The sequence below is a fragment of the Condylura cristata genome, unplaced genomic scaffold (assembly GCF_000260355.1).
Source record: "Condylura cristata isolate star-nosed mole 26May11 unplaced genomic scaffold, ConCri1.0 scaffold00040, whole genome shotgun sequence".
NCBI lineage: Eukaryota > Metazoa > Chordata > Mammalia > Eulipotyphla > Talpidae > Condylura > Condylura cristata.
In genome coordinates this window covers 7,808,218-7,874,167 of record NW_004567141.1, presented here as the reverse complement: position 1 = coordinate 7,874,167, position 65,950 = coordinate 7,808,218, and the positions used below count along the sequence as shown (strand labels likewise).

Sequence of the window (65,950 nt, the reverse complement as noted above, 5' to 3'; positions counted from 1 at the left end):
AGCGGAGAAGGGGCGACTGGGCGAGACTGAATCGATCTTGAGGTTGCAGGTGCAGCCTGGCAGCGGCGTGGAGGCCTTGAGGGAAACGGAGTGCTTGGGTCAGTTTGGGGGTGAAGCCAGGGCGAGGAAACTCTGGCCATCCGCGCTCTGGATCCCCCCCTCCTTCCCCCCAGGATACCTCCGAGATCTCCAAGGGAAGCTCGGCAAGATCCTTGAACTCCCTTGCTCTCTGCCAACGGGTTTGTAGAACGTGTTTGTAGCACGGGTTTGTAGCAGAGCCGTCAGAGGTCAGGGGTGGGGGTGGTATTGCAGGCGAGTATCCCCCGAGGCTCTGGGACAGGGGAAAGAGGATGAGTTAGTGGGCTTGGGCACCGGTCGGGCCTCTCCTCTGTTCTAAAGTAGAAGGGCTGGGTTGTAAGTGGAAGGAATGGAATGCACTGCTGAGGCTCCCCTAGGGCCAGAGTCCTTTGACAACTGACCGTTTTTGTCATCTCCTTCAGGCCTCAGGCCCTTTGGTAGGTTTTAGCAGGCCTGGGGTGTGTGAAATGATGGGAGAGACCAGAGTATTGTTGCTGGATATGTGGCTAACCAAAATTAGAAGTAGGCAAGAAAGCTGCAGACATTGGGGAGCCTGGGATTGGAGTTGTGGGGGTAAGGAGGGTTGTGGAGGAGCAGCCAGCACAGGATTCCAGGCCCACTGGATTATGGGATGGGTTCTAAACTGTGCAGAAATAGCAGGGCTCTGCAGATGGGGAGATCATGGAACTAGGGGGCATGGAGGGTAGTGGCAGAATTTGGGGTAACCCCAAGTCAGACAGGACACCAGAGGAGACACCAGGATCTCAGAGGAGGGTTGGGATAAGGAAAGAATCCAGCCCTGGTGTCCTCCTTACCCACCCTCTCCCACCTTGGCCACCAGAAGTTTTCTAAAATTAAGTGGGTACCTCCTCTGTTGGAAATTCTAGCTCCTGGTGTGACCTTGGGGTGGGGGTGGGCGGAGTCGCACTCATCTTCACCTCAGCCTCACTACCACATGCCTCTGTCATCCACACTCATCTTCACCTCAGCCTCACTACCACATGCCTCTGTCATTGTCAACGATTATGGGAAACTAGTAATCAGTCAGAGCTGCCAGCCAAAGAATACCTGACTGAGATTAGGAAAGGTGCCCATTCCCAAATATACTCCAGCCCTAAGTGGGTAGCACTCACCCCATGCAAAGTGAGTATCAAACATCACTGTATACACACCTATATATATTTAACACTGAGTTTTCTAGAAGGATTCTGTTTATTCGAGAGATTCTACTTCTTTCTGATTTATGCTATTCAATCAATATTTGTAGACCCAGAGGAAGGGTGACAGGGGACTGGTTCTTGCCTGGAGAAGTACTCAGAATTTTTATCAGAACTGACAAGTGAGAAAATCTTGCTTCGAATATACTGGGAAATGAACAGGACTGGCGGCTGATCTGGCCTGCTAGCTAAGGAGGAGGAGGCAGCCTTTTGACAGGAGGAAGGCTCCGTTGAGATTGGGAGGCCGGCAGCAATGTGCTGGGATGGTAGTGAAGATGGGAAGGACAGTCAGAAGTGAGGACCTGAATTCTATGTCCCGGGAACTGCAGGTCACCTAGTCTTTCTGGGGATGGGGTTGGGGGAATGGAGTGACAAGGACCTCGAGGTGGGCTGACATTGCTTCCTGGAGGACCATGGACTGGCTTTTTTGGCCTACTGGTGTGCCTTGGTCCAGAGAAATTTGGGTTTGTTTTTACATTGACTTTTTAAATGTTGCCAACATTTAAAACTCGGGAACTTTCACTTGAGAAATCATGTTTTTTCTTGAATACTTAGAAACTCTTATCACATAATGTCTATTATTGGCAGAGGCCAACACAGTGGTCAGGTGGAATTGAGTAGCAGGTGGCTAGGACCTGAGTTCACCACATTCCCTCACACCTGTGATTTCACTAATCCCTTCCTTGTTGGCCCATGGGCCATCTCCAGGTGGGGGTAAAGAGTAACTGTTGTGAAGCATATGAAAAAATGTTCAACATCACTCATAATAAGGGAGATGCAAATTAAAACCACAGTGAGATACCACCTCACCCCAGTGAGAATGGCACATCTTCAAACAACTAGCAACAAGAAATGTTGGTGAGGATGTGGAGAAAAAGAAACTCTCCTGCACTGCTGGTGGGAATGCAAACTAGTACAACCACTATGGAAAACTGGAGGTTCCTCAAACTGCTTAACATGGAGCTACCCTAAGACCCAGCAATCCCACTCCTAGGTGTCTACCCAAAAGACACAAAAACCCTGATTGAAAAAGATACCTGCACCCCCATGTTTATTGTTGCTTTATTTACAATTGGAAAAACATGGAAGCAGCCCAAATGCCCAAAAGTAGATGACTGGATTAAAAAGATGTGGTATATATATACAATGGAATAATACTCAGCAACCAAAAAAAGAAACATGTCTTTGCAGCAACTTGGATGGAGCTGGAAAAGATCATGCTTAGTGAGATAAGCCAGAAAGAGAAAGAAAAATACCAGATGGTTTCACTCATAGCAGGAGTATAATGGACCAGGCGAGAAAACCACAAGAATAATGAACCACCATATACCAGAGACATTTTGCGGGGGTGGAGTAGGGAATGGGATCAAAAAACGCAGGGGTGGGGAGGGAAGTGCACGGGATTATGGTGATGGCACACGGGTGACTTGGTGATGGGAAACCCACGGGGATTATAATTGAGATGAAAAAAAAAGTACAAAATGATGTAAAAATAAACTGTTATAAAAAAAAAAGTAGATGTGGGTGTTAAGAAAGGAATGAGCGATGTGGAAGGAATGAGCGATGTGATTAGGTGTTTATGTTAGAGTGATCTCTAGGCACATGCCCTTTCAGGAATGAGGGCCTTAGAGCACAAGTCTGGATAATGGGTCATTGCAAGGGGTCTCCAAAGAAGCTGAGACCTGGAGCCACAACATGAGTTTTAATAGGAAAAGGAACTGATTTTAGAACTTTTTAAAAAAAGTTTTATTTATGTATACAGAACTGGAGTACAGGCCAGAGATGCAGGGGCAGTGAGAGGATTCACCTGAGACAGAGTGGGGAGCAGAACAGGCGGATGGATGAAGTACACTGCTGAGGGGAGCAGCAGGTCGGTCAGGAGAGGTCTGCTGTGCCATGTGGGTCACCTCTGGAGCTGGGGATCAGCTTGCACTGAGGCAGCTGCAGCTAGCTAGCTCCTAACCTGTTGCGCCACCAGGGAGAGCCAGATTTTAGAACTTTTAAGGTTTTAGGGGACTGTATATTAATGCCAACAAACTACCACTCCACACCTTCTAGGATGACTATCATAAAGGCAGACAGTAACTACTAGTAGTGATAATGTGGAGCAGTTGGGACTCAGACACTGCTGGTGGGAAAGCTAAATGGAAAACTGTGGCAGTTTCTGACAATCCTAATTCTAGCTGGCAGTCCCATTCCTTGGTATGTGTCCAAAAGAAATGAAAACACGTCCACACAAAGAGCTGAACATGTGTGTGTATAGCAGCTTTATTCAAAATAGTCAAAAATTGGAAACAACCCATGTGTCCATAACCCAGCGAGTGGATAAACACTGTGACACATCCATACAGTGGAATCTTACCTGGCAACAGGATTGACCCAACGACAAAAGCACCACATAGGTAGGTACCAAAAGCATAATGTTGAGTGAAAGACATGAAAGCTAAGACTAGCAACTCTATATTTCCATGCATATAAAATTTTGGAAAAAGCAAAATCAGATCAGTGGTTGCCAACCAAAAGTCAGATGGGGAAAGGAGAATAATTACCACAGGGGCTATTTTGGATGATGACTATACTCTAAATTTTTATTTTTGGTGGCTGTTCTATGACTATATATGTATGTCAGAAGTCAGATCTGTGCATCTAAAATGAGTGACTTAATATATGTAAATCATGCTAAAGTAAAATTGATGGAAGGAAAAACCTGTTCAAGAGGTGGAATTGTTAGTTCAAAGTGGGAGGTGAGGTAGTGGGAATGGGGAGAGGGGGTCAGGAAGGGAGCCATGGTTGGTGGCCTGCTGTTTGGAGTGGGCATCTCTGCCCTTGGCCTGCTCACCCTCACACCCAAAGGAAGGCCCTTTCAGTCCTGTACCTGTGCCACCTACCTGCTCTCCCTCGCTCATTATCTTCAGCTCTACAGCTCTGACTATACCTGGTTCCTCTGAGACACTGGCCCAACTTCCCCTGCCCTTTGGTTCTGACCATTCCTTTTCCTTCCTCTGTCCAAGAGGGCAGTAGTGCCCTCTTGCGTAGCCAGTGTGTACTTGCCTTCCATTTTCAGGAGTAGGCATATTACCTGTAGATAGTGTTATAAAGAGGATCGAGGAAATCAGTAGTACAAAAGACAAGCTGGTTATTGCCCCTCTAGTGTAAGATAAAATATATTTGCCTGGTTCTTGTCCAGATAAAAATGTTCTAGCTTATTTGTAGTCCCCTAAGCTCAGAAGTTTTATTGGCAATGATTTGGTCAGGAAGAGAGAAACCAGTTCCAGCAGTACTTACACCCTGGTCAATTTGGGAGAAGGGCTGGAGGATGGAGTTCAGATGCTAATTGGGTTCCTGTAAGTTCTCCAAAACTGGAATTTTTTGGAAGAGCCACAGACATCTAAGTGGTGGCTGAGTCTTCCAAACCTCCCATGAATGCTTCTGGTGAAATTTAACCTGGAAATAGAGTTCCCAGGTTTCCAACCCCTGTGATAGGGAATAATATAGAAGAGGGTGCAAAAGTTGTTGAGTGGCCATGGGTAACCCTGAACAAGGGTTTGATGAGATACTAGAGCACATATACCGATTAGCTGCAATGAAGACACCATGCAAGCCTCTGGGAATTGTATTCTCATAGGGAGTCTAAATTGTAATTTACAAGCCCTTACAGCTCTCTTTGGCTTTCTATCTTCCTGCCTGGTTGTATCAGAAAAGTCATTGTCTATAACAGGCTCACTGGGGTGGGAGTGAAACATGCATTCATCCCTGTGTATTGTGTTCAGGCTCGAGGAAACCATCTCAAACAGCATCAAATGGTTTGATTCCTTCTAACATCTGTTCCATGGACTCTCATCGGAGAAGTCCCAAATCACCTTTATTCTATCCTGTAAAAGAGCCCTCATGTTCATACTACAAGCACAAGCATGAAGGTCATCGGTGTGTGCGTGTATGTGTGTGTATAGGGTATTGCAAGGGAACAGTGTCAGTGCTGCTAATGAGTGGGGCTGTTCCCACCAGACATTGCTGAATCCTTGTTTGCAAATACATAAAGAATGAGAGTAACAAAAAGCCAGTACACAAGACAAAAAATTGTTCTGTCTTTATTGTCTTAAAATTGCATTGTACTTTGATTGTGCACGCTTAAGTAGAAAGGAAAGTAGCTCATCACTTGAAACTACTCTATTTTGTGGGATATTTCAAGCTGTTTTACTATGGGCAGGAGCAGAGACCAAAATGCTGCTTGGTTTTAAAAAAGAGCCATAGTTATTTTAACAGAAGCTGAAGATTTGGAAGGAGTCAGATGAGAATGAAATTGAGATTTTGACAGGACTTAAAGGAGGCATAGGAAGATGACACAAGGGGCTTTTTTTGATGTCAAGGGTCAGGACTCAGGAGGCACCCAGAGGGGAATGGAAGGGAGAACAGAGGCCAGAGCGGCAATGCCTTGTGCTTAAATCTGAGATGAACGCCCCCTGCCAGGAGACTTGGGTCCACTGGGTAGCTGGGATGCACTGTCTGTGCATTACCTTGGCCACAGAAAGCCACACATTAGAAAAATAACTTAAAAGCTATACAATTGTTATTATAAATATTTTGTCTTTTAAAACTAGCTAATGTTGGTTAAAAAAGGTTCACAGTTGCTCTAAGAGAGCTGTTTCTCTATTGCACGGAAGTGAAAAAAGTCCGCTCTGATCCCCATATGTAAACAATGATTCCCTTCTCCTCTGGCAACCTCAGGAAACAGAGAACAGTATCTGCTGTAGGCAAAGCACTTGGGTACAAGGCACATGGAAGCTGGCAAGCCCTATTGGATCTACTCGGAACACACAGAATGCTTGCATTTCTTTTCATTTGATGTCATTGCGTCTTGAACCAGACTAAAGATGGCATTGGTTTCCTCATGCGCCTGTTCTCATTCCACGGTGACAGACTTGGCCAGATTTCTGGGGAAGTCAACCTAAAACAAAAATAAGTATCTGCTCAGGACCGCACAAAGCTCAATAATATGCTGTAGCTTGAAACTTTTATCAGCGTTCTTGAAGACCAGAAGATGGGTGCACCCTTAGACTCTAAATATTGGGAGTGGTTCCATACTCCAGAAGCTTCACTGAAGTTTAGCTCATTTAATACACATTTACAGTGCACCATACGTGTTGTGTTAACACTATGAAAAGGACATGATTCATGCCATTAAAAATAGCTAGCTCAATTTTTACTGTTAAATAGTCACTTTCTTGGAAGGATTCACACTAAATCTGAAATTTGTTAGGACTGGGGTTGGGAAGGAAATGTGGGAATGGTTGATAAACTGGGATTAAACTTTATCTGTCATCTGTTTAGTTTTTTTTCTTTATGATATATTTATGCATACAAGAGCTGGGATGTAGGCGAGAGATGCCAGGGGTGAGAATAGTTACCTGAGACAGAGTGGGGAACAGAGCGGGTGGACTGACTGAAATGTACTGCTGGGGGGAGCAGCAGGCAGGACAGGAGAGGTCTGCCACACCATGTGGGTCACCTCCCTGGCTGGGGTTTGAATTTGTGCTGCAGTGGCTACTGTCAGCTTTATAGTGCTGCACTTTAACCTGTTGCACCACCAGGGAGGGCCCTTCTTTTTTTTAAAAAAAAGATTTATTTATTTATATGTAGAGGAACTGGGGTATAGGCCAGAAGATAGGGCAGAGATGGGAGTGAGGGGGGCACAGAACAGATATATATCTACTGAAAAACACTGCTGAGCGGAGCAGCAGGTGAGACAGAAGAGGTTTGCTGTACCACGTGGGTCAGCTCCTGGCCAGGGATTGAACTCAGGCCATTAAGGTTGAGATTTAACCCCTATACCACCAAGGAGGCCTCTGCCAACTGCTTCTTTTATAGGTTAGAAGGAGATGAAATGTGATAAAATGTTAGCAAAGGTCAATTCTGATGACGTTTACATAATCAGATAACTGATGTGTACTTTTTTTTGGTATTGCTATATATTTTTTAAAAGCTCAAAATTGTAATAAATTTGTTTCTTGTACAATGAATTATATGGTTTTACACATTCATTAGTGAACTCACGAGCTTTTCTTAATGGATTATAAATTGACAATGTATATTAAAATCCTCAAACTCATTTGAGGACAAATCCTAAATGGAGATACATGTATGAAGATGTTCACTGCAGTTGTTATATGCAAATGTTCAAAAATTTAGAAACAGTTTACATACCAGAGGAGAAGACAGGCTAAGTAATAATTACATTCCATGTTATAAGATTGTGGAATACTATCTAATCGTTACCTGTTGCTCATGTAACAAATTCATTCTGAGAGAAATTACTTGTAAAAAAAAGGAAGGTGTAAAATTTTATCTTTGATATAACCTTGAAAAATACTAAATTCACATGCATAAGGAGAGACTGAAGTAAAATATTAAATTTGCCATTTAACATTACTTCTTGGTGATCAGGTTACCATTTAATGATAGGGTCTTTGTATATCTTACAATTAACGAGGGTTTTCAGGGGATATAAATAATTCCCAAAAGAGTTATTTTAAATGAAGTTATTTTTCCAGGTAAGTATTTAAGAACAAAAGGCAACCCTGGATTACATTTCTCCTCTTTGCTGGACTAGGGACGATTTTTAGACCTACGTCGTATCCTCGGAGAACAGCCAGGTGGAAGGAGAGAAGCTGCAGTGGGATCACGCTCAGGACGCCCTGGAGACAATCCACAGTGTGCGGCAGCTCTATTGTTTTATATGCAAACTTGGAACTTTCAGTGTCATCCCTGGAGCAGAGTATAATCGGACGACCCTAAAGCAGATCAATGTAGTCACAAAATGCAGATCTTTTCTGAAAGAAGCAACCTATTGCACAGCAGAACTTCTGAGAATGATAAGAGCAGTTTGTTTCTTGTTGCTGGAGTCAGGGGTGAGCATATATAGGACAGTGTTTGATGCTTTTGGTCTTCCCTCCCCTTCCCTGGTAGGGTGATTACCATCCTGCTGTAATCATTCGGCTTCCATTTGTTAAGTGCTTTCAATGTGCTCTGCAAAGGGCAGAGCAGATCAACTCTTTCTTCTAGTGGGGGTCATAGCTGAGTGGAGGAAAACTAAATTATACACAAGCAAACTAATAAATAATGAATTTCAGATTAAGTGCCTCCAGCGCATTGAAAGAGGGTAAACTTATTGAGAGACGTGGGTGAGGTGAGGTCTGTGAAGGCTTCTCAAAAGGAGACGTGGATTGAGGCCTGATGAAAGATCACCTTTGTGAAGATGTAGGTAGCAGGTTCAAGCCCATGGGTTTTTCTGCCCTGTGACATCATGGGCCCTCCTAACATGGATCTGGGTGCCCCAAGCTCCCATCTCAGGGCAACAGCAGTGTGATACAGGTCTTTCTTAACTCATGAAAGGGTTACAACCTGATAAATCCATTGAAAACATTGAAAATACCATAAATTGAAGATGCACATAATATACCCAACCTGCCAAACATCATAGCCCAGCCTTAAATGTGCTCAAAACACTTACATTAGCTAAGTTGGGCAAGATATCTGGCACAAAGCCTATTTTAAACTGTTGACTCTCTAATTTATTGAATTCTGTACTGGAAGTGAAAAACTGGGCAGATTAGTGGTGGATGATAGATTGGCTGAGTGGGAGTTGAGGTTGCTGCCTATTTCCTTCATAAGAAGATATCATACAGTGTGTCATCAGTTGGTAAAGATCAAAATTCAAAATCTAAAGTAGGTTACTACCTAATGCTTATTGCTTTAGTGCCACTGTAAAGTTGAAAAGTAAAAGAATTTGGCTGCTCTCTGTCCCAGGCTCCTGGGAGTGGCCTCTAGAGCATAAAGTTTTTCTCTGTGATAGAAATGTCTGCTTTTTCCTGGTCGCCCACACCTGAGTTTATGCTGAGGTGACTGCTGGTGATTTGGGATGGGGCTGACCATGCTGGAAAGACTCACCATGTAACTGGGGGGTTGGGGTTTTGAGCCCATGAGACCAGCCTTACCTCCTGCCCTCTGGTGCTGGAAGCTGAGCCCAATCACATGATGGGCATTCATAATGAGACCTCAGTGTAAACTCTGATGCTGAAACGAGCTCAGGGAAGTTCCCTGATATGCAGGGAGGGTGAAGCATCCTGAAGACTGGGAAGCTTTGAGTTTTGAGTCCCTGGACCCACTAGTATCATTTTTTGGAGGGTCCTTATTTGACACAAGCTATGCAACTTCTGTCACCAGACCCAGTCCAGATGGAGGGAAAATGCTCTGAAAAATCAGAATTTCCACGCTAGCTTATGTTGCGACCTCCCATTTTGTATGATCATCAAAATATTCTAAGCAACCATCAGTTTTCAACTGGACTGCCTTAGCCTCATAAGGTACTGCGTGGCTCAGGCGAGCAAGCACTGCCCCAGGATGGGAAAGTCCTCTTGAAATAAAAAATAATATTACAACTGGCTGATTAATAAAAGCAATTATAATAAAATCAATATTGTAAGACAAGGCAGTACTAGAACATGTTAAAAAATAATCAGTTCTTTTACTGCCCGGACGAGAATCCAAAACTTATCACTCTACTCTCTTAAGCTTTTTATTGCTTAGTCTTTAAATAAGGAATCTTACTATCTCCTTTAGTGATTTATCTACAAGAAAACTTCTCTAACCTAGCCCTCAAATTGACTTTACCCTCTTTCACAACTTCACCTTGGCCTGTGACCTTACTTTATCCTCTTTCACATCTCCAGCCCAACCTCCACCCTAGTCCTCCACTTTAATTTACCCTCTAAGATGTCTTAATGAGAATGAAGATCATTAAGTAGCATTTAAGGTTTAAAGGGACTTTATTTTAGCCAATCATCATTGTGGTAAATATAACAATGTTAGCTTTAAATTTTATGAATTTATGTACCTGTCTTAACTTTAATAGATTGATTTTAAGAGTAATAAATGTTATAATTTCAATTTCAATACGACCCCAAACTGTTCTTAGGAAAAAAGATTATAATCTCTCAGTCCAGTTCATGTGCTAATGTCATCCCACTGCTTGCTCCTAATGTATAAAATAAACTTCTGCTAAGAGCAAAACAGGAAGACTTGCACCCAACTCCGATTCCCATGTCTTCCTCGTACCTGTTCCCCTCCCCCCCCCCACCTTTTAGGAATCTCTGCTCTCTGACGCTGCTCCCACCTTAAGACCCTGCCTGTTCTGCCCCCCCCCCCAACAACCTGTGATCAGGGCCGGTCCCCAACACTGATATGTATCTTAATAACCCATAAAAGTAACACAGTCATGTACCACATAATGGCATGCTGGTCCCAACAGGCTATATCACACAGCCTAGGGGTATACTGGGCTATGTCATCTAGGTTTGTGTTATTACACTCTGATGTTCATACAGCAAAATCACCTAATGCATTTCTCAGAATGTATCCCTATAGTGCTTTCCTGTGCTTCAAGAGTTATTCTAGGAAACTATTGAACCCGAGGAAGTAGGGACAAGTTCTGAATTTGTATCCTGTTGGTGAGAAATATGGGTGATCTGCTAACTCCCAAGCTTGCAGGTGGTACCTGCAGTGAGCACCACCTGTGGAGGACTGTGAAGTTCATCTGTGAAACTGCCCTAACTCTGGGTGGCTAATGTCAGAAATGTCCCCAGGGCTACCTGCCAGAAGTACAGCCTTCCATCTCCAAGCTTGGGATTCAGAAGAGTTCTGGGCAAACCGGGTCACCGGGTCTCAGTGAGGGCTGGCTGTTGGCATAACTGCAGACGGGTCAGTTCTTTTCCACATGTGTGAATTACTCTGACGGGGACCAGGAAAGAGTGTGCGGTCACAGATGCTCACTAGCAGGGCTATGCATAGCAGATGTTGGCAGATAATGCATACGTGGTGGGTGTGTGTAGAAGACAGCAAGAAAGAGATAGCTGGTCAGCTAGGAGCTCTTACCTGGCGGGCTGTGACCTGCTGCAGGGCATTCTGGCATTTGGCAAAGCAGGGATCCTTCATGATGACCATGATGACAGGCATCTGCTTGTCAATCAGCGCCAGAGGCCCATGCTTCAGCTCCCCGGCCAGGATGCCTTCTGAGTGCATGTAGGTTATCTCTTTAATTTTCTAGGGAAACAAGAGATGGGACTACAGTCACACTAGGAAAATAGTAACTGGAGCACATCAGCTAGGGAAGGGATCCAGGGGAAAGATGCTGCTGAAAGGCAGGAACCTGAAAGCCCCAGGCAGATGGATGCATGGAGCAGTCAACAGCACTGAGGGCAGCTGGCAAGGCCAGGGCCAGAAGTGAGGGCTGGCCACCCTTCAGGGCATGCAAAAAGCTCAGCATGCATCCGGTGCCCCCACACTGGCCCCTGGGAGCAACCACCCCTTTGGAAGGACAAGGCTGTCAATTTCCCTTTCATTCTCCCCGCTCTGTAGCCAGTCAATGGCCGCCCCACAGTTATAAATTGTAAAGATGATTGTGTACTGTCTAGATATGCCTTCATTCAATTATCTGATTGACCCAATTTTATTTCTAATATTAATTCTAGACCATTAATAACTTCCAAGGGGTTGTTCCCATTTACTTATTAAGCAGAAATCATACACAGCTGTCATTTGATTGTTTCCTAAGTTCAGAGAGATTCATGTCTATTTATTTAGTGCTCATTAAAGCCACATCACTGAATTGGTGAGACTGTTGAAAAAAACATTTCTCATATCCCCTAGAACTATTTATTTGAGTCAGGGAAATACTGTCAGGGGTCACCCTGGGTGCCCAGACAGCTGGAGTGCCAGCCCCCAACTGACCACAGAGAGGCCATTGACTTATGCCAGCAGCTGTGTAAAAGCTTCTTTCTTTCCCCAAGGACCAACTTCGAAATGTAGCTGAATATGCATCTTTCATGGGCACTCGGGCACCGCAGCTTAGCCCCCCACTCCAGCAGCAAAGCCAAACGGGCACTGAAAGCGCACCAGTCCAGGTCTTACGTTTTAAGCACACCCTGGGAGGCAGCATAGCCAGTCCCTCACTTCCTGTGCCAAGGGTCAGAATCTCCATTGGAAAGATGTGAAAGTTGGATTTCATTATAGTCAGGCAGCTCACAGCTTGCACCCTACACTCCCCACCCACATCCTGTCTCTCACCCAGGCTATTAGTCTCTGAATGTTTCATATAAAATGATTGCAACTCATAATGTCTTTCAAGTGGGGGTGGGCCCCACTACTACTACTACTGAGGTCTGCCAAGTTGTGCTGCAGCCCACGGAGGCTGCTCGTGGTAGTGGGAAGTTGTAAGGCCATAGGCTGACTACTCCCTCTGCAAACTTGAGCAAGATGAAACTTCTGGAACCAGTCTGTGGCATGGTAGCTTGTCTGGGAACCAAATGTTACCTCTTCTGTGACATGCTCTCCAGTTTACCTGGGTTGAGCGTTCTGAGCCATAAGTATCGGGTGGACAGCCAATCGAAGGCAGTGCTACACCCAGGATCCTGACTGCATTACCCATCCTCTTTATAGCCCCTGGGTCTTGGCACTTTGCTCCCGCACCATCAGTTTTCTCTTAATGTGGTAGCCTTTTTTTGCCACAGAAGGCAAAACAGTGATGGATTTTAAAACTGGAAAGCCTTCAAAGCATATATCCATAGATTCACAGCACCTTTTGGGAGTTTGGGGGCTAGCAGGAAAACTCTCCAGCATTCCCACACTACTACTGAGGTCTGCCAAGTTGTGCTGCAGCCCACGGAGGCTGCTCGTAGTAGTGGGAAGTTGTAAGGCCATAGGCTGACTACTCCCTCTGCAAACTTGAGCAAGATGAAACTTCTGGATGCTCAATATCCTCCTGGGTAGTAAAATGTGGCCAGCCTCTCAGAGGATATTCATGAGGTGTGAGTGGACTATTCTAGATGGAGCCTAGTGGGGGTGGATACCTCAGGGGTTCCCTAAAGGCACCCACCCCTTTCTCTAGGAGATTAGAAGATCCATGTTCATGTCCCACACCTGCTTGTGAACTGGTGTTTAGTGCAAAGTGTCCTAAGGGTCTGTGAGACCTCCTACCTCCCTAGCCCAATGCCCTGTCCTGCCTGGCCCTGCCCTCCTCCTCAAGAGCCATAGGCTGTTTCCTGTGCCTGCCTTCATGCCTTCCAGGGGCAGCACCAGGGGCCACAGAAAGGGGATTTAGGGGGAAGGCGGGTAGAGGGGGCTCACCAGGGCTCCTTCCAGGCACGTGGCATAGTTATAACCCCGCCCCATAACCAGGAGTGACCTCTGTTTGTAGAGCTCCAGGGCCAGGTCGTGGATCTTCTCATCCAGCGACAACACTTCCTTGATCAGTTCTAAGTCGTGGGCATAGCAGAAGGGGAGAGCCAGTCACACGAATTTTAAAACAAGATTCACAAAGAAAAGTCATGGTGTATAAGACAAGGTTTTGGAACTCGCTTGGTGTCCTTGCATTAGTTTAGAAGGTTTTTAACCCTTGGATTCTGACTGCAGAATGGATGTTACCAGAGGGGCTGGGGGAAAGTGAGAGACCCTGCCTTGAAGTGTGCAAAGGCAACCGTGGTAGCTGCCTCTGCTTTGCAGATGTCCACCCAGTGACAAGGGTACCCAAGCCTTTTTTATTATAAACAATGTATTACTATGAAAACAGTTTTGACTGAAAGTATCTTTTAGACTACCTCTAGAGAACTGCCGGCTTAGACATCAGAATAGAGTCCTGTGTTTGCAGGATTTTTCTTACCTTACTTTAAGGTCAAGACTTTCTCTTCAGTACATTTTCAACATGTCAACTTGGTCAGATTCAGATCCCTAGTCTTGCACCGGTACTTGTTAGCCTCTTAAGTGTAAGTTTTGCTCACTACCTTCTCTGGGGTTTGTCCCTGACTCTCGGGGGGCGGGGGGTGGTGGGGGGAGACTCAGTAGCTGCTCATCGCCAGGAGGGCACACCCACAGCTTGGGGACCATCCTGCCCCCAGAACTCCTGCCTGTCAGCCACTAGTGAGGCCTTTTATGTTCCATTTCTCAGGGCTGCACAGATTAAACCCAAATGCCCTCTCTCCTAACTAAATAACTAAATAACAAATAACTAAAGATACTTATCTTGACAGTCTCAGGACGGCACATAGGCCACTGGTCCTAAAATACATGTGTGGTGAATGCACAAAAAATAAGTTTAGTGAATGAGTGACTTTGAGACTTTGGTCTCTTTAAAGAGCTCAGTGCAACAGACACTGTTATCTCACCGACTACAGCAGATGGGACCTCGCAACAGAGGCAAGTGGAGGGAGACTGTGAAGGGGCAGTCTGGGTCAGGAAGAGGTCTGGGAACTTATGCTTCCTCCTTCTTGGGTGTCCTTAGCACTTACTGTGCGCCCCCTGAGCTGACACTTCAGTTGGGGAGACAAGCCAGTACACAGATGAGCAAGTAATTCTGTGCACAGCATGTGCTACAAACATGCTGATATTTCATAGGTAGTTGGCTAGGGAACTGTCATCTCTCTTAGGGTGGTCAGGGAAGGCCCCAGGAAGAGACATTTGACTTGAGACTTGGGTGAGGAGAAGCCTATTGGCTGAATGAAGAGGGTTTCCGTAGGGGAAAAAGCCAATGCAGAAGCTCTGTAGTGGAGAGAGATTGGCATCGCTGTGATCGGAAGGTTGGTGAAGCAGCCCCAGTGGATGGAAAAAGAGCAGCAGGGGCCCAGCTTGCACGCTCCAAGGCTTGCAGTGTGGAGTTTGACTCCTGCCCCATTGGAAGTGTTGCAGTGATTTCGTGGTGAGTAGAAGTTTCGAGAAGAAAGTGATTAACAGTACTGATTGCAGGTGGAAGCCAAGGACGAGCTCAGTCAAATATCTACGGGATTTGAAAATGAGGAAAGTTTAGTTCTGAACATACCAGGTAAAGATTTTAGGCCATGGATGATTTCTTGTCTTCTATTTTGTAGTGAAATTCGGTCTTCAGACATCATCAAACCGAACATCACCAAAGATATGAACTGACTGGTATAAGCCTGTGAACAAAGAGGAGGGGCTGGCAGTGTATGGGCGGACATCTGCCTGGTGACCACTCGGCAGGGGCAGATCTCGGGCTCCCTGGTAGCCTCCTGCCTCCCTTCCACTACTCAGTCCTGAGGGGCAGTGTGACGCCTACCTTGGTGCTGGCCACGCCGACCTCTGGTCCTGCATTGATGTGGACGCCACAATCAGTCTCCCGGGAGATAGAGCTGCCCACAGTGTTGGTGACACCCACGGTCAGAGCCCGACGGTCCTTACAGTAGCGCAACGCCAGGAGGGTGTCAGCAGTCTCACCTGCCACACAGGGCCCATCCTTTCAAGTGTGTTCACAGGTGCATGGCTCTGCCAGCCCGACCCCGCACTCCTGACTCTGCTCTAGTGCTGAAACAGGTGCCCAGATACAGCCAGCATGCGCTCAGAAAAGAAAACGCGTGCTCAACAATTCTTTCAGTTGATTCAAAGATTCAAGACTTTGCCTCTATTTGTGGAATCACTTCCTTACCTACTATTTCACTGAACTCTCACGACCAGCAAGAGTTAGTCCATGAGGGCTGTTGTCCCCAGTGTCCCCTTGAGGGTGAGTTGCTCAGGGGCAGAGAAAATCAGACCACAAAGCCTCATGTGACAGAGCTGGAGCCCACCCAGGTGGGCCTGGTTCTCAGTGCCCTTTCTATGTCTCTAATCTGCTTTATTTCATATCGATAATATTTAACATTAAAAACCAAGAATGCCCTGAAGGGCAATTCTTAAATAGATGTTGTTTTAAAGGAAAACACTTCTTAGAGCCTCCCAGTGTATAATCAAATTACTTATATTATAAAACTAGTTAGTTTCACGTATAAGTCAGCACAGGCCTCCCCATGTTCCTAAGTCCTAAAAACTCTAACTTAGCTGTGACCCAGACCATAAAATCAGACCCACTGATGTCCTCAAGGTCTCAGGTCTTGTCCGTCCCAACTGTTTTGCAGGCCAGCTGTTGTATAGCCCGATTCTTTTACCAGCTTCAGACTGCCAAGTGCACTGCAGGCTCACACTGCCCTTCCTCAGCAGCCGTGAGGGCGAGAGGTGAGGAACAGGGTGGCTCCATTGATCTCTGACCCTACCCCTCTTCAGTTTTTGCTAGTCCTGTGAATATAAAGGACTGAACAAAACAAAAATGTAAACTTCTAGGCAGGCACTCAGGAGCTGCCACTGCACTATTATTTTCACATTAAATCCACCTCTGTTGTTTGGCTAGTGTCTGCCACCGATTCAAGAAGCATTTTTAGACTCTTGTGGAACTAGAAACCCAGAAGCAACACTGGCAGCTGAAGTCGGATGGCAGCTCCTGAGGTTGGCAAGCCTGGTGTTAGGAGGGCACGCGGCACCCGACGCAAGCAGTGGCTCTTCATGCCGCCCCTCTTGGGGTGTGGGTACTGCACAGCATCGACAGTGTGAAGTGATAATCGTGGAGAACTTTTTCACCACGAAATTAAGCCCAGCATGTATTGATAAGCACTTGGAGGGGTCCCTGCGTCCTGGACTTGGAATGGCAGGAGGGAGAAGCTGTGGCATGGGGCAGCTCTGGCTGCACAGCCCAGCTGCAGAGCAACTAGCCATGGCCAAGGGGTAAATAACCAGACAGAAGGGATGGGTATAGGCTCATGGCTGTCATGGAGAGGACAGGGTCCTGAGAACTAATAGAAACCTGTACCCCTTACCTGACTGGCTGATGAAAAAGCAAACATCATCCCTGAAGACAGGGGTGTTCCTGTCCAGAAAGTCACTAGCGAGTTCAACCATCACAGGGAGCTCCGTTAGCTCCTCCAAAACTTGTCGTGTCTGAAGTCAACAAGAATGGAAACTAAGGTCAGTCAGGGGCACTCCCGGGACACAGGCAGCTAGAGGCATCTGGGGACACTTTGTGAAATGGGCCTTGTCTTGGTGGTAAGGGAACCTCAGTACCTCACACACCACATTGCAGGGGTAAGGGCTTCATGCTGGTTCTCATGCTAGCTCATGGGCACCGAATTTGGAAGGTCACATGCATGACAAAACTTAAGACACGCCTCTTTGTAGGTCCTTGCTACATCTCCTATGACATGAAAGGATCAGCATGTGGCACTTACGGCCACGGCAGCGTGGTAGCTGGTCCCACAGCCGATCACAATGAGCCGTCGGCACCGTCGGATCTCCTTCAAGTGGTCCTTCAAGCCCCCCAGAAGCACTGCAGGGCACAAGCAGGTGTTAGTGCTGACCCCAAACAAGGACGGGTACTGTCCCAGAGCACACACCAGGGATTACCTGTGTTGGTTTCAAAATTCACCCGACCTCTCATAGTATTGAAAACTGATTCCGGCTGTTCAAAGATCTCCTTCTGCATAAATGCACTGAAGTTACCTGGTAAAATAACATCAACAGGACATGTCAGTTTCAATTTAGTTACATTTCTACTGCTTGGCTTTGAATCAAGATGACAAGTCATTATACAGTAAATCACAGTGACACATGTAAGGGAACCCGCGAGTGACAACGGATGTGCCCGGGCCACTGTCCCACCTGATGCTCACAGTGACCAGTGAGAAGGAAGCAGGTTAAGTATTACTATCTCCAATTTATTCAGCAGAACCTGTGGTTTAACCAAGGGAGTAACAAATATGTAATTGGTTCCTTGGCTGTGTTCACCTTATAAGAAAGAAAATTGCTTTACTGCCCAAAACTCATCTATATAGCAAAGTACAAATTAACTAAGCCCAAAGAAAGAGGCAATAAACAAATGCCCTCCTGGCTTCCATATTCCAGAAAACCTTTTCAGTCATACATGTTCTTCCAAGGACCTGACTGAATGGAACTGGACAACGTCAAAGGGATGATTTGGCCGAAGCGTGTTAAGGCCCCTGACAGGTGCTGTGCCTGATGCTCTGGAGGTGTTCCGAGAAAGGGTGCGATGTTCTCTGGGACAGACACATGCCTGAAGTCTAACAGTGCAGTGTTCCCTACCTGCAGCCACTGCCAAAAGTCTTGTACAAAGTCTTATCACCCAAAAGGGGTGACATCACTGTGGCAATAATCCAAGGGAGCCTGGCCTGTGAGGAGAGCAGCAAGGGCACCTGGCCTGAGTGTACCTGGTCAGGTATAGCAGGGAAAGGGTTGAGTCAGGCGGGGCCAAGTTGGGTGGTGGGCTTATTATGGCCTGTGGTTTTTATCTAGGAATAGCAGGAAACAGTTGGAGGGTTTCAGCAAAGGATAACAGGGTCTGAGTCACGTGCTTAAAGGTTTACCTGGGCTGCCTGTTAAGAAGAGGGCACAAGGAGGCAAATGAGGTGAGCGTAGACAGATTTTGGTCTGGGAGACGAATATGAGCAGAGAGAGAGAAAGGAGGGTGAGGGAAGTAAATGTGGGTGGAGGAAACATAGGCTCTCCTCACAAAGAGACAATGGCCCTATTTCTCTATAACCTGTCCAGAGAAGAAATGAAGCCTGGCATGCAGAAATGTGTCCCAGAGAACGTAAAAGGAGGCAGCTGATGGGCTGGGATTGGGCCAAGCAGGGCTCCCTGGTACCTGAATCTAGCCTGGTATTCCTTTTGGAGGAATAGGTCAAACTCCTCACATCCTGTCAGCTGTGTGAGCTACAACCCTGATGCCATGGTGGGCAGGGGGGCTGTGGCATGCAGGGCTGGGCAGGGCAGGGTAGGGCAGCACAGTGTCTCAAAACTCCCCCAGAGAGCACCTGCAGCTGAGGCCAGAACACGGACCCTTGGAAGATACCTACCTTTCATGATTTGCTGCAATTCCATCTGCAAGGTCTGAATGGCTCGAGATGGGTCGTCACTAGCCAAACGCTTGACCCGGTGAATGGAGAGTTTCCCATCAGCCACTGCAGCGATGTCATCATCTTCAAGGAAGATGACCCGGTTGGTATGTTCTATGATAGCGCTGGAGGCAAGAAAACATGGGCATTACAGATAGGCCTGCCCTTGACAGTGATGAGGTGGCAGTCACTCAGAGCTTCCCAACTTTGGGTCTGTATTAGTGCACTGGGTGGCATTTCATGAGGGGTAGACACATTGCACTATAAACATGACTCACTTATCTCTCCTCCTCCTGAATTATTTGGGAGCTAGTCCCAGATATATTATTTCATCTGTAGTTTGTTTTAGCTTATTTAGTTAAAAGTAAGTTTCAAAAATTTTTAACATACTCTTATCACATCTAAAATTAATAATTATTCCTTCATATCAAATATATAGCATGTTCAAATTTACCCAATAGTCTCACAGATACTCTTCTTTTTTTTTTTTTTAAAGATTTATTTATTATGTGTAACCTACTGGTGTGTAAGCCAGAGGACAGGGAGGGGATGAGGGAGGCACAAGAGGATTCACTAGAGACAGAGTGGGGAGCAGAACAGGCAGATTTACGAAGTACACTGCTGAGGGGAACAGTGGGCGAGACAGGAGAGATCTGCTGTGCCATGTGGGTCAGCTCCCTGGCTGGGGATCAAACTCATGTTGCAGTGTCTGATAGTGCTGGGACTTTAACCCCTGTGCCATCGAGATGGTACAGATGCTTTTTTAAAACTGCTTTCTTCAAATCAGGATCCAAACAGAACACATTTAGAGAATGCTTAGGAACCAACTTATTTTAAAATTCTGAACTGCAAAGGGAAAGATTTACTTCGCCTTTCCAAAAGATCCATTTTTCAAAATAACCATAGTCTATGAAAACAAGTTTCCTTTTACTAGAGGGACATAACCAGCAAAGAAAAGTGATGGAATTAGAATAATCAACTTTTAAACTCCAAATTATTAGTAACTTTAATCAAGGACCGTTAATGACGTTGAAACCAAGAAATGAAAGACCGAGAGCAGCTTTGTAACGGTTGGGTAAGACTGCAGGCATCTGAACCCCTGGATCAATCTTAACACCACACAGAGACAAACACAAGGGACATATTTGCCAGGACACCCCCACATATGAATAAAAAATATTACTAAAAATTAAAGACTGAAAGGTGAAAGGACCAAGTGTGTGGACATCTGCAATCCAGCTTAAAGGAAATAAAGCAAACAGAGGGCAAGGGGAATGACACCATGAAGGATGCATTCAACAAAATCCAGAAAAGACTCCAGACAAATGGCTCCACTTCTTAAATCACACACATACTCACACACACACTGCAAGGAAAAAAGGGAGGATCTTAAAAGCAAACTGCAAGAGCTAGCCACAAATGAAATGTGAGAACATTGTGTTTATCTTTATAACAACTTTCTCCATAGGCAAGGTAATACTGAAAGCAATAGAAAATCTTTTTAAAAAATAACTTCAAGATAGAAAAGTTGGTACATGAAAAAGAAAGTTAACAGCATAGGTGGTACACAAATATGAAAAAATACATGAATGAGTTGCTTGGGGGAACAGTGGAGGGGAACAAATATCCTCATTTTAGAATATGCCTCGCTCACACCTGCTCTATGCAGAAAAATGAACATTTAGAACTCGGGATGCAAAGTTAAAGAAAACAAACTAGCAATTCCATAGCTCTAAGAGAGGTGTCTCCAGACAGATCCTAGAGAAGAAAGATAAAGGAGGAAGGAAAGTCACTGCATTTAAATAATACACACCCATTGCATTAAAAGTAGAAGCACAGAGTAACCACAGGAAGAAGTAAAAATGGCTGGATTCCATCCCAAGAGAGAAACACTTACCTCCAGATAGAGCTTAAAGCACGTGTGTGTGGGTATGGTTTAAATCTCATAATTATTCTATTTTTTTATTTTTATTTATAAAATGAATGATGCTATAATCCAGTCAATAAGACTGTTGACCCAGGTGTCAGACACGCCCGAGGCGGAATCTGCCTGGCTCTGGTTCCCACCTGTCACGCAGGAGCTGCTAGCTGTGCCTGCAACAGGGGCGGTGGTGAGCACTGAGTGCAGTGTCCAGGGCAGGTGCAGGGACACGGTCACGCAGCATGGGGCTGGGCCTTGTGTCTGTGCCCCACCCCTCGCCCGGCCTTTTCACCACACATGCACAATCACTCTCTAACGTTCCCTAAACCTAAACAAAGAAAACAATCCTGAGGGTTTTAATTACAGCGCTACATTTAACAGTAATTTGAAGAAGTCAATATTTTAAACAATAATTGTTAACTATTAGTTTCCAACCAATTGGTTTTTGAAATAATGTTATGCCTTCCTGCCAAGAAATGAGGAATCGTTTCTTCTCTGTCTTCAAACTTCTTGTTTGTTATGTAAACTCTTGTAGTCTCTGGATTTTTAATACAATTTACTGCAAAGGGTTAAAACATTTTTCAGCGGTGATGAGTAGGTTATTTATTTTGTTCAACAAACGTCTGCTGAAAGCCTACTGTGACAGTCACATGAGAGGACAGGAGAGGGAGGAGGCTCCAAGCCACGTTCGGCCAGGCAGATTTCCATAACTTCATTTTCTGGCCAGTCATAAGTATTATTTCTAACAATCTTTCAATAGTATTTTATAGAGTATGTCATCACAATGTCAACAGGTAATTATTTCATCTCCTTGTGGGCATTCGGGCTTCCCATTCCCAGAAACATCTTATCACTGAATGAATATAACGCACCCTTGATCTTTATACACATCTAAGAAATAAAATTGTAGAAGATCATAATTGTGAGATACCAACTATCCACATAATAATTGTGCACCTTAGAATCTCAGCTTCTCATTGAAATGGTGTTCTAAGCTTGGGAATGCTGCTCTTGTCTGCACTAAGCACATGGTTGCCAGTGGGCTGACATGGCCTATTCTTCCATGTGTCCCCAGAGACCTACCTGCTCCCTAGCAAATCCCCACTGGCTGCTGTGGGAAGAGGCAGAATAAAAATCTGGATGAAGGAAGTGGTGGTGGTATTTATGGGGCTTTCTATTTCAACTAGCAGGGTTGTATTCTAGTCTTTTCTGAATGTGTGTGTGTTGTGTGTGTATATAATTATTTTTGAACTAAGATATGCATGAAACAGACTTAAAATTTTTAGAATTACTGTTTTGTGTACTGCTGGGAATGTCAACTTTGGAATTAACTGGACTCTAAATCGCAGTTTGTCTTCTATGAATGTTCAAGCAAACGTGGGCAAGGTGTGGGAAGACAGATGGTCTGGAGACACCTGCCCCCTCTAAAAGGAGCAGCCCTAGACAAGTGGGGCCAGAGGGAGCACAGCCAGTGTGCTCAGTTCTGATGCTTTTCCACAGAAGGTAGAAATCCAGATTTTTATGTGAAATCTCCCAATTAAAATATTGGCAACTGATTCAGTGGTTTTGTACAAGCCCAAAATATTGTGCCCCTCAGGGACTTGGACCTGGCCACCAGGGCTGCAGAGGACAGCCAGGCAGATGCTCACAGCACAGGCGTCCTGAAAGACCACTGAGGGCTGGAATGTGCATTACTTGGTCCTTTGCTGAGCTGGGAGGAAATGGTGGCGTTTAACCAGTCGTCCTTAGTTACATAAGCCTAGGATAGGAAGGCAACATGATTTAGCTACCTTGCATCAGAAGCAAAGAAGAATTCCACTGCTTTGTCACCCACGGCGTGAAGGCAGGTTGAGCTGTCCAGCCTCTTCATCCTTGTTTTACAGATATTCTTCACATTCTCAATATTGCCTAGTGAGTAAGGAAGGGATTGTAAAGCCTGCTAAATTATTCTGTTTGAATAACATGAAGAAAGCAGCCAATTTTCCCTTTGAATGTGTGGGAAAGATGTGCAATTTATAGCTTTGACTGCATCAGCCAAATTGTATAAAGGATCCCCAAATAGCACCACAGAACTGCTGCAAGAGCATTTAAACAGCTACAAACAAAACAAACCAAATCAATGTTTAAATTGGGACAGGAGTGCCTTTATATAACGGATCTGCGTGCTTCTCCCTGGTCTTCTGAAGCTTTTTGAAAATAACCATAATAAAAAGCTCTTGAACAAATGGAGCCCAATCTCAGCTGACTGAGAACTTTTTCAGCCTGGAGTTGAGTGCTGGGTCGCGGATCAGAGTGAAGGAGTCCTGCCTTTGAAGAGGGCTGCTCTGTTCAAGTTCTTCCTGAGAAACTTACGTGTCCTGTACAAGATGGGGATTTGTTCTGTGGAGAGTTTGTATTTGCTCCGCACTCCAATCAGCAGGGGACTGCCTCTCCTGTAGAGACAAGAGGGAGTAGAAATACCAGTCACCTGGACATCCCACATGGGACTGGCTGTTCTCTTAGCACTGGGGTGGGAGTGCTCATTCCCCCACAACTCTCTCTTCTCAGGACAGGGTGTCATGTTGCGGTCATGCAGGCAAGGACTTCCCCATAGGCCACAGACTGCTCCAGGGGCAGCAAGAGGAAACCCGCGTTGGCTGGATCAGAGGCGGAGGCAGCAGTAGGTCCTGGCAGCACGCAGGCCTCCACCTGCTGCACGTCCTTTAGTCCCAGACTGCCCCAGGATTCTCTCTGCGTCCTTTTGCCCAGCTCAGTTGTTTCCCAGCTTTAGGAGACACGACACTGGCTGACTTTAAGTTTCCTAGGCTTGTGGGCCACTTAAGGAGATGTAAACGGTTTTGTCTCTGCCTGAATGACACCTAGTGGGTGCTGTTTTGAAACCTCAACCTGCACAGGCTGAATCTGGACCAAAGATTTTCCCTGGGGAATTCCTGAAGCTGCCATGGGTGACCCTAACTCCTGTCACAGCATCCAAACGCAGTCACCTGCACCAGCTCCAGGTATACTAGAAGAGAATCTCAGCAAAGCATCTTACATATGATATTTCTTTCCTGTTCACAATTTCTCCAAGCTAATGTTTTTAGGGTATTATTCCATGATTATTTTAAAAGATTTATTTATTTATGCATACAGAACTGGGGTACAGGCCAGAGGTGCAGGGTGGTGAGAGGACTCACAAGAGTGGGGAGCAGAACAGCCAACTGATGAAGTACACTGCTGAGGGAAGCAGTGGGCAGGCCAGGAGAGGTCTGCCAGGCCATGTGGGTCACCTCTGAGGTGGGGATCTAACTCATGCTGAAGTGGCTTTAGCTTCTTAGTGCTGTGCTTTAATCCGCTGTGCCGCCAGGGAAGGCCTATTCCATGTTTTTAATAGTACCTTGTCTCCAAACTCTCATTCTATGCTTCCCCTCTAAGCTGCAGCACACAAATCAAGTCCATGGCAGTATGCAGTAACAAGCAGTCCCTGTCTGGTCTGGTATTCTTAGCCAGCACGAAGTGAGTGGCTGAGTCTGTGGCTATGAAGAAGGGGCTGTGAGTACCTGAAATATTTTGGATGATATTTTATTGCATCTAAAGCATATCAGAGACAGTTTTAAGTCCAAAAGGAAACTAGCTTAAATAGTCTTTCTAATAATATGACAAAGTTCTGACTTCTTTGGCAACTGTCTCACCCAAATATTATTGCTATAGGTTGAGCTTTGAGGTTTCTCTAAACTTTGTGACACATAATGCTCCCAAGACATTTCAAAAATTCTCCCGGACCAAGTTATAGAATCGTTAGTTATAGATAGTTTAGGAAACACAGTGTTATTGCTGCTTTACACTGCCTTCTGCATTAATTTAAAATAGCAATATAATAATAGTGAATTTTAAAAGGGGTTTCTAAATTGGATGGAGACCAACTTTTATTTTACAATTCTACAACCAAAGGAATTAAATTCCAAATGGTAAATAAGTTACTGTCCTAGAAAAAAAAAATTACAATATAGCCATATCACATTAAGACAATGTAACCATGCAGATGGAGAGTCCCACCCACTGGGGATTATGTCACGCTCCTCTGGGTTCCCTGCTTTTGCTCATGCTGGTCCTTTTGCTTGCCTTCCCCAGGCTGACACTTCCTTTCCTTCAGGTTCCCAGAGCAATGGCTTCCCCCCCCTTCACCCCTCCCTCCTGCATTCCCCATCAAAGAGCACACCATCCTCTGACCTATTCTGCCCTCCTGCATAGATGTCCAGTCTATAGGGCAGGACAGGTTTGTGTCTCTGGATCCTCAGGACACAGTACACAGTAAGTGCTTAGCATGATTAGTTCAATGGGTAGTCAGATAGATAAATGGTTAGATGAATGGATGGACAGATGGATAATCGACCCAAATGAATGTAAAATTAACAGAATGCGCTGACACACCCACCTATGTGAATCCACACAGCATTGAGGTTTTAACAGAGGGACATGAAGGCTGACCAAAGCCTTCTCCACTGTTTCCTAGAGTGCTGCTGGTTATTCAAATCAATGTCCTTTTGTTTCCACTTCATGTTCCTTCCTTTTCTAAAGGAAGTCTTAGAAATTATATAGGCTTCAATCCCCATGAAAGCTAGGCCTGCTCGACTTTGAAATAAAGTCACCACACAGTTTTAATTTGTTGTCAATTTATAACATGCGTACCTTTCAAATGAAAACAACTTTCTGATTTCTCTCTAAAAAAATTTAAAAGTTAGCCACAGAAACGGTGAGGTCTGTGTGTGGCCAGATCACAGCCATCCTTTAGCTAAAGCAAGCACCTTCCAAGTTGCCAGGGGCCTTACTTCTCCCTTAGGCCACCAACTATTTTATTTTATTGCTATCGGAAATGTCTCACCTTGTGGCAACAGCTTCTCCGGGGTAGTGAATGCTCTTGAAAACCAATGCAAATGCGCCTTCCTGAAAATGCAGAAAGAAAATGAGGGACAGCTCACTCTGACTGAGCCAGGTTTGCTGTCCCAGTCAGGTCTCCCTGAGCCCCTTTCCACTAAGAGAGGCTCTGGGGTCCCCTATTTTGGGGCAGGATGTGAGACTGCTCACACAGTATGATATCAGGAGGGGAAAGCAAAACACATGTACCTTGCTCAAGGGCCAAAGATCTGTGGGTTTCGTTGTGAGCAACAAACACGACACCTGCTCAGGCCCATTGCAAAATTCCCAGGTTTTCAATGAACTGGCTGGACAAGTGCAATTAGAACCTCAGGAAATGAGGAGCAGGGCCGGGAGTCCTGCCCAGGGCTCAGGACAAACCTCCACAGGGAGCAACCGAAAAGGTTCATGGAGCTAATCCAGGACCTGTACTTAGTTCAACGCAAACAGGAGCCTAGGTTCAAATCCTGGTTCCTCCACTCAGTTGGGAATCTTTGCAGCCTTCTTTGTGTCTCATCTGCCTCAAGGTGAACGGAAACGAAACTAGTCCTACCTTGTATACTCCTAGGAGCTAAGGCACTGTAAGTGCTTAGAACAGAGCCCAGCATATACAGAACCCAACAGTAGTGAGAGCTGTTGTTATTACTGTAATTATTATTTCTATGATGTAGGCTGTCATTTGCCTTCCCTCTACCTCGTACCTCAGTTTGTTGGTGTGTGCAAACCAGAATTAGAATCCAGTTGTACTTACTCATGATTCCAAATGCTTTTCCTATTTAAATCCTTTGTATAAAATTCTCTGCTACATTCTGACCATGCTGAACTCATTTACCATGACCCTAGCAGACCCTGGTTACATTACGATCAGCAATAAATCTGGATTGCCATATGAAATCCCCCTTGTATGGGACCTGGGTAGACCCAACGCTCTGTGGGGCAGTGCATGAACTCAGTCACACAACTGGAAGGACCCTGAGTCACAGCACCAGGCCTCTGAGGGCTTTTCAAGCTGTCCTAAATAAAGGTGGCTCACACACCCAAGGAGCCTGACAGCCAGTGTCAATTTTGTAAAAATTGAAGAAGTAGAACTGAATAGAAAAACACTTTCCTTTCACTGCCAAAAGAGAGCCCCATGTTGCTTTAGGTAAGAGAAGGTGCTGGAATTTATAAAGTGCTATCATCTGGGAGTATTTCCAAAATTTAAAATTATGAAAGGAAAAGAGGAAATAGCATGCTGCAATACCAAACTGGCTTATTTATCCTCCATAAACCACACATTCCACTCTACCTCATATATGGGACAAGCTCTTATTTACTGTGTCCCCCAAAATGGGAGTTATAGGGCAAATTGTTTTGACTTTAGACTTACTTACTTTCAAAAGCTCTGAAAAAGCTAAAGCATGATATAAACTACAGTGTCTTACTTGCAGAATGTCTCACACCGGAGGCTCCAGATTCTCAGGCTGTGGCTGCCTCAAAGGTGCTATTGGCAACACTGGTTCTTGGGCGGAAGGACTATGGGAAGTCTCCCCACCACCACCCTACACAGGGCTCCGCTTCTCTGCTTCCTCCTCCCAGGAGGGGGCTTGCTTGAAACCACCCCCTCCCTCTTCCCTCCACTGTGTGCTGCCCTCTTGAGGACTCTTTCTTGGGTCCAGCCCTCTGGGACATTACCCATCTCTCTTCCTCCCTCCTGGACCACTCCCTTCAGCACACAGATGTGATATGCTATCTCCCATCACAAAAGGGAACTTCGACCCTCTCCCATCACTGGGTCAACTTCTGTGCACATTTCTTTGAAAGTCAAACTTTTCCAAAGCCCCTACCTGCTGTCTCTTCCTTCCTTCCAGTTCTATTATTGAATGCACTCCTGAAATAACAGGAAATAGTACAATTCTACCTCCAACATCCATTAAATTCATCTTTGGCGTGTAAAAAGCAGTGCACACAACTCAACAAAAAAGATGACAACACCCTCTACAATCAAGCCACATAAGAAATCACAGACTGGAGAGCCAGTCACAATTCTAGACATTCAGATGAAGCAAGGCACTGGTTACTACCAGGAACACAAAATGTTTCCTAATTCTATCAGAGTGGAACATCTTGCAGCCAGATGCTGTGGACAACCATCTCTAATTTTCAAGGAATTTGTGCAAATTTGGTTAATAAATGAAGGAATGAATGACTTTCACTTGTAACTTACCAACTGCTGAATGACTCTCTCAACCAGTGTTGAAAATGTGATGTCCTCCGTTTCTCTGTTGTCGAACACGTACTTTATCAGCTTGGCAATAGTCTCCGTATCTGTTTCTGACTCAAACTCATAGCCTTTGCTTTCCTGGAATATTCAGTTGGACAGAATATCAGATAATGGTCATTGCGCAAAGCTGGCCTGGCCCACTCCCTTCCTTCCCTTATGAGTTGCTCTCAGAGTGACTTAAGGTGAGAACAAGGAAAACAGGGAAGGGATGAGAAATGTTTGCCAGAATCACACAGCTCAACATAGCTGAGTCATTCCAGCATTGCCTGAGATCATCCTGTCTCAGAAGCATGTCCTCGCTGTTTATCTGGACATTGTGAAATAACAGCAGTTAAAATGATCAAATTTGTTGAGTCCAGTCCACCCACATCCCACCCATCACCACAACCTTTTCATATTTAGACACTCATCGTCTGCCTTTCCAGCCAACATTCCACTAGGAGTGTGAGTTGATGTGTTATTTAGTATAGATATTTTAATAAAAGGAAGTTTATATTTTTATGTGACTGCAGTGGTTCTTGAGATAAACATAAATGCCCCACTAACTCCTCCCCGCAAACATGGTGGGATGCTGATCTGGGGGTGAAGTTTATGTTCTAGTGGTGAGGTGGCCAAGGGTGGGTCTCACTCCTCCTGCCTTGATCTCTGGTGGGAAATGATTCGGTTGGCAAATTTCTGGGAAAGAACCACACTAGTTGACTCAGGTGTTACCTAAGGGACAGGTGTTACCTGGGGACTCAGGCGTTACCTAAGGGAAGTATCTTACCAGAAATTTCCTCAGGTCTTTGTAATTTGTGATGATCCCATTATGGATGACAACAAATTCTGGAAAAGTTTAGTCAAGAGAGAAATATATGAAGAAGTGAAATTCAATTCAGATGCTAAGGAAAATGATTCAATAGCTTGAAACTCTCTGCAAACTGTGCTCTGACTTCTGATAAGGAAAGATCACTTATGGTGACGTGAAGTGACATCTGATATGACCACAATTTAAACCTGAGGAAACACACATTTCTCTTTCAATAGGAAGAGCCCACCAACCTTACCCAACATCCATAACAATTAACTGCAATGAGGTTTGTCCCAGGTTTAGAAATCATCCCACCACTACTCAATATAGCTGACCCTCACTCTATTACGGGGCTTGGAAAGGCTTGCACTACCCTAGGATGTCTTGGGGTGGGGTCCTGGCTAGCTCCAGAGATCATTCTGTCCACCAGACACCTCCCCATTAAGCTCAGAATGTGTCATCAGGAAATCCTAACTTAATTAGGCTCAACCCAGAGTAGAGAACCACTGGAAGGCCCAGGTTATGTCTCAGCGTCTCGCCTGCCATCGAAGCCCTGGCAGGAGTCTGGGATTATGCTCTTTCCATCTCACACACCCCCCAAGTCCTACTGCAGGAGACAGTGACATCCCTAATGGCTGACCACAAAGTCCTGAAGAGCTGTCAGTTGGAGCTCCAAATCTACCAGTCCTTTCCCCATGACAGAGGTCTGGTTTAATTTAAGGGAACCAGGGCCTGGAGAACTGTCCTGGAGACCCAGGTAACAGAGGGTGACCCATGAGCTGGGGTGGTACAAGGAAGGAGCTATGCAACAAACAAGGCCTGGGGCTCAACAGCTTGTGCCATAAGCAGTCACCATACCCCCATTCCCATGTCTTGGGCCACTGTCTGACAGTGTGACTCCAAGGTACCATGAGCCCAGTTACCAGATATTCCAGTTTGTCAAAGGGTGCCAGAAGTCTGGATTTTTATGTGCAATCACATTAATTTAAAAAGACGTGAAGCAAGAGCCGCGAGGTTTCTGCTGCTGGGAAGGTTTCTGGTACTGGCAGCTGCAGCCTCTGTGTCTCCAAATCTTAATCCCTTGGTTGCTGAAGCCTCAGTGCAGGGGTCCCTAGTTGGCACAGGTAACTCAGATGTTACCCAAGATCAGTACTGGCACCTATTCCGTCAAGACCACTTCCTCAGGAGCAGGGTGGATTTAGCTAGGTGAGGAGGGAAACCCATATTCCCCAAGGCATCACTCTGGGAGAGACTGGGTGGCCTCTGAGAAACAACGTCCAGGCTCTCCAACTGCTCACAACACCAAGTCCTCTCATAGGCTGGAATCCAAGAGCCGGAGGCACTTGTGAAAATCACCTCCATTTTTTTCTGAGGACATCTGGATGGTCAGGCCTGCCCAGGGGCCAGGCTGAGTTTGCCCGCTGTCTGGGGCCCAGTGTCACCCATTAGAGTCTCTGGGAAGACAAGGCCAACTGAGAAGTCAGTTTGCAGTGGGCTGGATTGGTGCTGGCATGGGCGAAGCCAGCAGAACCACAGGGACTGGGAAGCAAGGCTGGGGCACATACCGTTGCCTTTATCTGAGCGCTGTGGGTGACTGTTGACTGCATTGGGGACACCATGAGTGGCCCAACGAGTGTGGGCAATGCCAAAGTGGGTCTCAAACTCCACCTTTAAATCCATGCTGTCTTGCTCTAAGTGGGAAAAAAAAAAATGTGGCCACACTTTAAAAATAAGCATGGACATGGCGCTGTTATACCTAGACACATCGGCTCACTATAGCACAGCTCCAGCATGGTGATTTCTGCCAGACCCATCTGCTTTTACTCAGTACTTATCAGTAACCTAAATCACTTTACTGAATTTGACTTGCTTTGAAAAGAAAATTGTATATTGCTACTATAAATGGAAAAGCAGAGAAGTTAAATGCATAAGTATTGTTTTATTATTATTTTTATTTCTCCCTCTACTACCACGTAAAATAAACCACCCCACACTCTGGAAGACAGTTTTACAATGTGGGCTCAACTTCCCCTTCTATGCATCCACACTTGGATAGGTTAATATTTTTAGTCTGAAATGTTGTCAGAATAAGATTTCACCCAGGAATTTATTGCCTTGGTCCAGCGTTTTCTACTTACTGTAGAGTTCTTCATCAAGAGCTTTGACATTCCCCCTTTTCTTGACTAGCTGGATGTGTCTTTCTTTGACTTCACTGTTACTCCCATCAATTGCCACACCTGTAACATACACACAATTTTTTATGCATTGAAAGTTTTTTTTTTTTTGCACATTTCATTACAAGGCACCCTCTGGAGGTGAAGGCTACCCAGCATGGTGGACATACTAATTCTTATTCCACAGGTTTGTGCCCAGCAGAGATTAGGCAGATTTAGGAATTCAACTTCGATAAAAGAGCCTGTACTATGAGTGCCTAATGGACAGCAGGGAGCGTGAGCCTAGAATTGAGCTGTGGGTGCCTCTCGGGGAGCTCTGGAGAGCCTGCCTCTGTGGAGAGGACCACCATGTCTGCCACTGAAGGCAGTGGCCTCACCTGAGGGCTCATCTTGCTGCGCACCTTGCATTGCACTAGTGTTCCCATGATCTCTCATGATTTGCTTTATGTTAAGAATTGATAGGGAGGCTCTCCTTGGTGGTGCAACAGATTAAAATGTAGTACTGTGAAGATGGCCAGCCGGTTTTCGTGCAAGTTCGATCCCTGCCCTGGAGGTGACCCACATGGCACAGCAGCTCTCTCCTGACTTGTCTGCTGCTCCCCTCAGCAGTGTACTTTGTTGAGCTGCCTGTTCTGTACCCTACCTACTCTGACTCTGGTGGGTCCTCTCTCCTCCCCTGCACCTCTGGCCTGTACCCCACTTCTGTACGTATAAATAAATAAACCTTAAAAAAATGATAGGGAAATGAAATTATGATTCTTTTTTTCCCTAAGACTGTCTAATTAAAAATGGCAAACAGACCACATATACACCTGTTAGGGGATTGGAGGAGAAAACTGAGACAGCCATCCAGGGGAAGATTATGCAGTCACTCATAACAGATTGTTAGAAGAGTTTAGAGTAATTGAAAATGCTAGGATACGTGGAAGGAAAAATATGGGACTGCACAATTACTGAAATGATTAAAGGGTGCATAGGTATTCATGGTACTGCCCCTTCAATTTTTCTGTTTGAATTTTTTCAGAATGAAGTGTTAGCAAAACTGACACTTAATTAGACTAAAATTTCCCCCCTGTGTGACACCACCCACCCACTTCTCCCCACATCAGCCTAACATGTGCACAGCAACAACCAGAGGAGGGACACGATGATACTGACGGGAACTCTTTGTACAGTGCTTTTCCTCTCTCCACTATTCCACAGAAGTTTTCAAATGTCTATAATGAATAAGAGTTATAGCTATCACTCTGCACACAGTAGGGCTCACCTGCCGAGTCATAGCCCCTGTACTCAAGCCGCTGCAGGCCCTTGATGAGGGTTTCGAAAATCTCCTTTCTTGTCCGAGGGACTCTGTAGTTCATGTAGGCAAAGATTCCTGTTAAAATAGGGGGAAACGCTTGATTTGTATTTAGAAGAAAACACTTTGGGGGGCACAGACATGGTCATGGCATTGCCAAAGGGCTCCAAGACTTGCCGTGAAGAGGAAGTGGTCTTTCCTGACAAGACCCAGGCTCCCTCTGTCTTCTGCAAGGATGCTGGATCTATACCTTCCACATACACAGTCCAAAAAATGATCAAACTAAATAGTGCTAAAAATATTTTGTGTTATGAGGTACTACACATAATCATACACAGAATGTATTTGCACATTTAAGATGCAGAGCTTATGTTTAATATATGCACAGTGTGCTTTACGAGCAATTTATAGGCATTTTCTGTTGAAAATAGCCAAGTATACTTTTGACAGCCAGCTATTTCCGTTGTCCTGGCTGACTGTAGGTATGTGAGAGGCGCTACTGTGAAGGTGTGTGTGCAGGTGAGGGGGCCTGCTGAGCCCCTGTGCCCCAGGAGTTCACACTTTATGCAAAACTTCAAACTACCATGTTGGGCATAGGATATATTCTTGTTACCTTACCTACATATTTTTTAAAAAGATAGTTACCTTTGAAAGTAAGCATTAAACATTTTGGGGGCCCTCCTGGGCGGCGCAACAGGTCAGGATGCAGCACTGCAAGCTGGCCACAGCCGCCTCAGTACGAGTTTGATCCCTGTCCCCGGAGGTGACCCACATGGCACGGCAGTCCTCTCCTGACCCACCTGCAGTGAACTTCATCAATCTGCCTGGTCTGTTCCCTGCTATCTCTGGTGAATCCGCTCACTGGCCCTGCACCTCTGGCCTATATCCCAGTTTTGTATACCTAAACATTTTTAACAGCTTTTTATAGATTTAAATTGAGCCACAAAAGTCTCCTATTTAGCATACACAGGGCAATGAAGTTTCATATCATGAGTTGTGAAACTACTTCTACAACCTATATTTAGGTGGAATTTTTCATAATATTAATTTTTCTGCAAAAATTCAAAAAATGGGTCCTCCCTGGTGGCGCAACAGGTTAAAGCACAGCACTGAGAAGCTAAAGTCACTTCTGCATGAGTTCGATCCCCACCTGCCCCGGAGGAGATCCACATGGCGAGGCAGATCTCTCCTGACCCACCAGCTGCTCCCCTCAGCAGTGTACTTCGTCGATCTGCCTGTTCTGCTCCCCACTCTATCTCTGGTGAAGCCTCTCGCCGCCCCTGAGCCTCTGGCCTGTACCCCAGTTCTGTATTCACAAATAAATAAATCTTAAAAAAAAAATCAAAAAATGTCCTGGGGGACATAATCAAATTCCAGTTGCTGTAATGACCACATAGCTACAGGGAACTGCTAATGTAGGATGGAAAAACTCAGGGATTACTTTTTAAGTTTTTTAACAACAAAATTCTCCCAGAATCCTAGGGATCATTCTAGAATTATATTTGCCCCTCTCAAAGGGGAGGTGACAGGCGTTGCAGATGGCACAAAGGCCCACACACCTATTCTGGAGATGCTTTAAATCTAAAATGCCTTTATGAAATCACTGTCTATCTTTGCTCTCCAGATCCCCATTCACCCCAGCCTCCAACTTTCCTCTGGGTGAAACCTCACTTCTGGACTCATGTCAGATGTGTATGTTCTTCAAGGGGTCTCTGGCTCTCAGATTCACAATAGTCTCCTAGGGTGGGCATGGGGGCTGCTGCCAGAGGCCCCGGTAAGCTGGATGACTGGGTATCCACACCCAGTTAGAAGGTCCTGTGGCCACTGCGGCACAGTATGGGAGATTACTGTGGTGGCAGTGGGATGCAAGGTTTTCAAGGTTGTTGCACAAGAAGGCATAAATAGAACTTTCAACATAAAATCTCTTACATGCTACTCAGTAAGTTCTTTCATTAAGCACTCTCTCTCTCCTCTGGCAGCTCACCCTCTTGTTTAGATACTCCCTGTACTCTACTGAAGTGAAGTTAGTAAAACAACATTAATATTATAGTCTTACTATCTTTAAAAAAATATATGAAGTACAACAAAGCTGTATTCCCAGGGTTTTTCCTTGCTGTTCATGCCGGAACTGACTTCTGGAATTTTTTTGCTTCATAATAGATATGATGGTGAGATCTATTTTTTTTTTTTTGGCCTATTGTATTAGTAAATATTAAATGGTTTGACAATAAGTAAAACTTTAAATTTGTGCACTATGGAAGGCAATCTGGCAAGCTCTCAAAATTAAAGATATGCGCTATTGACCAGAGCTGTTGCACTTCTAGGAATGTAGCCAACACAAATCTTTGCTGAGACACATGTGTGCAACTACAAGGATAGTTCCTTAGGGCTGTTCAGGGCAGCTAAAGCCTGGGGACAATGGGCTGCCTGTAGGATCAGGGAAGTGAAGGGTCTGCCACAGGTGAGCAGTGGACAGGAGGCCCTCCAGACCCCTACACTAGGATGTGCATGCTTTTAGAAAGCAAGCCACACCTCCAAGATGTGTAAAGTGGAAAAACAGCCTGCAAAACCTGAGTCAATTATGCAGGGTGGGGAGGGGAGACAACAGCATTTCTGGAAAGAGCCAAGATGCAGGGGTAGTGTTTGCCCCTTGGGAGGCCCTGGACAGAGGGCAGAAGTGCCCTTTCTACTACATGTATGCTGTTTGCATGCCAGGACATTTCAACATTACACATTATTTCACCATGTGACAGTGTATGACTTAGGGAGTGGTGGGGAAGGCTAACTTGACAAGATAGCTGCACGCCCATGTATAACAGCCAAGTCATAGAAACAACTTAAGTGCCAATCAATGGATGACTGGAGAAAGATCCACAGATGGGTGAATCAATAAAGATATACACACAGTGAAGTACCATTCAGCTCTAAAAGGAAGGAAATCCTGACCATATGGGTGGACACTGAGGTCATTATGCTAAATGAGACAGAAAGAAAATATTATATGACCTTCTTTATGTGGAGAATCTTAAAAAAAAAAAAACCTCATTGATGAATACCTGAAGCTTATACAGGGTTAAAATGAAATGTTATTTAAATTTAAAATAAAGAAAAAGAGAGAAAGTCAGAAAAAGAATTCAGATTTGTGTTTCACATGCAGAGGGTGGGAAGGGTCTACCGGTACCGACTTCCGGTTGTAAGATAAATGAGTGCCAGGGACAGAATGTACAACATGATGCTATAGTGAAAACTGCTGCATGATATATAGGAGGGTAAATTCTGAGAGTTCTTACTTAGGACAAAATGTGGTCTTGTTCTATTCCTTCTTTATACTGTATATGTAAGAGATGATGTATGTTTGCACAACTTACTGCAGTCCTTTCACAATTTGTTAAGTCAGACCATCATGCAGTAAGCCTTAAACGTATACAATGATGTATGCCAATTATTTCTTAATAGAACTGATGGAGACCAAGAACAGAAGATTTGGGAAGGAGGCATCACAAGACCAGAAACTGGCAAAATTGGAGATGGGGGTAGAAATGATTAACCTAGTCCTTAAACAAGTTACAGAAAGCAAAGGCAGAGGCCCAGACTCTGGGGTGGGGATATGGAGATCGAGGGCCACTGTAAAAGAATCACTGGTCCTTTCAGATCAACCTAGTTAAGCCAAACAGAAAAATTCTTAAGCGCCAACCCTAGAAATAATTAACAGCAGTTAACAAGCCCACAAAAGAAGGAATCCCTCTCAAAGGGAAGACGCTACCTGCGGATCTCTGCACTGTCAAGATGCAGCATTGTCACAGCGGCCTGGACTCCGCATGTGTTTCTCTTCACTGGCCTAGTCCCTCCCTCTCTCCCTCACTCCCTCCCTCCTGCTCTTGCCAAAGCAACACAGGCAGCTGTCTTCTCAAGGCTGCCCACCTGTGACTAGGCAGGCCTCTCTTTTAAACAAACCCATCCCTTGCAGGGGCACCTCTCTGTGCCACTTGGGTCTGTGCCAGCATCCCTGACTTCCCTTCCCTGTTTCATAATAAATAAATCTGCCCTCCCCAAAGTGCGTCCTGGGGACACTCACCATTTGCCACTGAAAGGGGAAGCTCTGGTGAAACTTGTGTCAGAGGACCCCTACTCTCTGAACCCAACAGCTCCTCAAACCAACATGAAAAACTGGAAGAAAGATAGTGAGGGACACACAGAGAAAGACTCAGAGTGCGCGCCAGCACACAGTCCATATAGTGCTGTCATCCAGTTGAATCTGATTTCACTGCCATCACCACAGCTCCCGAGCACAGCTCACCTGGATGCCTGACAGTTGCAACATGGGAGAAAGCATGGCCTTCTGATGCATAAAAGGCTGGGGCTGGGAACACCCACTTGAGTGCCTGGGCCCTTGGCCACTCACCAGTCTGTGACACCAAGAAGCGTAGAGGTGTTCCCATGTAATCTGTGCCCAATATGGATTTCAAGTCTCAGCTCATTCTCGCTTTCTGTCCAGCCTACAGTACCACTTCCTTGGAAGGGTTGTTGAGAGGATTCATGGGGCCATTGTCAAACTCCCAGAATGGTACCTGCTGCATAGCCAAGTGAAGTGGGCGAAAAGCTCCCTAAACGCAGGGATGCACGAGGGAGGCGCATGGGAAGCCCTTGAGAAATGATCCTGAGCCTAAGCCAGAGGCAAATAGTACCATTTTACTGTTCTTGTTTCTTGGTTTTACTTGGGGAAATAGCAGCTAAGCTAAATGCATGATTTGGCTGCAAGTGAATCAAGATTTAATTCATCCTATAACCATTTCTCGGTAGCACTTGAGTCTCATCACTGGAGGTGTCAGAATGGGCAAGTGAGAGGGCTTGAGGTGTGGGTCTAGAGAGGACATGGTGCACAGGAACCTCTCAACACTGCAGGGGATTTTCAGGCAGAGAGGCTGGTTCCTGAGAGGTGGGGAAGGAGCCCGTGAGCTCCTGGGCTGGCCCAGTGCAAAGGTGACCTCAACTCATTCTGCAGGTGTTGGCTCACAGGCACCCACTCAGCCTTTCGCTCTCCCAGTTTAAAGCCGTGTGGTCTTGTTTATAGCCTACCTGATTCTGGCCTCCTTGGTTTTTCGTCTGGTTTTCCCACTGGGTGGTAGAGGCTGGGGCAATACGTGTCTTATCTCATTCATCACTATACCTCCAGCATCTAGTCCAGAGTATCTTTTAGATACTCAATAACTGTTGAGTGAGCATGAATGTGTGAATAAATAGGGAGGTGGTCAGAGAAAGCTGGGCACAGGAACACACACAAAGATCTGGTTCTGAAATCCTCAGGGTGAGCACAAGGGACAGAAAGGCCTGGAAAGGCCTGAGCTAGGGGGCCCTGAGGGTCATCTCCTTTCACAAGGTTAGTGGAGCACTGCCAGCTTCCAGAAGTAACCACAAGGTATAAAGGCCTGCCCCACCCCCAACCCCCAACATTACCCTCCAGCTGCATGCACTGCAGTAATTACTGATTCCAGGACTAAAGTGGGGAAGAGTCTTCTAGATAAAAGTACCAGGTCCCAAGGAAGGATCCCACATTTTCACTGAAGGGGCTATCAGTAAATAGTTCACAGAGTCTTCCCAAGTGCCAATACTTTCAGTACTTTATCTTGTCTAATCCTCATAATATCCTGTGCCAAGGCTGTGGTTCCCATGAACAGACAGGGCATCTCCAACTCCAAGGTCAAACAGTTTTATAATTCACAGCCAGGTCTGTCTGACTGCATGGGGTTCATTACTGCTGTTCCTGCCCAAACCAGCATAAGCCCTATCTTAGTCCTACCCCCAGCGGCAAGAAAAAGCTGGAAATAAGGGGACCTGACCTGCATGGAGTTATCTACCTGGCCCCTGACAGACAGACCTTTGAGGTCCCTTGGTCAAGTCCAGGTGTCCTGAACTCTGGGGACCCAGGTCCTCACTGGGACACTCCTGCTTCTGAATCTACATCTACCTCGTCTTCCCTGCCCCACAGTGCTGAGGCAACCACAGCACCTTCCTACTACTCCCCTCCTTTGCCTGCACAGGTGTGACAGTGAAACTCTTCCTGAGGTACTTTCGGTGCCAACCCCCGGCCAGCACATGGTAACTGCCAACACCCCCATCTTTGTACACAGAGCTTCCGAGTAGCTTTGCAGGATCCCAAACTTAAAACTGGTTGGGGGGGCCCTCCCTGGTGGCGCAGTGGGTTAAAGCACAGTACTAAGAAGCTAAAGCCACTTCAGTATGAGTTCGATCCCCGCCCTGGAGGTGACCACATGGCATGGCAGACCTCACCTGACCCGCCTGCTGCTCCCCTCAGCAGTATACTTTGTCGGTCGGTCTGTTCTGCTCCCTACTGTTTCTGGTGAATCCTCTTACCATCCCTGTACCTCTGGCCCTGTAGCCCAGCTTTGTATGCATAAATAAATACATTAAAAAAAACTGATAGGGAAAGTGAATGAGAATGGATTCCAGAGGGAGAGAAACCAAGGATCAGCTTGGCAGGACCCTGGAAGAGACAGATGGGATTCAGGGCAGAGATGAAGCCTTGGAGAGGGGACTGTGGCCCTTTGGCCTTGGTTTCCCTTGGGGCCCTGGGGAGTCTGATGCTCCCCCTGCACAAAGCTTAAGAGAGCAAACAGAAACCCAAGACCAAAGGCATGAAGGGGGAACAACCACACAGGCTGGGGCATCAGACTTCCAAGTGACAGAGAATGACAGAAACCAGGCCAGGAGGCGGTATCTGTTAGTGTCCCGTCAGCACAGGAGCACTGAGTTTGTGGAATCTTCTCTACATCCCGGAGTACTCAGGTGGTGACTGAAGGGAGGTTGTTTGGGGCCAGCAGGTTGAGGACAATGGGCCAAGTACACAGTGGACACGCTGAGCACCATATTCTGATTCTGTCCCTACAGTTTTGGAAAATCTCCGCTTGGAAGATTTGGCAGCATCTGCTTCCAGTGAAAGCACTGATCTCATGTAAGTGGGGACCCACACAGAAGAGGAGCTTGCTCCTGGGAGACACAGAGCCCAGACTCAGGTTGGTCTCACTTTTACCAGTCAATGCTTCGCAGCATTGAAGGGGCTTACCTTAGTCCATGAGCCTACCAAAGATTAGAAATTATATTAAACCCCAAATTGGATTACCACTCACCCAGACAGAAGATACGGCAAGTTGGAGTCCTGCCTCATAAAATGTCTGAGTGTGTGGTATCGATGTATGTTTCTACTTGAATGTTGGGTATGTGTGTGAGAGTGTGTGTGAGTGTGTACATGTTTGTGTATGGTGTGCCAGAGGGGTGGGGCAGGTGTCCTCTTCTGTGCCAGGTCCCCAGGCAGGGACAGGTCACTGTGCCATGGTTTGCAGAGGAGGTTATGGCCCATCTTGCTCTGTAGACTGATGAATGTCACTTGATTCATGAAGTAGGACAAGTCCTGCTGCTGCCTTGCAGAAATGAAATCCTCTTAAGACAGAGGTGTGAAGGAAGTGTGAGGGCCCACAGCCAGGTTCTCACACAGAGGCCCGGGGCACACAGCCTTCTGTCTCAGACCTTCTTGGAAGTCCACGGGTTAATGTTGCAGCTGGAATCCCTGAGATAACAGGAGACTCTGCTTCCTGCAGTAAATGCAGGCAAAGTATTTCTATTTTTAATAGGAAAATTCCTAGTGTCCTTGTCATTTTAGGATTTCACCAGGAGCACAAGGGAGAAGCAACATATACTCTTAAACTACACTTCAAAATAAAAACCATAGTCTTATTCAAGACTAAAATTTGCCAAAATTTGGCTATAAACTATTTTTTAGTGAGAGAAATATGTCCTTGGAAAATTAAAAAGAGGCAGATGACTAGCTTAAGTTGCATAATTATCTTTGTATCAAATTAAACTTCAGGATTTTCCCCCAAGTGTTTATAACTTCAAGTTAGTCCCATTAATAAGCTAATTTTGCTAAACATAAAAATAATCTTCTAAATTTTTCTCTTCCAAAAATAATCTTCCATTTAAAAGCAATGTTTACTAATACCACCTCACAAAATTTCCAGAAGGTTTCTCTTGGGAATTTCCTGATGAATAAGAAGCTGATGGAGGAGGAGCACAGTGATGGGGAGGAGGCATGAGGCAGCATGACTGAGCCAGGCTGCCCACGCCCCCCACAAAGCCCTCTCTGAGAGGCCTACCAGAGTTCAGTAACCAGAACTGGCTCTGGAAAGCAAACTATGCATCTCTGCCCAACTCCAAGGTAAGGACTTCACACTAACTACTGAAAATAACCACTGTGAGAGTATTTGCACTTCAGAAATTGGCAAACCAGGGAGCCAGTTGTTAAGCATTTATGTGCACATCATTGAGTAAGAGTCTTTTGAGGTTTTGGTGGCTTGGAGAGGGTGCAAGACAGGTGATGAGTCCATCCCCATCACCTCTAGTCTAGTCCCTCCTGAGGTATCTGTCCATGAACTGAACTGTTACAAGGAGGAAAAGAGGGTCACATGTAACCAGCTTCTGAGAGTCAGAAGCTGCCTGGGGCAGAAGGGTGAGATCTCCACTGAGTCTACTCATCTGAATTGCAGTTTCCTCAGCTGAGGCCACTTGATAAGTTTTCTTGAATGGCTGCTATGCAAAAAAAAAAATTGGGTGTGTATTTGTGTGTCCTGATCCCTCTGATTCCATACCTGCTCCTTGGAAAGAAGAGATGAGAGGGAGGAGTACGTGCATGCATGAGGGCAGGATGTGGCTGGTGCCATCTTTACACAGGGGATTGACTTTTAGAGAAACCATGACGTCTATTTGATCCAACTGGGCATATGGCAACATGCCAGGCAAGTATGTATCCTCTGATGGTGGTGGAGAGTTCGGTGACAAGGAGCATGTAGTGGAAGGTGCTGGTAGTCTTCTGATCAAGTTCCTTGTGCCATAACTTGGAAGTACTGGGATACTGGGGGAAGGCATCTAAAAGCAGGATGAATAATGACTTCCTGCGCTATCAGGTACTCATCCTTAGAATCTGTATGTTACTTTATATGGAAAAAAGGCCAGTATAGATGTGATTAAGGATATTGAGGTGGGAGATTTCCTAGAAGAACTGGGTAGATCCTTCATGCAATCACAGGTATTGTTATAAAAGGGAGGCAGAGGGAGGTTAAACATAGAAGAGGAGAAGGCACTGTGACCACAGAGGCAGAATGGTGTGATGTAACCATAAGCCAAGGAATGCTGGCAGCCACCAGAAGCTGGGAGAAGCAAGGGCGCATTCTCCCGTAGGGTTTTTGGAGGAAGTGGGGCCCTATAGACAAATTGACTTGGGCCCAGTAAAACTGAGTTTTGGACTTCCAGTCTCCAGAACTTTGAGAGAATAAATTTATGTGTTTTTTTTTTTAAACTAGCAAGCTTGTGGTAATTTGCTACCACAATTGGAGAAAGCTAATATGCCAAGTAGAACCAAAGATGATAAATTCAAGGCAAAGAAATTGCCTTCCAGTGAAATTAAGAATTCTCCAGTTCTTAGAGAGGATAATGCTAAGTGAAATAAGTCAGAAGGAGAAAGACAAATGCAAACATCTGATGATTTCATTGCATGTGGAATATAAATAAGTGAAACAAAGGAACCAACAAAACTAAACCACAATAAACCCTATAAATCTGTCTGCACAACTGAGACTACCAGAGGATGGGAGGAAAGGGGGAGAGGGAGGGGACCAGTGGACTGTGGTGGAGGATTATGGGTGCTTTGATAGTGAGTGTAATGTGGTAATATACATCTGAAAAGGTGTGAGCTGGTGCCCCTTAAACCAAAGTTAAAAAGTAGTAACTTTTTATAAAAGGATTTCCCTGCTTTCCATTGTCAAGTCTTTTTTTTTTTCTCACAGATTACTAAATTTGGTAGTTGAAAGAGAGAAATTTAAGGATTTATGCGTTGTAAGTGCATGCACCTCCACCCTGAGTACAAGGCGCATACTGCCACACCCCTGTGTATGCTGTGCCTCAGCCTAGCGCATGTGGCCACCTCTTCTCTCTACTTGCCCTTAAGGCCAGGTCTTGTGGCACTGACCCAGGTCTCCCCCTCTTTCCTGGGAAAGCCAGTGCTCTTCCTCCCTGTGCTGGAGTCTCAGGTTCACACCTCACGGGGGCTAAGAGGTGAATGAATACCAGTGGGGCAGTTGAGCAGGGTTTGAGAGAGCATGGCAGATTCCATACGGCATCCCAGGAGCCACTGTGCTCTATTCAGGAATATGGACTCAGGGGTGCTTATCTTCAGATTATTTCAAGAGAAGCTGATAATTACACCTACTTATGAAATCTCCCAATTTTGTAACTTAGCAACTTTTTTTTTTTTCTTAAAGTTTAAACCCAGGCTGCCATTTGTGCTACAGTAGCTACCTCCTGGATTATGCCATCCCTGGTCATTGTCATCGATCTATCTCTGAATTGCTTCTTTCGCTACCTGCCCTTCTCTAAGAAGTGGAACGAGGGCCTGGAGGACACAAGATCTCTCAGCATTCACTGGAGGCTGAGTGCAGATGTAAGGAGAGTAGGAGCAGAGTAAGGGAGGAAAAGAATACAGTCGCCTTTCCACTGGCCAAAAATTAGCGAAGTGCCAGCAACTCTTTGATGTTAACAAACCATCCACAAATACCTAAATGCCACTGCAGCCAAACCAAGTGCACCAAAACTTGCTGAGGGTCACCTGCATAGTGTGTGCAGATAAACAGATACAGAAGTGGCTTCTGTAGGCGAAGCAGTGAAGGAGAGAGGAAGCAAGGTGAGCATGGTGTTGGGCAAATGATAAGGGTAGGCTGAGGCATGATGCTTGCTGACCCTTGCAGGAACAACCCAGAGAGTTGCGCTTGGAAGTGACAGACCTCAGCAGGGCTATCACCAGCCCAGAGAAAGGGCCTAAAACAACTTCTGCTCAGCAGGTATGCACAGACCTCAGCTTCTCCAAATGCAAACTGAAAGAAGCATTCAGTAGCATCTTCATGATTTTTGTCACAGTCTCACAGCAATGTCACAATAATTTCCTTAATAGATTTCTGTGAAGTTGGCTACATTTTTGAAAACTGAAATTCATTACAAAAGATAACCCCCATAAGAGGAAAAGCAGTATCATATGCCATATCATGCAGACCATAATCCAAAATAAATACACCAATGTATTCAATTCTAGTCAGCAGCCGCTGTGAACTCTGAGCCTAGGACAGCTTCCTAGGATAGTAAGGGTGCTTTGTAAGTGTCAGGAGAGGTCTAAGACACACTAGTACCCAGTCAAGACTTTCTCCTTGAAAAGGAAATAACTTTCCCAGGCAGGAATTCCACTTGACCTCCTTACTTAACTGAGAACTGGAAGGTGGGGCATTCCAGTGGTGACCCTAGATTTGAGGACACAGGTAGTTTTAACTCATCCTTCCCGTAGGAGACAAAACATGGACAACTCTTTAAGAAAACAGGACAAAAGTCATGATTTTGAGAAATGGAGGGGACAGAATCATCCCTCTGCCTAACCCCAACTTCCCCACACCCAAGCTCAGAAAGACATCAGAGAAAACTGGATGCAAGTAAGTAAGAGGATGGAAGGTTGGGGTGGCATGTGGACAGGTGGGCTTTAGAGAGGGGCAGACCTTCCTAAATGCTAGGATCTTGGTACACTAATCTGGTTCTAAGGGCCTCGACCCAAAGATCTTATGGAAACCTGCCTCATTTATCTCCCAAAAGTGCACATGGGCAGCCCTATCCACTGCAAAGGCTGTGTGGGAATCCTGAGATTTTTGCTAAGGAGTTGCATCTACAGAGCCTGCTCAGCCTGGGAGAGCCTGAACCCTATAGCTGACTGCTGGCTCCTTGGTCAGTCATTGCTCTTTCATTTTTCCAGGAGGAGCTCCTGGTCTCAGAAACAAGGCCTGTACAGACCTTGGCCCAGGGCGCGCAGCTGGCACACCCCACCCTGCAGCCCTCAGAGAAGTCAGACAGAGGCCTTTCATGGCTTCAAAAGTTCCACCAGGTCCTCCAGTCACAGGAGGTTGGAACGGGTAACTGAATCCTACTCAAGGAAAAAAAAAAAAAAAAAAAGCACAGTGACCTTTTGTCCCAGCAGAAGTTCCCAGTTCTCTCCCCCGCCGGCGGAGGCGGCCCAGCCAGGAGAGTAAGGAATAGCAGATGTGCGCGCCTAGCCACTGCTGCCCTCCCTATGGCGCAGGACAGCGCTGGTTCGTCGCGGTATTGGGGCGCCCGGAATCCCGCCCCGCTCTTCGGCAGGCCCTTCCCAAGCACACCAGTGGCTGCTTCAATGCCACGGGAGACGGGCCCATGGGACTGCGGGAAGGGTGAAGGCGGGGTCGCCTCTCCTATGGGCGCGATGGGCTGAAAGACGGGTTGGGCACCCCGCGCAGAGGATGCACGAGCTTGCGCATGACCCTTTGTGGGCGACTTAGCGACGCCTTTCTCGCTGGACATCAGGCGATGACACCTCTGTGTCGCAAGCGTCCAGGCCCAGGTCAAGACAGATTCCCTACCCTCTGTGGAGGGGTGGGTCACCCTCCGGACGCCTGAGAGAGGGGCTGGGCATCCCCCTCCCCCACACCTTCCTGAGACAACTACTCCCGGACTGGGGTCGGGTCGTGAATTCCCTTGATCCAGCACAGGGTAGATCGAGGTCCCCATCCCGAGCTGCCTCCGTGTTCCCGAGTCCCGGGCGCCAGTCTCGGGCCCAGGCGCTGAGAGGCTGAGGCGCCGGCACCGCGACCACCACAGAGAAAGAGGCAGTGGGCGGGGCCCGGGGGCGCGTACTCACCGCACATTTTGGCTAATATTCGCACCCTTCTCCGCTCGGGGCTCTACCGACTCCGGCGTCTCGTTACTCACTCCGTGCCTCGCGCTCCGCGGACTTTGGCTCCCGCCCTGGTCCTCTGGCCCTTATATAGCCCAGAGCCTTTTGCCGGAGGTGGAGCTTCCGAGCTTCCTCCCTCCTGCCTGTTCCCTATTGGTGCACGGTTGTCGTGACAACAGCGGTCACTTACCCCCTCCCCCCCGACCCCCCTCTCCTCCACACACACACACACACTCCGCGCCCCCACTGTCTGGGAAGCAGGCGGGCGAGTGTGTAATGCGAGGGCGTGGGTCGTCAGGTCCTGGAATTGGGATAGGAGGCGGCAGATAGCCTGATATCTGACCTTAGGGTTTAGTTTCCCGCGTCTGTGAAGTCTACTCCCAGTGGAATCTACTCCCAGGTTTTGAGGATTAAGACCCTCTGTGTAATGCCCAGGGCACAAAGTCGGGCAGTAACAGCTATGAGACCCTCTGCATGCCTCTCAGTGCACCATAATGGCACACAGTAGGCCTTTTAAATCCGGCTCCTCCTGATTAGAAAACTTCAGGGTCTCACTGGTTGATAAGAAAAGTGAGGCTACTTGGAAATGCAAATGGACTTTGTGCCAGAACTAGACAGCGAGGGACAGAGGCAGTAATGGAACCCAGGATTTATTCCAGACCTGGAACTTAGGGGGGGAGTGTTGGAGTGGGGGGAACCAAGAAGCCGCCCCCTCCCTCGGTATCTCTGGCCTGCCTGTCCTCTCTGCAGTTGGTCCACAGCAGCATGCAAGCCAGGGGCTTCTCTGCCCAGGCAGCTGGACCCGGAACCTGGTTGTGGCAGGGAGTCTCCCTCCCTAGTCCAGTTCCTGGCTGCCCCCTCCCTCCCTCTGTTCTCTAAGCCCTGGGTCTCCTGAGGAAGGTCACAAGAACTGGCCTGACATTTGCATACTTTGAAGCCACCTGGTGTTTTCTATTTTACTTAACAACAATACAAAAACAGCACACCAACAACCCGAAATTCTAAACAGATCCTCTTCATTCCTATCAGAGAACAAAAGGTAGCATTTTGTGTGTTGTCTAGAGCATTTTCTCTGACATCATCTCTGTCTAGCTTCATCACAGCTCTGCAGGCCCTGTGGTCAGGTGTGTACCCACTAGACTGTTGAGGAAACTGGGGTCCAGGGACAGAAGGTTTGGTTGAATCATCCTGCTAGAAAATAGTACAGCTGGTTCAAGATTCACTTTATTTGTTTCACCTTCTCAGGGAACAGGGTCCCTTCCTGCCTTCCTTCAGCTGTTTTTGGCCTGTCCTGGTGCTAGAGATTTATTGAGTTAGGATACTCTAGTTCTGCCCTCCTAGTACTTACAAAGTGGGGGGAGGCAAATCCAGCTGACTTGCCTAGCACCCCAAAGAAAGCTGGACAATTCCAGGTGAGATACATGGAGGGGAGTGGCTTTGGCTGATGGGGAGGGTGCTGGCTGAGGAGGTTCTGCCTGGGACTAGGGAAGATGGGTGTACAGCTAGGGCAGGTTGCAGAGGAAACCGATGGACTCCAGAAGGAAAGGAGGAGCAGACATGTGCAAGCAAAGGCCTGTGACTGAAGACAGACGCTGGAGTCTGAACATCAGGCCGCTCTGTCCCAGACCAGCTTCACCCTCTGTAAATGAAGCGAGGCCAGAATGATATCTTCAGGCACTCTGTTATCACCAGAACTCCAGAACCCTAAGATTCCAGCTGTGTCCAGAGCTGTCCCCATCCTCCTGCTGGGCAGGGGCATAAATCCTGGGATCCTTGTGGAGATATCTTCAGCTGCTGCCCCTGAGAGACCTTTGGAGAGATAGTGACCTGAGCCAAATCATATAGCTTTTAGATCCCTCTGCCCTTGGCATTGGTTCAGCGATCAGCAATGTGGTGCAGGCTAGACCTTGTCCCGAACATGAGACAAAACAGCAGAACATGAGCTGTTCCTGTACCCAGTGGTGCAGTTGACTGAAGGGTAGACTGGTAACACTGGTGATTTTGTTATCTTTGGGGTGCAGCCATCTGGGAATGAAGCAATCTAGAGCAAAGTGGATCCCTAGGATGGAAAAAGGTACATATTTTTGAAGCCCCTGGACTCACTTGGCTCTAAAGCCAGGATCTGTTCCTTTACTTCTTAATATGAGGGCTCAATAAGTTCCCATCATGCTTTAGGCACTCTCAAGTGACACCTGTAACTTGTAACCAGATAGGGTCCTGACTCTTTCAACCTGTTGGAATTGAGGTCCACGTTTGGCAGCTGCTGGATACAGGCCATATGACTATGCTGGTTGAACACTCTCCTACGTCCTGTCTTGTCAGAGACCTGTTATGAAGCCCAAGTAACCCCTGTGGGTTGGTGAGATTGATCACTTTGACCAAAGCCAGTCAGAAAGCAAGTGCTGGTCTAGATGAGAAGGCCCAGGTTTGTCCCTGTTAGAAAAGTAAGAACTGAACCAGCTTGGTCTCGTAGCTGTGCTTCCAAGAGGGTTACCCTGAGGAGAACCAGAGGCCCACAGTACCTGATGGGGCAGTGTCCTGAGTTTGCTCCCAGTGGGTCCTGGGCTTCTAGCAACAAAGCCGACCACCATGGCTGACTCTGTAACAGGGTGGCCCCTGCCCCACCCAAGGAAGGATGTGGCTAAGCAGAGAGGAGAAGAAGCTGGAGACAGGAATGGAAAAGAAGGAAGCAGCATGGAGAGCCAGAAGGGAACCTGAGGGAGGCACATGGGGTAGAGACATCTGATGAAGAGGCTCTTGCTTCTTGGCCCTGGACTGGGTGATGCAGATGTGGGTGAGAGACCCGTGGGGAGGCTGACAATGGCAGCATTGATCTTGATTTTGATTTTGTTCTTTTCCTTCCAGATTTGTCTGGTTTTGACCTTTCTTATGGGTCCCTGCCAAAAGTTGCTTTAGACTGGTGGTGGGCTTTGGGGCCTTGCTTTGGGCCAACCTAGTTTGGCTGGACATATACCCACAAGGAAAGGGTAACTTTGGGTGCTTGATGTGGAAACCATGTTTTTTGTTAATTGTATTAAAGTTCTTTTCCATTAAAGGTATTGTGCATTTTAGGATAGGTTTTGTCTTAATGTGCTAGATGACAGAAACTATCTAGAATGAACAGATTTAGGGGTCCTAGGGTGCCCCTCTCCATGACCTGTAACACCTCTGGCCCCACATATCAAGAGTGAACTTGACCACTCTGGCTGATAGAGTAGGAATGATACTGGTGGTACACATGGCAGCCACAAACATGGCTTCTTCACCTGTATAGCTTTTTCAAACCTCAAGCCAACTTTTATGCAGTTGGGAAATTTGCTCATTGACCTGGTTAGCGCCAATGAGGTCACCTTTTCCAGTCTCCAAAGGAAAATGAGACAATCTGCCACAAACCCCTATTTATTCCTCACAGGTAAGTTAGCTAAGCCTTAAATAATCCCCTCTTCCTTTATCTTGCCCTTGTTCTGTCTGTAAAGCGCTTTCATTTTGTACAGTTTTTTTTTTTTTAAAAGATTTATTTATTTATGTGTTCATACAGAACTAGGGTACAGGCCAGGGGTGCAGGGACAGTGAGAGGATTCACCAGAGACAAAGTGGGAAGCAGAACAGGCAGATTGACGAAGTACACTGCTGAGGGGAGCAGCGGGCAGGTCAGGAGAGGTCTGCCTTACCATGTGGGTCACCTCCGGGGCAGGGATTTAACTCATGCTGAAGTGGCTGTAGCTTCTTAGTGCTGCGCTTTAACCCTCTGCGCCACCAGGGAGAGTCCTGTACAGTTTTTTTAGATACCTTTATACTTGATAGGTATGATGCTGCCTGATTTCATCAATCATTTAATAAAACTAATTAGATATTTAAAATAAAAACTTTTGGACTTTTCCTTAACAAGAGGGTCTGAGAAATTGACCTAGAGCCAGGGTCCAAGAACAGCAAGAAATGGATAGCTGGATGGGAAAAGAGGCAGGAATCTTTCTACAGAGAGGGGGTCTTGGGGGGGGGGGAGAAAGCCTCAGGCTTGGCTGGGTCAAGAGTGTTGTGCAGTTCAGGTTTTGGCTACCAGGTGGTTTCATCCCAGCCCCTCAGCATCTTTGGTGTACATCTCCTTCTCTCCCACCCCTTTGGAGACTCAGGACTGGTGATACCAATGCCTGCCTTTACTGCTGAAGCTCACCCCACTCCAAGCAACATATTATTTCAGGCTAGTATCTCCTCAGGGACAAAAGGTACATAATGGGGTCCCTGTCAGAGTAGGGAAAGGACTCACACTCACTGACCACTAGGTGAAATAAAGCAAAGTTGCTCATTTATCCTGCAAGCATTTCCCGACTATGGTCCAGAAAAGCTTATCAGAAAACTAGTAGGGTCATTGGGAAGCAGATTCCAGGGGCCCCTCTGTGAGGCCTCAACCTCAGATGCCTTTTCTTCAGAAAGATGGATACATGCTCCTGGGCCTTTCTGCGGGCAATTCCATGGGGGTCAAGAGAGCTCTGTCCAGGGGGTCTTCTTTCTGGACAAGGAACTCCAAATGTAGGAACTCAAGTCTTCCCATGGCACTGTGCTACAGGGAAGGGGAACAGAGAATTATCTGTGTTGCTCACTTGGACTTCCATGCTGACCAGGATAGGAAAGGGTTAAGGGAATTTGCTTTCTTCTGAGGAGCCTGTGCCCAGCCCAGTCTTCCTTAGTGATTTTTTTTGGAGCTCTTGGCCTAAATGTCCCCTCTTTCTAGGTGTTCACCCTGGGTCCCTGCAGGTCTGCTCTTCACTTCTCCCCTTGCTCTGTGCCCAGGGGGCTGTTTGGCCTCAGGGTCCCAGGCCTTCTGGCTACTGGTTATCTCTGCCTATGGGAGACACCAACAGACAGATGTTCTCCTTTCCCTGAGGACTCAGGTTCTGTCTAAGGGCGAGGTGACCCGAGGTGTCAGAGTTAGCCTGGGATCATCCTCGTTTTGGCACGACACTACCATCCCAGGGAACCTATCCTACCTGCATGGCCCCACCTGTACACACACGTGCACTATGACACCAAGTTTTTGTTACAAAAATTTCAAAAATTGATGAATTCCCATGTACTCACCACCACAGAATCAACAGTTATCAATGTTTAACTTATCTTCTCTCTCCCATTCTTCTGGGTTTTGTTCTGTTTTTCTGAAATAAGTCCTGATATGATTTGGCATATTAATAATTCATTGTATACTTTTGTAAATGCAGATTCTTAGGACTGGCATACCGGTATCTTACCAAACAAAATTAGTAAGGATATCTAAATATCTAATGCTCATTTCATAGTAAATATATACATTAGGGTATGTTTAATATTTCTCAATTGTCTCAAAAATACCTTTTAGAGTATGTTGATTTGAATCAGGATGCTCACAGCCTCTACCTATGGTCTTTACTGACTTGTCTCCAAGACTTGTGGCTTCTAATCCACTATCAAAGCAAGCAAGACTGCCTGCTCCTGCTGACACCTCCCTGCCCCCCAAGTTGGACGGTCTGATGTTCGCAACTGCTCTTACACCCTGTGATGGTGCTGACTTGGATGGTTGTCTCTCCGCTTGGCTCCAGCAGGAAGTGGTGCAGGGACCTCGTACTGCTGGAAGAGCAGCAGCCCTGGAGCCTGGAGTAGGCAGTAGGTAGGGGGAGCAGAGAGGGAGAGATGCCAGCACAAGCCAGCAGTAGACTTGGGAGCAGAGAGAGTGCCGGCCCGGCTGAGGTCAGCCAAGTCTGAACCCCTACTCTCTGTAACCATCACGGTGTGGTCTTGTGCAATGAATTCTCCTCTTCCACTGAATGAAGACAGCAGACACTCTCATGCACTTCCAAGAAAGTTCCAATGCCCAACTTTCTAGAGAGAAATTTGATAATATTTATTGACAGGGACTGGTTACCTGAAGAATGAAATGTACCCAGCAGCAAATGCTGCACAGCACTGTGGATCAAATACCCATGCAGGTGTGTGACTTTTGTCCAGTAGCAAAAAGGGCTACAAAGAGTGGAGAATCCTCACGGGCTTTGTTTCATATATAACTTTATTGAGCTAGAATTCACGTACCATACACACCCAGTTCCAGCATCTGATTCTGTGGTTCTCAGTATATTCACAAATTGTGCAACCATCGGGGCAATCAATATGAGAACATTTTCATCACTGCCTGCAAAAAAGAAATCAAGAGACTCCCAGTGTGGTGGGAAAGGCTTCTTGTCGAAAGGGCCCAGTGCTCCTGGGAAATCTGCTGGCCCTCGACTGGGAGGAGTGGTGCAAGCCTCCTGTCTGGCCATAAACTGGCTCAGTGGCAAGCCTGTGACTCAGGTCCTGGCCACTGTGGCGCCAAGACTGTGGAGGAAAGTGCAGGCCCTTTGGGGATCAGTCTCTGTTTCCGGACTGAGGGTGTGAGGTACCAGCCTTCTCTCCGCCAGTAGCGCCTCCAACTGGCCCTGCCCACCCCCCCTGGCTGAGCTGAGGTTTTAGTCTCCTTGGCTCTGCCCACCTGGCTGGCCTATTCCTCTGAGGAGGAGCTAATACAGGGAGAACAAGGGGCTCTGTGTCCTCTAAGGGTGTAAATTGCCCCAAAGTTAATTGCTCAGTCTGTGGAATGAATTGCTTTGGCTCTTCTTGTGGATCTGCAGATGCTGATGAGCTTGAAATAACGTAAGTCTGACTGCAGACGGGATCACAGCAGATACTGAAAACAAGTGAGCAGAGAAGCCTTCCTGGCAAAGTTACACGACCCAGTCTTAGTTCCCATGAACCCTAAACATGCAGGCAGGTGTGTGACTTCCTGCAGGGTTCCTGGCTGTTACACACTTTATGCTGGGTGCCTTCCACCTGTAGGCTGAAGATGACTTGGGACACAACACTGATCTCTCATTTGCCAATGAAGGAATCTTTTATACTATGTCTTGGGGTCCTTGATGCTTTATTGGGGGGTCCTTAGACTGTGCCTGCCTCCTACCTTCTCCCCCGACCCCACCCAGTCACGAGGCCAGCCTGAGGCCCCATACAGTTAGTGAATCAGGAATGCACCTAAAATTAGCTGTCTGACTGAATCTTAGTTCCTCCCCACAAAACTCCACATTCATATGCTAAAACCCTAACCCCCAAGGTGATAGTATTTGGAGGCTCTGAGATCAGAGTGGTCCTCTCCAAGTAATAGCTGAGTCACTATTACCAGGCTAAGGACTTGGCTACTGGTTTGTAAGCCCTCTTGTCCATCAAAATTGGGTAGGGTTCTGCCCAGGAAGGATGGAGGACAGATAGTGTCAGGAGGATGAGAGGCATGTGGGGTACCCCCGTGACTGGAAGTAATCCCCAAGTTGGTCTAGTAGGCGAGGACATGAGGGCTAGGGCTGGGCCTTCCTCTCCCTACTGTGGTCAGAAGCTCCATGGAAGTCCATAAGCAGAAGCGATTTGTGGACTTTGCATTTCAGAAAGATCTCTGGGCCAGAGGATGTTCTGTGAGTAGGCTTCAATGCACACCTGGCTTGCAAGGAGAGGTGGTCAGGAGGGGCCCTGGAAAGTTGCATAGGCAGAGATATAAAGGGATATTGGGGAGTGGGAGGGAGGGCCTATACAGCTCTGGGAGACAATGGGACAGCTCTCTGCTGTCCCTCTGCAGTACAAAAGATGACAACAGATTAGTGGGACTTGAGGGGTCACTATTTGTGCCTGTTGACTGTGAGTACCTGTGAATACCTGTGCCCTAGCTGAGGTGCCCAAAGTTGTTTGAAATGAGTTTGGAGCTCAGAGAGGGTATTGTACTGGAGATAATGCTTGGAATGAGAGCTCATGAATTTGAAGAGCTGGAGTGTACGGAATGAAGGGGAAGATTTCACTGTCTTCTCCCCCACTGATGTACTAAATGCCTCCCACTGACAAATCCAAACAGAAGCCAGAGGGAAAGAGTGTGCTCTGATGTGACCGTATAGCTCGGACTTTTGGAACGAATATTAGTATGGAGCAGGGAGAGAGTGAGTCTGGAGGGGCAAACAGAAGGTATCCTGAAGAGTCTACACTTTACTGAGGCATAATTGACCTATAACATAATAATTTCAAATATTCAACATAATGATTTGATATTTGCATGCACTGAGAAATGACCACCACAGTAAGTCTGAATAACATTCATCTCACAGAGTTAAAACCTTTATTCATGTGATAAGAACTTCTGAGATCTACTCTCTTAATCTTCAAATACGCAATAAAGTATTTTAAACTGTAGTACCTATGTTGTAAATTACTTCCCCATGACTTATCTTTTCTTCTTTTTTTAAAAAAGATTTATTTATTTATGAATACAAAAACTGGGTTACAGACCAGAGATGTGGGGGAGGGAGGGTGAGAGATTCACCAGAGACAGAGTGGGGAACAGAACAGGCAGACTGACTGAAATACTGCTGAGAGGAGAAGCAGGCCATACAGAGGTCTGCCATGCCATGTGGGTCACCTCCCTGGCTGGAGATTTAACTTGTGCTGCAGTAGCTGCGGATAGCTTCATAGAGCTATGCTTTAACCCCTTGTACCACCAAGTAGTGCCTGACTTCTTTATTTTCTATCGGGACATTTTTAGGTAAAAATTTCCATACCCTTCATTTCATACCCAAAATTTCATACCCTTCATCCACCCTGCCTCTGGTAACTACCAATCTATTTTATGTATTTAACAGTTCTTTTTGTTTGTTTTTTGTTTTTTAGATTCCACATATAGGTAAGATCCTATAGCACTTGAATTTCTGTGACTTATTTCCCTTAGCATAATGTTCTAAAATTCTGGTCATATTATCACAAATGGCAGGGTTATCCTTTTTATGACTGAATAATATTGCAGCACCATCTTTATATTATATAACACATATTCTTTATATAGTCATTTATACATGGGCCCTTAGGTGGTTTCCATGTCTTGGCTAATAGAAATAATACTGTAATAAGCATGGGAGTGTAGATATCTTTTAAGCCAGTACTTTTGTTTTCTTTAGATAAATGAAATAAACTTGCCGGATCATATGACACTTCTATTTTTTTATATTTTGGTTGTACATGGGGCAACACCAATTTATATCCCCACTAACAGTACATAAGAGTTCCCTTTCCAACTCTCCTGCACTGCTGGTGGGAATACAAACTAGTACAACCACTATGGAAAACTGTTTGGAGGTTCTTCAAACTGCTAAACATGGAGCTTCCCTATAACTCAGCAATCCCACTCCTAGGTATCTACCCAAAAGACACAAAAACACTGATTGAAAAAGATACCTGCACCCCCATGTTTATTGCTGCTTTATTTACAATTGGAAAAACATGGAAGCAGCCCAAATGCCCAAAAGTAGATGTGGTACATATATACAATGGAATATTACTCAGCAACCAAAAAAGAGAAACACATGTCTTTTGCAGCAACTTGGATGGAGCTGGAAAAGATCATGCTGAGATAAGCCAGAAAGAGAAAGAAAAATACCGGATGGTTTCACTCATAGCAGGAGTATAATGGACTAGGCGAGAAAATAATGAAAATGATGAACAGCTATATATCAGAGACATTTTGTGGGGGTGGCATGGGGAATGGGGTCGGTCAAAAACAGTGGGGGGGAGGGAAATGCACTGGACTATGGTGATGGCACATGGGTGATTTGGTGATGGGAAACCCAAGGGGATTGCAACTGAGATGGGAAAATGCAGAAAAATATGTAAAAATAAACAATTATAAATTTTTAAAAAAGAGATACCTTTCCTCCATATTTTCACAGACACAAGTTTTTCTGTCAAGAACCAGATAGTAAATATTTAAGCATTGGAAACCATCGTGTTTTAACTGCAATTCAACCCTTCTGCAGTAGCCATATCCAACACAGAAACTGTAAGTGTGACTGTGACCCCATAAAAATCTTATTTACAAAAACAGGTTATGGAGTGGTTTTGGCCCAGAGACCATTGTTTGCTATCCCTTCAGTTATAATAGTATTATGGGATGGGTTTTTTCCCTCAGTTTATTCTCATCAGAAACCTAAAATGCTCACCATCACGTGTTCTTCATGTATGACAGCAGGGATGATGTGGGAAGTGGGGGTCAGTGGAGAAACAGCTAGCTAAACCATAGCTGCCCCAGCCCTTACTTTGCAGCTGGTGAGGAGAACTTCTTCTACTGCCCATTCTGCATTTCTCTGGGTTAACATCATAACCAGATGGGGATCTTAACCTGTCAATTATTTTCTGAGTCTTTACTCCTGAAGAACCTCAGTCTTTCATTGGAGGCCTATCTTCACTGGAAGGTGTATTTTCTGTTGACCAGTATTATCTGGTTAGGGATTCTAGGGTTCACATAGTGTCCTTCCTGCTTCCACTATTTGGCAACAACTCTCTTTCTTTCTTATAATTGAGGTAAATTCTCTGTTTGGTCCAGTGTTCTCTTTTAGCTGCCTTTCAGATTGGGGAATGGAGAGCCCAAAAGGCTACAGGTCATCCTCAGCTTCCAGATGTAGGAGCCATAACTACAGGTAGGAACTCTTAAGTAGGACCATGGCTATAGCCACAGGGAATAATCCTCTCCTGTCAGCTTCCATAGAAGCTAAGGTCACTGGGAGAGGAATCCAAATTCTTAGGTGGGTGTCAGTGGGTAGGGAAGAGGCCATTCCCATGTCCTTCCCTGGCTGCCTGTGGATTCTGCATAAAGGAGATATGGCACCATAATCAGGGATGGCTTCAGGCAGAGGCCATACTTCCCAGCTCAGCACTCCAAACCTCAAGAGTACAGTTGTTGCCAGATGGTGGAGACTTCCTCTACTCCTGTAACCAGTGATGGGCACATGAGATTTCACTGGCACACTCTTTTGTCATAAAATGTGCACACAGTCAGTGTCGTATGGGAGCTTATGTGGTGGACAGGTGGTCTGTGTCCATGAGTGGTGGTGCTGCAGAAATTCTAGAGGGGAGGCAAAGATGCATCTGGAATGTATGTCAGTTCCAGTGAGTGCAAAGTAGTTTTCCTTCATGGTAGAGGCTCAATATCATGCACCTGTCAACAAATGGCCTGCTACATACCCAGAGAATGATGCCACGATTGGGGGTTTGGCACTGACCGCTTTTGTTGGCAGGTTGGACACTCAACAGTGGCAGAAGTTAGATCAGCATGGGTGCAACAAAGTCCATCTGATGAGTGCACACACAGCCTCTGTCACTGCCATGGTCATGTTATAAGTGGTCTCGATCCCTGTCACCATGGCCATATTATACATGGCCTAGAAAAGAAACTGGTTGACAATCACAGGTTAACTTGTCCTCTTGATTATTGAGTGTTTCCTTCACAATGGGTGCCCTTGGATGGCTGTTCCATAGGATGCAGATATTGCGACCTCTGTGCCCATTACTCAAGTGCCAGCCTTTGTGACCCTGACCCCTAGACTTTCAGTGTTTTCCCTCTATCGCTGAGCAATTAACCAGCCAGTTAGTTATTTCCCATGAACCCAGTCTTCCTAGAGAGCTGGTGAGCAGATGAGTTTCTGAAATTCTGCCTTCGTGGTGAGTATTTCTCACCACCATGTTCTTTTTGGATCCTCTGAAGAGGGGGCTCTCAGGATACTGTGATCCATTTCTTTGTGGCCCTGACTTACTGTGGTACCCATGCATGAGATGAGCCTTTAGCTCTCTGTTAACCACAGCTACTCAGGATCTGGATTAGGAAAGGTACTTACTTGCTATTTTATCTCCAAGATCCAAAAATGTTTGCCTTTTTTTTTTTAATGATAGATGGACCATGATACAGCAATTTACCTCTCATTATCAAGAGAACATCCAAGATCACTTGACCCTTAGAGACTTACTGAGGTTTCCCATGGTTGAGCTCCCAACCACAGTGGAAGTGCTTCTGACTTGGGCATCTTGCACATTTGCTGTCCCTTGTCCTTCAGGCCTGTAGAGCACAGTGTGGTCAGTGCAATGGACCAGGATTTTGTTTTGTGGGAGCTCAAGATGAAAGCAACACAGCTCCAGGACAGGAGAGGATGAACTACATTGTATCTTCTTTATTGACTGGGATCAAAAACCAAATTTCTGAGCCAATAAAAGGAAGATAGGTACCAGGAGCTGGACACTACTCTCCAATAAAGTCTCCATTTATGGAAATGCAGACTTATCAGTGTCATGGTTTCAATGGCGTTTGCAATAGTTTATTGTTCTCTACCACTCCCACCCCACATTTACACGGAATGGGGAATGAAGTAAAGATTTGGAGATAATGCACTAGCTGTGTATCTCACTTCTTTGCTGGTGGTTAATCCCTGCACACCTCAAAGTGTCACCAATTTGTTTATAGTTTGCTCTCCTGCTAGGACATGGGAATATGCCACGGCTCCATGTTCTTTGCCATAATAATCTCAAGTCAGGGGGAGCCATGTGGGCATTTATTTGGTATTAAGTCTATCTGCTCTTCCTCTGTTGGACATGAGGAAATAATGATTGTACTTGCTATGAGGTGGACCTAGTCATATTCCATCACTCATCTCACCTCCATAAACTCCATTCTGACCAGTGGATCACTTCAGATCTCTGAGGATTAACATCAGTTTGGAGTCTGTGTCTATTCCTAGAAGACCAGGTATTTTTTCCCTCCTGATGTGATCACTAGCAAATGGCAGCCCTCCCCCTCGAGGAAGGCCCAAGGCAAGATCAGCACTTGCATTTCAGGATTCTTCCTCAAAGAGCAAGAACTCCCACCCTTCCAAGTGCTGCTGGTCTAAGAACTTGGTGACAGCCGTGAATCCTGTGATGCCAATCCAATCGGATGTCCATTTCTGCCTATGGACTTCATTTCAAAGTTGCTGTCAGTTTGCAGCCACCATAGGACCCATGGTCAGACCGCTCTGTGCCCTTGGTCACTGTGCCCACCACCTGGTTATTATTATTGCTGATTACCTGCTCCACTGCCTCTCCAGGGTCCCATTATTTCCACTGAGAGTAGGAATCTCAGTTCCATTGCAATGTCTCTCCCTGTATTTCTAGCCCACAGAGGCCACCACTGAGCTTTCCAAGGATGGTGCAGCCTTTCTTAGCACATGGTTGAAGTAAGGGGATTCCAGATCTTTCAAGGGGTGGAAGTGGGGAGTGGCAGAGTAGGTGGCACGTCCTGTGTGACCAAATGCTCCTATGCCTACTGTGCCAGGAGGTTCCAGCATCTCAGTCATGCTCCTTCTTCAAGCCTTCCATTGGCCAACTGAAAGCTTGATTCCCTTGACTACAGCCAGCATATGATACCCTAAGAACTGTAAGGTGAGTCCAAGAATGAATGGGGCCAGCAGATCTTACACTCATTTCTTGAGCAAACACATTACTAGAATCTGTGTCTCCCAACACCACCCCTACCACCTGCCATAACACACTCTCTGCTCTCCTGGACATCTGGGTTGCAAGGCCATGCAATCTTTCAGGGTTCAAGTTGTGCCCCTGAGAGCAGGCCCCAGACCTCTCTGTCTGGCAGTAGTGGGCTGTGATGCACTGTGGGTCTGACCTGGTACATGCGTGCCCAACTGTCGACTGAGCAGCGTAGAAGAGGTTTCTTCCCAAACCCTAGGGCAACTGTTGTTGTCAGGAGAGGCCTGGGGGTAAATAAGGATTCAGAGTTCAGTCTTATTTGTGTCTGTCCAGCTGTTGCTGTCTCTGTCTCTTGTCGCAGGAGCTAACTCTCCCTGGTGGTCTTAGTGTCTGATAGCAGCAAAGGTTTTAGCACTCGTCACTATAACTCTTCTACTACAGCTGCCTTGCTTCTTAGGAGATGACAGTACCTCCAAGTTTGCTGTGGAACATCCTCTGTTGCCATTTTCAGAGGAACATTCTCAACTCTGAACTTCTCCCTGTCCCTCGATGCCTTCTCCATCATGATACTTCCCCAACTGTCTGTGAGGAAGGGTCATTTAAAAAATTTCCAGTCCATGGCAGACTGATAGCTATGTAAAATACAACAAAAATCACTCACAGAAAAAGAAAAAAATAAAAAGCAAGACTTAGGAAGCATTATATTTGACAAACATAAAATTACTTTTTAATAAATATAATTAGAACAAACATAGCATAGGAAAAATTATTAAAAACACCAAAACTGCATGTTTTATTGAAAACATACATATAAGTAACTAATAGAAACAATCATGCTTACATTAGTAATGCTTTGTCATTCTGCAACTATAAATACACAAAAGTCAGAAATCCAAAAATGATTTTCACTTTTGAATTCCTTAAAGGACTTGTTTCTTGCTTGTTAATTTATTTAATCTGTATTACATTGAGACAATTCCCTGTTTGCAGGGAATAAAAGTATCTAGGATTTCTTTTAATCTTCATTTTAATTAATTTTAATATTAAAAATATCACTATTTTTAAATTTAATAGTAGAGCTATCTAAGGGAATCACACAGAGGATTGCTCACACAAGTGAATGCAGAGATTTTAAAGTGAAAAAATTCAGTATCGTCTTTTTTTTTTTTTAAGATTTATGTATTTATTCATACAGAACTGGGGTACAGGCCAGAGATGTGGAAGGTGAGAGGATTCACCAGAGACAGAGTGGAGAGCAGAACAGGGAGATTGTTGAAGTACACTGCTGAGGGGAGCAGCAGGCAGGTCAGGAGAGGTCTGCCACGCCATGTGGGTCACCTCTGGGGCAGGCGGGGATCAAACTGATGTGGAAGTGGCTTAAGCTTCTTAGTGCTGTGCTTTAACCTGCTGCGCCACCAGGGAGGGCCCAGGATAGTCATTTAATTAAATTTTTTTTTTTTGTTTAAAACGGAGCATGTGATTTAATGTTTTAAAAGTCCATCTCCAACTCTTTATTAATTCAAAGTTGTCCCAACAACTTATTCTGTAAGTTATAAACCTAATTTTCTTTCCAAGAAACAGATGGATTCCATATCATGAACACTTTTGGATTAAAGATTAACCTTAAAACCCCACCTTCGGCTACACAGTCCTGCTGCACTTGTCTAGGGCACGCTTGCGCTGACCAGTGACTAGCAATGCTGGGACAGGCCTCTGTCATGTGCACTGAGAACGCCAGTCACGCCCCGGATGTGCTTAGAGACTGCAGCTAAATGCTGCAAAGTTTTCCACACACCCTCAACTTCTTACTACTCTCGTCTCTGGTCAGCAACAGTCGATGGACCAGTGTCATGCTTCAACAAATGATGCTCTGGAATTATGATTATGCCCTGGGGGCGGTTGCTCTAGAAACTGAGTGTCACAATCACTGATGCTCCAGCACCTTACTTTGTACCTGCACAGCTCCTGCCATGCCAGCCGTTCTTGGGGAATCACAGTGCCACTGCCTGCCAGCTACCCAGGGTCCTGTACCTGTGTGTTCCTCGAATGTGTGAAAAGGCAGATCCCAGAGACCACTTGGAGAGTGTGTTTCCTGAGGGCCATTCAAACAGGGCAAGTTGAGGACAGTTTAATAGCTGGCTCAGTCAAGGTGTGGGGAGGGTGTAGATAGAAAATCCAGAGAGTGCTTCTCCCTGGGGTGCTGCTGCCACCATCTGCCTGCAAGGACTGGAGCAGTGTGCACCATCAGAAACTGGAGAAGGCAGGAGCTGTGTGGAGAAGCTGCCAGCTGGAAATAGGAAGCTCTGGCGGAGGCACACAGCCAAGCCAGGAGATCCTGCAAGGAGGGAAATTTGAGTAAACAAGATTTAATTTGGGGTAGGAAATACCCCCGTCTCTGGTTATCCACAGAGGAGGGCTTATTGATTAAGATTCACCAGAGAGCTCAGGTTCCTGGGGCACACAACGGGATCAAAGTCACCAGTGTAGCCGAGTTCGCGCTTGGACACTTGGTGTCCTGCAGCATGTTTCTGAGCCTGCTGGCTGTTTCAGCGGTGCATGATGCCATTCCCGTGCATGCACCCTGCAGCCCAGCCACAGGAGCAGCCACAGGGAGGCTCTCCTGTACACGGTACCCTCTTATCTGTGGCTCTATTTCTTCAAAAATTCAGGTCAGTTTCACATGTGCATATAGTTTGAAAACTATGCTGAGCAAAATCAGTCTGTAACAAAGTATTTGTGAATTTCACTCCATCTCAAGTTATTAAAATAGAAATAAAACTGAACTTATTCCAAGATGCCCATTGTCCAAGGGTGAATTTAAACCTCTAATCCCAGTGGTCCTCTCTATGTGGAGGCCCAGATTCCATACTGGCTTCTGGGCCCCTTTCTACATCATCTTTTTGTAATAGCTCCACTCCCACCCCCACCCATCAAGTCTAATGTAGAAACCAATACCACCCTGTACACAGTACAGGGTGGGCCAGCCAGGACTTGGCACATAACTGGCCAGACTATGCTTGAGCAGGTGTGGGCCATGCTAACCTCCAAGATGGAGGAACAAGAACCGCCACTGTGGGAGAAACTCTGATACTAAACGCTTTGACCTCCCTCTTATTTCAGCGTTTATGTTTTTAGATACAAACAGGGCATCACAGGTTTAGGACCTGGTGAGCAGTGCGCATGTCAGGAGAACGTAGTAATAGTTTAGTTTTCTCTGAATTTATATTCATGATCGCTTTCTATTTATGGAACATGGTCCTGACGTAAGGCTACGTGGGTACTAAAAGCCTTCCAAGGACTGTGTCTGGAAGAAGACAGGTCACCTTCTGTGGGTTCTCTTTCCTTGCACATTTGCCAACCGCTCTGGTTCAGAGAACAATCATAATGAGGTTTATTTAACCAACGGGAAAAAAAGCGTCACTATGGCCACAAGTGGTTGGCCACCTCACACTAGGTAGTGCCCAATGTTCAGAAGTCCCGAACAAAGGGCCACTCATCCCAGATGACGCTTCCCATCAACGAGGGCCTGGAGTGGCAGCCGGAGGCCTCTACGGGTGGGGCTGCTGAGATAAGGCCCCTGCAGCCCACTGCAAGTCTGTGGTCTGTTGGACCCTGAAACAGATAACAAGTGCAGCAGCACGCGGTTGTGAAGGCAGATGATCCGATAAACAACTCACATCAGCAACTGCTCAGCGAGGCACAGACAGCCAGGTGCTAGCTCCAGGTGTTTAGAGACAAGACTGCAGGCAGAGTAGGCTGCCAGTTACCTGCAAAACTTCTCAGCTTCTCTCTTCAGAGGTCAGCCACCAAGCCTACTTCTTCTGTCTTCTTGAAGCCAGGGACCAAGTGCAGGCAGGAGGCTGTAAAAAGCCAGCCTTGCCATGTAGTGTAAAGTACGGTGCTCTGGTAAAAGACTCTACTTTTATATTTAATTTAGCAATCCAATAGCACATTTAAAAATACATTTATTTAAATTAAAACAGGAGACACATCAATTAAAAAATCCAGATGTTGGCCCTCCCTGGTGGCGCAGCGGGTTAAAGCACAGCACTGAGAATCTAAAGCCACTTCCGCATGAGTTCGATTCCCGCCTGCCCCGGAGGTGACCACATGGCGCGGCAGACCTCTGACCCGCCCGCTGCTTCCCTCAGCAGTGTGCTTCGTAGATCTGCCTGTTCTGCTCCCCACTCTGTCTCTGGTGAGGCCTCTCGCCACCCCTGAGCCTCTGGCCTGTACCCCAGTTCTGTATGTACAAATAAAATAAATCTTTAAAAAAAAAAAAAATCCAGATGTTGAGTAAACATGGCAAGCACTGTATACGGGCAGGCCAATAAGTTGGGAGTGTCTGTCCCAGTGACTGTCTCAGAGCGACTCTCCGAGCTTTCATGCAGGCCCCCTCCAGTGGAGTATTCATTTCCTGTGGTTGCCACAACAAATCACCACATGTGGGTGACTTACAGCTACACATGTTTAATCTCCTTCAGCCCTCGAGACCAGAAGTCCACACCAGTTTACTGGGTCAGGGTCATCTCTGTCCAACCTTCAAGAGGGTTCAAGCCTCTCCTGCTCCTGCTGAGCCAGGCTCCTCTGTCTTGTGGCAGTGTCTCTGCCACCTCTCTGTCCGCAGGGACTTTTCCTCTGAATCCGTGTCTCTTCTCTGAGTCTCTTACAAGGGCACTGCCATTGGGTTTAGGGCCCACCTGGATAATCCAGGAAGAACTCATCTTGAGATCCTTACTAAATTATACCTGCACCTTTCTTCCAAATCAGATTACATTCACAGGTTCTAGAATGTAGGCACATCTCTGGGGGAAACCTGGTTGCCCCTTTGACCAGAGCTACTGTCTCAATCTCCACTTCCTACTCTCCTCCTTGGTTTCCTTTTTTTCTTTAAAGATTTATTTAAGTATGCATACAAGAACCGGGGTACAGGCCAGAGGTATGGTGGGTGAGAGATTCACAAGAGATGGAGTGGGGAGCAGAACAGGCTGACTGATGAAGTGCACTGCTGAGGGGAGCAGTGCCCTGTGGACTGGTCAGTGCTGCAGTGGCTGACAATAGCGTCAGAGTGCTGCACTTTAACCTATTGTGCCACCATGGAGGGGATCCGCCCTTGGTTTTTTTACTCTAGTCACAGAATGCCCAGCTCCCTGGACATTTCTGGAACATGCCACACTTGTTTCTATATGTGTTGTTGACTCTTCCTAGAGCTGACCCACCCCCCACCCCAGAATCCTCAGACTCCTGTCACCACATTGCTGCCCTGTCACCTTCTCAATGAAACTCCCTTAACGTCATGCTCAATGACACTGACCTCTACCCACATCCCATCTCCTTCCCTCCGTCCTGGCTGCTGCTCTCTCCAGAGCTCTCCTTAACATAAAGCCGTCATTTGTTTCCCTCATGAGAACATGAGTTCCATGAGGGAAGGAACTGTTGTTTGTTTAGTACAGTGCTGTGGCCCCAGATTATCCAACAGTGCCTGACACTTAGTTGTTGCTCAAAGAACTTGCTGACTGAAGATTGTGGGGTTGGGGTGGTGGGCCAGGCTCCCTTCAAGCCCAGCCAAGTTTATAGGGATAGAAAGCCTTCAGCACCTGGCTGGCTGCCAAGACTGACCAGCCTGCCCCATGTTGGCTGTAGCAGTTTTTCTGTCCAGTTTTCCCTAAAGGGGAAAACTGCTTCTTAATTTTTTATTCTACAATAGAAGAAAAAAGGAGATTCTGTCTGTTTACATTCTAAGATACTTTGAATGATTTTCCTGTGCTCTATTTTGGGCAAGACTCCAAATAACCAAATCAGGCACACATCTTTTAAAATAACTTTTTTGTTTTGCATTTATTTTTTATGAATGCTTGATTCACTGCAATCCATTAAAGGAATAGAAGAAACAGTAATGACAAAATCCAACGAGTACGTTAAACAGTATTTTCAGAGTGAATGTCAGTGAGCAGCGAGGGAAGCAGCTCAGAGAATGCTGGATCCATCCTGGCGACATGTGTGAAGCCTCCTGCCCCGGATACCTGATGCCAGGCCTTGCCAAAGATTCAAAGATGAACACAAAGACTAGTCTGAAACTTGGCGCCATGAGTCCCTGAAATGGAAAGGCCCCGTGTCTGAGAATGCTGTGTGCTTCCTTTCCAGTTGAGCCCCTGACGAGGCCAAACCCCTCCCTTCTGGGATGAGGAGCCCAACATGTGATTGTCACTCTTTTGGAGGAAGGAGAGAAACGTAGTTACGTTCAGCCAGTTTTGCCCACCTGGTCCTTTCACTTTCAAGCCTGCATCCCATGTTTGTGAACTTGAGTGGAAGGGCACTGGGAAAGGTTCCCAGGGCGGGGAGGAAGGGAATAAGGGGCTGCCAAGAATGTGCTGCAGAAATCAGCCAGCATCCGGGGGGACAGGCCTGGGACTTCCTGTCCACGCTGCAGCCAGGCAGGCTGGCTTCACCCCAACCTCTCCCAGGCTCTCAGAGGAGGGTGTGCAAGGACACAGAGCTGTGGGCCCTCCCTAGGACTAAGGAGTTTGAAGTCAAGGTCTCTAGTAGCTGGAGTCCCAGGCTTGGGGAATGAGGCAGGTGCTCTCCTTTCTGAGTTCTGACTCCCCTCTGAAAATGGGTTCACAGTACCCCAGGTGGTGGCTATCATCCAGTGAGCCCTGGGAACAAAGCCCCTTCCTTAGGCCCTTGAGCAAGACCAGATTCTTGCTCCTGCTCCTTCCGTGCACATTTCCTTAAACACAAATTCAGTTTGGCAACCAGAACCTTTGGATTTCCTGGCAAAAAGATAGTACAAGCAGTGCTGTTTCTCAGAGCAGTAGGAGGGTCCAAGATGTGCCTCCTGCCCTGGTCACCAGGGGTGAGGCTTCTTTCTTTTTTCCGACATCGACATCCTTACTGGGTTCCACCCTGCAGTCACCTCTCCACTTCATCCGCTTGGGAAGCTGCCTCCCCAAGTGCCTCAGTATTGAAATGGCAAGAGGAGGTTCTCAGACAGGCCATCAGAGTCCTTCTCTGTCCCAAGTGAGTTCCTCTGGGGGAGTCCCTTCATCCTCTGAGCCTGGGGTCCCCTCTGAGAGGAACATGGCTGTGCTCACTTCCCAGACCCATAGCCAGGGTGGCCTGTAGACACCCTCATTACTGTCCACTCATTTAGAGACTGAATCAGGCCCCTTCTCCTTTGTGAAGAACCCACAGCCCCCAAATCTGTATGCCCTGTCATATTCCCTTCCTGCTCCTTCCTGGTCCATGACAGGGAACCCTTTCTTGCCCCCCAAACTCTGTTTGCTTTCCTGACTGGTGAAGGCAGTGGGAGGGCCCCACTGTCCATAATGACTTTCATATGCAGCCTGGCGCACAGCTGGAGCACAGCTGGAAAGCCTGGCCTAGCAAAGCCTGCAGGAGAAGGGTTGGCAGGGGTGGAGCTGGGAGTAGGG

General features: G+C 46.3%; 1 protein-coding gene across 2 annotated transcripts; it reads right to left on the bottom strand.

Moving 5' to 3' along the window:
* Window positions 1-5,357: 5,357 nt before the first annotated feature.
* On the bottom strand, window positions 5,358-45,260 carry GFPT2 (glutamine-fructose-6-phosphate transaminase 2). Of its 2 annotated transcripts, XM_004693874.2 has the most exons (19): window positions 45,177-45,260; window positions 32,375-32,482; window positions 31,072-31,170; window positions 30,499-30,624; window positions 28,910-28,968; window positions 28,087-28,221; window positions 25,849-25,910; window positions 23,340-23,419; window positions 22,778-22,895; window positions 19,028-19,191; window positions 17,559-17,654; window positions 17,384-17,481; window positions 16,976-17,096; window positions 15,412-15,569; window positions 15,157-15,271; window positions 13,473-13,600; window positions 11,223-11,390; window positions 7,922-8,083; window positions 5,358-6,240 (listed from the first exon to the last, which is right to left on the bottom strand). In XM_004693874.2, the coding sequence occupies exons 1-19, from the start codon at window positions 45,181-45,183 to the stop codon at window positions 6,196-6,198; spliced, it is 2,049 nt and encodes a 682-aa protein (XP_004693931.2). In that variant the 5' UTR covers window positions 45,184-45,260; the 3' UTR covers window positions 5,358-6,195. The 2 variants fall into 2 exon arrangements, with proteins under 2 accessions (XP_004693931.2, XP_012588873.1); XM_012733419.1 differs by lacking the exon at window positions 32,375-32,482 and having other exon boundaries at window positions 5,382-6,240; window positions 45,177-45,189.
* Window positions 45,261-65,950: the final 20,690 nt, after the last annotated feature.

What these genes read in the sequence shown, in the direction of transcription:
- GFPT2 (XM_004693874.2), bottom strand. An exon ending in GCGCTCAGATAAAGGCAACG is followed by an intron (nt 28,969 to 30,498) that starts GTATGTGCCCCA and finishes AAACTTTTCCAG; the next exon opens with AATTTGTTGTCATCCATAAT. An exon ending in TCGGCGTGGCCAGCACCAAG is followed by an intron (nt 15,272 to 15,411) that starts GTAGGCGTCACA and finishes CTTTGTTCACAG; the next exon opens with GCTTATACCAGTCAGTTCAT.